Source organism: Panicum virgatum, chromosome 5N, assembly GCF_016808335.1.
Source record: "Panicum virgatum strain AP13 chromosome 5N, P.virgatum_v5, whole genome shotgun sequence".
Classification (NCBI taxonomy): domain Eukaryota; kingdom Viridiplantae; phylum Streptophyta; class Magnoliopsida; order Poales; family Poaceae; genus Panicum; species Panicum virgatum.
This window is the reverse complement of record NC_053149.1, coordinates 9827813-9899050: the sequence shown is the minus strand read 5'-3', so window position 1 is coordinate 9899050 and position 71238 is coordinate 9827813. Positions and strand designations below refer to the sequence as shown.

Genomic DNA, 71238 nt, shown 5'->3' with positions numbered 1-71238 from the left:
CCGAGGAAGAGGCGGCGCAGAGGCGGTACATCGTGATGTACGAGGACGAGGATGAGGCGACGGGCAGCCCGACGCACCTGTACATCAACGGCAAGCGGCAGGAGGACCCGGCGACGGAGACGCCGCGGGCCGGCACGACGGAGGTGTGGGAGGTGATCAACCTCACGCAGGACAACCACCCGCTGCACCTCCACCTGGCCGCGTTCCAGGCCGTGCGCGCGCGGGGGCTCGTCGGGCTGGAGGAGTTCAAGCGCTGCATGGAGAGGCTCAACGACGCGGCCAGGTGCGACGTGGGGCGGCACGCCATGGGGGAGGAGGCGGCCGTGCCGGAGCACGAGCGGACGTGGAAGAAACGTGGTGAAGATCGTGCCGGGGTTCATGACGACGGTGGTGGTGAAGTTCCTGATGGTCATTGTATTAAGAAGGAAAGATTTTTGAGAATTACAACCATGCACGGCAAGCCGTGCCCACCGGCGTGCCAGGACGTCAACCCGATTCTAAGGGTTATATTACACAAAACAAAACAACCTAGGAGAGAGAGACTCAAGGATACTCCTCGCAAACGAGACGATCGAGGTTATTGGCTCCAGCCGCAATCCAGTTCTCCCCCTCGAGCTGGATGAGCCAAAGAACCATGGAGGGCTAGTTGCAGGGCAACGCCACGGAAGGTCCGTGCATTGCGCTCCTTCTACAGCTACCAAGCGTTCAAGGCAAAGAGAAAGTCAAAACCTTTCTGCTTATCCTTTCGAAGGTGCAGGCAAAGGTGCATCCACCAGTCCGAGTGCGACATGCCCACTTGTGGTTGTGATGTCTTGGAAGCCGACCTTCTACAAGATCTCCCACCAGATTTGCCTCGAAAAGGAGCAGCAGAAAAGAAGGTGTCACAAGTTTCGTCTTCCTAGTCGCAGAGCTTGCAAGTCGCGTCGACCTACAGCCTGTGCCTAAATGCCGTTCCGCGGCCCAAAGCCGGCCCAGAAGTGCCAGCCAGAGGAAGAACTTCACCTTAGATGTGGCCCAGAACTTCCAGATGAGATTGGCTCCAGTGAAGGCTGTGATGGATCCCTCACCGAGGTGGAGGGCGTTGTACGCCGAGCGAGCATAGTACTGTCCATTGGCCGTCCATCTCCAAATGAAGGAAACTGCAAAGGGCCATGTGCTTATACCTTGCAGGTGTTCCCAGAGTACATGATACTCTTGCAGAGCCTGCGTGCTCAGTCCACGCTCCGATGATGTCCTGGACCCAGCGTTGGTCGGCAAGTGCCTGAGCCACCATGCGTGAGTTCCAGGCCCTGGTCTGTACAAGAGCAAGCAGGTTTGGTGCGATGTTGGAAATAGCTTCTCCCTCTAACCAGCTATCCTGCCAGAAGCGGATCAACGTGCCATCACCAACCTCTAACTATTCATACGGACCCTGATGTTGTACACAGAAAATGTTGCTACCATTTTCTAGCGCGTCGCTTCGAAATATTAGAGTTTCCCTCATGTGCTTAGTTCAAAGATATTTTCTTTCAAAATCAATCATATGGTTTAATTAATTATATACCTTCCAAATCATAATTGGTTGCCTTCCAATTCAATCGCATGGTTATGGCATGTAGTCAACTACTAACCAGCAAATAGTTTGTGGGATGGCTGAGATCAAAAGTATCTTGCTATAAAAAGAATCTTCGTGCCTTTCGGTAGAGATGATGACAATTAGCTTTTTCAGTTGGAAGTTTGTTCTCCAGAAGAAACCGACCCCGCATGCAGACTGGTTGGTAAACCGAAATATTTCTTGTGTGCTTGTTCACATGCTTTTAATTTGCCTATGCACTTGAGCCAAAAAAGGGAAAGACAGTGTGCAAAATGCCCAACTATGCAAAGTTTGTTTTTTCACATTCTCTTTAAAAAAATGAACTTTTGTAGACATTTGCAGAATAGGAACAGAAGAAGATAATTACCTTCATAAAGAAACAGAATTTTATGGTAGTGGTATCGATGGTCCTGAATAATACGGTAACCTTAAATTAAAGTTGCTATATGCCTGGGAGATTGGCATTTTATCGAACACCTTGCTGGCAGTGGAGGCATGTCATCAGTGGCTGGACCGCTGGAACTGCTGCTCGCACATTGTCCTGTCAATTTGCAGTATGAGCTGCTCGTCCAGCTCCCTTCTATCGCTGCACCGCAGGAGCTCCACGAGTCCGATGGCCGGGGTTGCATCGATCTGTAGACTGTAGCTCGCGTGGCTCCGTGGCCTAGGTGGTGGAGAGCATGGTTTTAAATAGTGGGCTATAGTTCTGTTATAGTCTTTTTTAAGGGTCTCCGCTATGCTATTAGTATTTGTGCCATTACGGCAGCTACGAACGCTAAATCCCGCTATAGCTGCGCTAAACGGTATAACTTTAGTGCTGCTATAGCCTTAGGCTTAGCTCTATGCTACTGATTTGCTCATTTGGATAATTAAACATTTGAATTGTATGAATCTTCTTGTATTGTTAACTTAAGCAATGTTCATTGGATTCTTGCAGTCTTAGAAATATATTTGTGATTATGATATTTGTTAATTATAATATTTTTGTGCATTTATTATTTGTATTTTCCATGATTTGATAGTAAAACCACTATTTGTCATAGCCCGTTATAGTTTCCGCTATAGCTTTATAGTCTCTGAAAAAATGACTCCGCTATTTGCCACATCCCGCTATTTAAAACCATGGTGGAGATGTGGATGCATAGCTCGAGCCTCTCAGCAGTCGGCAAGCCTTCAGTCTGCCAGACACCTCTGTCGCTCGAAGTGAAGCAGGCACCCGACCTTCATGGCTTCATCAACATGCGACGGCTAGCAGCCAGCCGATTGGAGCCACAACACAATTTTGGCCCTTGCCTGTGCTTGCGAGCCATAGTTTTGGCGTACTCGGGCGCCTCTTCGCCCTCAATGATGCACTTTATCTCGGGCACTGGCATCGGTGAAGCAGAGCAGGGGGTTCTCTTGCTCCTCAATGGCCGCGGAGGCGTTGGAGCAGGGGTGTCGGTGACGGGTTGGATGGAGGCGGCGACGATGAACAGTGGGGAGTCTAGCGCTTGGAATGAAAGATCTAGAAACCGCATTTGGATGGTCCGATCAAAATCCAATGCCGAGAGAAAAATATGCGACGTGGCCCAATAGGATGCTTGAGCTTGGCTCAGGTTTCGTTACGAGAAGATGCGAGGATTTTAGAGTCAAATTTTATGAATTTTGACCAACGGTTAATTAAATTATATAAATGCTTAGCCTACCTGATATTCTACATTTTAGGTGTAGCTACGCCCAACTAATTACTGAACAAATTTTTAGTAATAACTGCAGCGTGTGATTATTGAATACCATTTTACCGATGTGTTTCACTAATTTGGCACTCTGGCTCAGTAATTTTTGGTCAGTTTGGTCAATAATTTAACTACTGGATGAAGAATAAATGCTACATGTAAGGTGCGGAATAGTATTACCGAATGTTTAGTGTATAAATAATGTTACACGGCATTGATTTTATAGCAATTGGTGATATGTTATAACAAAAAGTGATGGTCAAAGTATATACACACACACACACACACATATATATATATACACATATATATATGTGTGTGTGTGAAGTGGCCAAGGTTTTTTTTTTTCTCAGGCACATGAGTGGCGATCTTGTCTTAGGATCGATAGTTAAGTGTGTCTGAATCTTTATCAGACTTTTGTAGGCTGTGTGCCGTTTAAACAGAGGTCGGAAAAATTTCAAGACGTTATATCACTTGAAGTCAATAAAGATTCCCTTTGCAAAAAAAAGTGTCTCAAAAGACTTTCTGAAACCTCAATCCTAATCCGCCAACTGGAGAGGAAATTAAACAGAGGTAGTAGCATTTTGACTACTCACCGTCTCATGCTGCCGTTAAGACTAGATAACCCATGCATGCATGTATGAGCAAGCTCAATTGAGTTTTTTTTGTGTGTTTGGTCAAGCTCAGTGGAGTTAAACCTAACAACAATTGGGGACTAGGTGGCGGCTTCAAGGCCTATCAGAGCATCAACGAGCACCCATCGATACAACAACATTTTGCAGACAGCAATGTAGGCGTACCAACAACCAACTTATCTCCAAAACGCCGCATATGCTGCTACCACTGACTTGCTACTGCGTTACAGCTGCGCCGACCATAGCGAAAAAGTCGCCGCTGTCGTCCGTTATTTGGAGCAGCAGGCATACTGAAATTTTACTATTCCGAAACAAGATGTACTCGCTGATGAGATCCATGTAGCTAGGACGACAACGGCGAGCCTCCAGCCACACCGTTGTTGCTCAGTTGCTGTGGTGGTGGATTGCTGCTGGCCTCTCCGGTCACGAGGAGCTAAGCAGCTGCAGCGCGCGGGGCAGGACGGACGGAGGAGGAGAAACACGGCGATGGCGACGGCCGCGGGCAGATCCATCGTCCCAGCCCGGGTGCGATCCAGCGCGGCATCTTAACACTATGCTGCATTGCTCGAGCTGCTTCGTTCAAAAAAAAAAAAACTGCTCGTTGCTAGCCAACTACTCCTAGTATAGGCTGCTAGATCTATGACGGCCGCACTACATTTTGGACCAGCGTGCTGGATTGCCGACAAGCTAGGACGTGATACTACAGATTGGATATGGATGCCACTTCCATTCCACAACCGTACCAAAGCAATGCCGCCGCATCCAGTCAAACACGGGTACCACGTGTCTTTGCAAAAAGAAAAAAAAAGGATCAATTGTCCGGTCAGGGACGGGTCTTCATGTGGCAATAAAATGCGCGTACGCCATGTTCCGAGATCTGCTCGTGTCTGGTTCGTTTCAAGGAAAGAAAAAAAAAAGAGTTCCGAGATCGATCTGGACGCCCGGCCGGGGCCAGCCTATATAAACAGAGCTGCTCTGGTGGTGAGCCTCATCGGCCGGCAGCGACGACGCAGAAGAGAGCCTACTAGCTTCTTACTCCAAGCTAAAGCTTCAGTGTCGGCAGCAAGCAGCAGCGGAAGAGGAGATGAAGAGCGGCACGCGCGCTCTGCTGGCGCTCCTGGTCCTCCAGGCCGTCCTGGTCTCTGCCGCCGTGGCGGAATCCAACGGTATGTAGGCGCTCTCGAACTCTAGCTACCTCGATGCTGCAAATCTCAAATAGACTGACCTGACGGCGAATGCAAACACGAGCTGTGCAGGCGTGGGCACGAGCGCCGCGAAGAAGAAGGCTTGCTGCTCCTCGTGCACCAGCTGGTCGGGCGTGTACACCTGCGACGACCTGCTGACTAAGTGCGCCGCCACCTGCAAGAACTGCGCCGCCGTGCCCACGGACAAGGGCACCCGCTACAGGTGCCGCGACTTCCTCCCCGAGGGCTGCCCCTGCAAGGCCTAACTCGATCATCATCAGATCGAGCGACGCATGCATGCTGCTCCGTCCACGTTGCAAGACATCAATAATCCGTTGCTGTTTGCCATGTCTGCGCATGTGTGTGTGTCTCGTACGTCCCAGTCGATATGGAGAATAAACTTAAGCCAGGCTGACTAGCCTGTTAAATAGTATATGTACTGTTCCTTCTCGGTCCTTGTTTGTGTGTGTGCTTTGAGACGAACAATAGCGAGTGACCTGTGACGTCTAGGAATGCAGATTTTAACGGTCCAACCCAATGATTCAGTGACTAACTATTGCTGGGCCACGGCAGCATGCTGGGCCAAGGCAGAGGAGTCAGGATGACAGCGCGCGGTGCTGGTTCATTGGGGGTGCTGTCATCATACTGGCCCCGTTTGGCTCTTGCTAGGAAGTTGACACTAGTCATTTTGACCGCTAATTAGGTATATTAAATAAAAACAATTTGCAAAACTAATTTCAGAATCGCTACACTAGGAACGCTGAAGAATTTAATGAGACCTTTGACCGCACGATTAGAGGATGGTTATTGTAGCATCACTATAGCCAATCATCAATTAATTATTATCATTAGATTCGTCGCGAAAAGTTACACCCATCTCTGAAAAGATTTTGCAAATAGATTTCATTTAATACTTCATGCATGCGAGATTTTATTTTTGGAAAACGTGCGTGCTAAAATCGCAGCGCGATCCAAACACGGCCACTCCTCGGCATACTCACTCCGTTTAGTTCCCAAAAAAAATTTACACAGTACCTGTCACATCGAATCTTCAGACACACACATGGAGCATTAAATGCAGTTGAAAAAAATAACTAATTACATAGTCTAACTGATTACCACGAGCTGAATTTTTTAAATCTAATTAATCCATAATTATATATTATTTGTCAAGTAACAACGAAATGTACTACAGTACTAAAATCCAATTTTTTTCACCAATTAAACACACCCTCAATCTATATACTAATCACACACTCAAGAAACTATCACGATTAGAGGTAAAACAAAGCTCGAATCATTCTTAAGCTGGTTAAGATAAATAACTAAAGAAAAAAATCTGGTAAAGGGCTGTAGTACCATTCTTAAGCACGGACCGTACGTCCTTGACACGTGTCCTTCTCAACTCAGCTGACATCTTTGACAGGTACTCCCTCTGTCCCGATTTAACAGTCGCTCGGGAATCGGGATTGCCTCACATGCGTGGTTCCCTAGCGACAGATAAAGGGGGACGGAGGGAGTACGTGCCAAACATTGGGGGCCACGACAACCCAGATGCCCGGATGGCCAAAACCTTATGATTCAACTGAATTTTTTGATCTCTTTATTTTTTTATCGGACCGAAAATTGCAAATTTGATAGCCATTCTCATCGTTCGTTCGTCATCGGCCCGGCGCTGGGGCCGAGGCCCACCAGCACCATTCTCATCGTCCTCGCCATGCTCAAAGGTCTCGATCGATCCATCTCTAGCTAGCCATGATGATCGTCTGCTCATCTATGCAAGCTGCTGCAGGGGAGCTGGGCAAGTACCCGAACACGACGATCGGGTTCGTGCACGTGGACGACGTGGTGCTGTGCCACGTCCTGGCCATGGAGGACGCCAGGGCGTCCGGGCGGCTCATCTGCTCCTGCGACGTGGCGCACTGGTCGGAGATCCTCGGCTCGCTCCGGGAGAGGTACCCGCAGTACCCCATCCCCACCGAGTGCAGCGCCCAGAAGAGGGACGACCGGCCGCACAGGATGGACACCGGCAAGATCCGGGCGCTGGGCTTCCCGCCCTTCCTCTCCGTGCAGCAGATGTTCGACGACTGCATCAAGAGCTTCCAGGACAAGGGCCTCCTCCCATAGTCGTCCAAGCTCAAGCTGCAATCGATCGACGTCGTCCCTCGACTAATGAACGAAACTAGCTGCATTGATGGCTGCCAATGAGTTACTCCCTCCATCGTCTCAAAGTCTAAGCAAGCATCCCTAGTTTTACTACATGGCATGAGCGATGTGCACATGCCTTGCTGATGAAGCACTGGACTGCTTGTTGCTGAGACCACCCATTTGATTTCGATGATCTTTGGACGTTAATTCTACCGCGAAATCGCGAATGCAGTTGGGGTGGGAGCCCAGAGCAACGAAAACAGGCCCATTACTTCCGTCAACGAAACACACCTTTGCGGCCCAACAGAAACGGCACGTCTCTCTCAAAAAAAGAGAGGAGCCAACAGCCAAGTCTCCCTCTCAAAAAAATATTTCAATTACTTTTTATATTTATCGTGAACTGATATATTGAATCAAACGTGGTTTCTTACTTTCAACCCAACTAAGCCCACGATGCCTTCTGTGACCGATCGACACGGGCACACGTTACCCCTAACGCCCCCGGACAGGAAGCTTCGTTGCTCCTGCGCGCGTTCGCCTGTTCTGCGCTAACCCCTAACAACCTGAGGCGACCAGGGCAGATTAGCAGAGGACTTGTCGAGGCGAAGGATGATCCCGACGGCACGGTCAGGTCGCGTCAACTCTGAAGAAAAAAGGTGGCCGCGGACACTGGCCGCGCCAGATTTTCCGTTCGCCGAACCAGGCGAGACGAGTGGAACCGGAACCACGGGCAGCTGCAGCGTGCAAGCCAAGCGACGCGAAAAAACGACGACCCGGCTCTGCTCTACCTCTACTCTACGATCCGGCTGGAAACCAACACCGCCTCCACACACACGGAATAGCACGGGCATGGGCTGCGCCGCTAGCGGCCAGCCGTGACATGGTGGTAGAGGTACGCTCGTGATGGCCTTGTTTGGATACGTTTGAGAATTTCAGAATGTGTTTTTCGAGAAAAAAATCTTGAATGTATGGAGTACTAAATGAAGTCTATTTGCAAAATCTCTTCAGAGATGAGTGTAACTTTTCGCGACAAATCTAATGACAGTAATTAATTGATGATTGGTTACAGTGCTGCTACAGTGACCATCCTCTAATCGTGCGGTCAAAGGCCTCATTAGATTCGTCAGGGTTCCTAGCGCAGGGGTTCTAGAGTTGGTTTTGTAAACTGACTTTGTTTGACACCTCTAATTAGTGGTCAAACTAGTCTATCGACCCGTGCTCCCGCACGGGCTAATTAAAATTAATATAAAAATAAGATCAATAACTATAATTACCTATCTCACGCCCTTTTCATCTATTAAATATTCTAACACATACTCTAAAATATATATTTATCACTATTTAGTTACAATAGATTTCATTTTGTGCACATCCATATGTATTCAATATATGTTTGGTTGAACTATTTGTTTGTGAATTGATATCCTTATCTCTTCCATCATACATGAATATATGGCAACATATATCGTGGGTAGCATTTTTATATAGATAATAATATAAATAATATAATAATAATGATAGAAATAGTAATTTTAGAATTTTATATTGGTGCACTTTAATATATTATTATAATTATATAATTTAAATTTAGATTTATGAGTAATTTAATTTGTTATAATAATGATATAATTGGATAATTTATATGCAAATTTAGAGGGGTATTTGTATTATTTTATAATTGCATATGTGGGTAATTTACACAAAGATTAGAGAGTTACTTTAGATTTTTTTATAATGGCACATGTGGGTAATTTAGATACTCCTTCCGTTCCAAAATATAGATCGTTTTGACTTTTCTAAATTCATATATTTTACTATATACCTAGACATATGTTATATCTAGGTGCATAGCAAATATTATGAATCTAAAAAAGTCAAAACGACCTATATTTTGAAACGGAGGGAGTACATGTTTAGGGGTTACTTTAGTCTATTTTCATAATGGCAGGGGTGAATAATTTATTAGAAAAGATAACATATCCGATGGTTATTATAATTAGAGTTGTTGGATTGATGGCTGGATGTTTCTGATTTTTTTTCAAAATTTATAGAATTTCTCTATTTTTCAGAGTGTCCACCTAGGCTCCTAGATGGCTTCGTGGGTAATATTTTTATATAGATAATAGTATAAATAATATAGTAATGATAGAAATAGTAATTTTAGAATTTTATATTGGTGCACTTTAATATATTATTATAATTACATAAGGAAAAAATCTAAATTACTCCCCTCAACTATTGTCAAAACCCGCATAACCCCCTAAACTATAACTTTGTTCAATTTACCCCCTAAATTATGCCAGTTAGTTCAAATTATCCCCTAATACAATTTGTTTTTTTCATTTCTCTATATGTAGATGGAGTTTTAAGTTGAAATTTTACATGATGGTAGTACACATCATAACAAATGTTAGAAAAATACATCATAATTTTTTATCATAATTTTGATAGGTTAGAACTCCGCCTATGCTGACTGGAAGACTCTCTCTCCTGAGTCGTCTCAGCATAGCCGGTCCTAAGCCCGGGTAAAGGAGGAGGGTTGCGTTAGTTTTTGACAAACCAGTATAAAAAATAGCAACTCTAATGGATTTGAAACCCACAAGAGGCACGAAAGAAGGGGAGAAGAACATTTATAGGATGACTAGGATCCGCGAGCGGAAGACAAGGGACATCAACCAAATCAAATGTATTAAGGATGGGACAGATCGACTGCTAGTGAAGGATGAGGAGATCATGGATAGATGGAGAGAGTACTTCGACAAGTTGTTTAATGGGGAGAGTGAGGGCCCTACCCTTGAGTTAGATGACTCTTTTGACGATACCAACAGATGTTTTGTGAGGAGAATTCAGGAGGTAGAGATCGGGGAGGCTTTGAAGAGGATGAAGGGAGGTAAAGCGATGGGCCCTGATGGTATCCCCATTGAGGTATGGAGATGTCTAGGAGATAGAGCAATAGTATGGTTAACTAAGCTTTTTAATCTCATTTTTCAGTCAAACAAGATGCCGGAAGAATGGTGGAGAAGTATATTAGTACCTATCGTCAAATACAAGGGCGATGTTCAAAGTTGTACTAACTACCGGAGGATTAAGCTGATGAGCCATACGATGAAGTTTTGGGAGAGGGTTATCGAGCATCGCCTAAGAAGAGTGACAAGTGTGACCCAAAAACAATTTGGGTTCATGCCTGGAAGGTCAACCATGGAGGCGATTTTCTTAATACGACAATTGATGGAGAGATATAGGGAGTAGAAGAAGGACTTGCACATGGTCTTCATTGACCTTGAGAAAGCATATGACAAAGTACCGAGAAATGTCATGTGGTGGGCCTTGGAGAAGCACAAAGTTCCAACTAAGTACATTACCCTCATTAAGGATATGTATAAGGATGTGACGACGTTTGTCCGGACATGTGATAGTAACACCACTGACTTTCCTATTAAATAGGCCTACACCAGGGGTCAGCATGGAGCCCTTATTTATTTGCTTTAGTGATGGATGAGGTCACAAGGGATATACAAGGTGAGATCTCTTGGTGTATGCTCTTTGCTGATGATGTGGTGCTAGTTGACGAGAGTAGGGCAGGGGTTAATAGAAAGTTAGAGCTGTGGAGACGCACGTTAGAGTCGAAAGAGTTCAGACTTAGTAGGACCAAGACTGAGTACATGATGTGCGATTTCAGCGTGACTAGGCATGAGTGGTGAGACGTTAGTCTAGATGGACAAGTGGTGGTCCAGAAGGATATTTTTCGGTATTTAGGATCGGTGCTACAAAAGGATGGCGACATTGATGAATATGTTAGGCATAGAATTTCAGCTGGCTGGTTGAAATGGCGGCAAACTTCTGGTATTCTTTGTGACAAGAGGGTGCCACAAAAGCTAAATGACAAATTCTATAGGACAGCAATTCGTCCGGCGATGTTATACGGTGCTGAATGTTGGCCTACAAAAAGACGACATGTCCAGCAACTGAGTGTAGCAGAGATGTGGATGTTGCGGTGGTTTTGCGGGCACACAAGGAGGGATAGAGTCCGGAACGAAGTTATTCGGGATAGGGTCAGTGTGGCACCAATTGAGGAGAAACTTACCCAGCATCGGCCGAGATGGTTTGGACATGTCCAACGAATGCCTCCTGCGGCGCCGGTGCGTAATGGGGTTCTTGAGCGGGTCGATAATGTAAAGAGGTGTAGATGTAGACCTAAACAGACGTGGGATGAGTCGGTTAAGAGAGACCTTATGGATTGGAATATCTCTAAAGAGATAGTTTTGGATAGGAACGCTTGGAGACTAGCTATCAATGTGTCTGAATCTTGAACTTATTTCTTTCGGGTTTCATCTCTAGCCTACCCTAACTTGCTTGGGAAAAAAAGACTATGTTGTTGTTGTTTGATAGGTTAGGATATTTAATAATAAATTATTGGAGTTCAATATTATATGAAAAACAATGATGAAAAATTATATAAAAATTATTCAATATGCACTGTGATGTACACTACTACCCTACAAAATTTGAAATTAAAATTCAACTTGTGTAGTGAGAAACAAAAAAGACAAATTGTATTAAGGGACGAAATGAACCAACTGGCATAGTTTAGGGGGTAAATTGAACCAAGTTATAGTTTAGGGGGTTATCCAGACTTTGGCTATAGTTGAGGGGAGTAATTTAGACTTTTTCCATTATATAATTTAGATTCAGATTTATGAGTAATTTAACTTGTAATAATAATGACATAATTAGATACTTTATATGCAAATTTAGAGGGGTATTTGTATTATTTTATAATGACATAGGTGGGTAATTTACACAAAGATTAGGGGGGTTACTTTAGATTTTTTTTATAATGGGTAATTTAGATACATATTTAGAGGGTTACTTTAGTCTATTTTCATAATGGCAGAGGTGGGTAATTTATTAGTAAAGATAACAGATCCGATGGTTATTATAATTAGAGTTGTTGGATTGATGGCCGAATGTTTCTAATTTTTGTGAGAATTTATAATTTTTTTATATTTTTTCAGAGTGTCCACCTAGAATTTTAGGTGGCTTCACGTGAAAACTGATTTAGAGCTTCCAATTAGTAATAGTAAAATAAGATTCCATTCTAAAATCTCTAGAACCCAAACCAAACAAGCAAGGCCGATGAACTGGACGACGCCTCGGTCACGAAGGTCCTTTTCCTGAACGGGTCTCTCCTAGCTCCTCCATTTGCAGCAAGCTGCTAGCTAGTCAGCGACGACCCGCTCGCGCCGAGTCCCGACGACCTATACCGCCCGCCTACGACACCCACACGCACGACCGCCGCCCATCACGGTCGCCGTTGGACATGGGCGTGGAATTCCAGCCCCGCCCCGGACTTGCTCCATCCGCGACTCACCATTCCACGCACACACAAACCAGTTAGCACCAGGAGCTCGCTGCGCCGCACGGCTGGGCAAGTGTGCGGCGCGCAGGGTGTTCCGCCGGCCGGCGCGGCGGGCTCTATTTCTTCGTCTGTTCGCCGTGTCTGCCGTGGCGGTTGAGCGAGGGTGATTGGCTGATCGCTCGGCTAGGCTGTCTGCTGCGTGCCGGTCGGTCATGGCGGCCGCGCCGCGGTCGTGGACGTGGACGTGGGCGTGCGCGTGCTGCGTGGGGAGGAAGGGCGGCGCGGGCCCCGGCGAGACGGGCGGCGCCGGCGCGGGCGGAGGAGGGCGACGAGTGGAGCCTCTTCATGGACCTGCCCGTGCTCGAGGCCGCCACGGACGGCTTCTCCGACGGCAACCTCCTCGGCCGCGGCGGATTCGGCCCCGTCTACAAGGCAACCCTCCTCGATCGCTTTTCTCTCTGCCCATGCGCTCCAGTATTCAGTTCAGTTACCACAGGATTTAGCACTGGCCTAGTTTTCCTTCGAAACATCAGTAGAATTTCCTTGTTGATTCACTGGGTTTGGTTACGCCGATCGAGTAGGCACGCGCCGATATTGGTCTGTGGTAGGCAGCCTGGTTTCTACATTCGTTGCTCCCATGTTTTATCGTTCAGCAAACATCAGGGCTCCTGCAGATTTTCAGAATTTCTTAGCAGTGGACATGTCCAAGGTGATTCCGCTTCTTGTTTGCAGTTTACTGGTACTCTGACGAACAATATGGGAACGAGCTTTCAATGTTCGACAGTTATCAGTGTCAGCAGGGCTGCCCGATTTTCAGTTGGATATACAGTAATTACTCCACTGACGTGCACGCACCAGCAGTTCAGCACTCCGTGTTGCTGGCTTGCTGCTGCAGCCTCACGAATTCACATTCAGTTCTAACGCGTTGTCTTGTTCAAACAACATCCCCGCTATCCTGTTCAGAATCGCTACTATGAGCTGAGCAGATTGCTGTCGTAAGAAACTACTAGCATCTACAGTGTCTGAAACTGCGTCTCCAACCAATCTCTCGACAGGGTGTTCTGCAGGACGGCCAGCAGATCGCCGTGAAGAAGCTGTCGCTGGGGTCACGGCAAGGCGTGCGCGAGTTCCTCAACGAGGTCCGGCTCCTGCTCAAGGTGCAGCACCGGAACCTGGTGTCCCTGCTTGGCTGCTGCGCTTCCTCCGGTCAGAAGATGCTCGTCTACCCCTACCTCCCCAATGGCAGCCTCGACCACATTCTCTTCAGTAAGAAGTCCTAAGCCTTCCCGGCTTCCCGATCAAAGAAAAAAAAATACTCATCTGCATTTTGTTATGTATTGCTTGCTCAAAATTCGCTGCCATCATGGTATATTTGCTGTTCTGATTCAAAAACAAAAAGGTATATTTGCTGTTGACAAAATATATTTTTCCGGTACTATATGCACATCATAGTCACTAGTTAGAGTACATCATCGGCGGATTGCAGTTAGGTATTTTATTGTTCAGAGTTCCGGACAATAGAACTATGCAAGACAACTAGTGTTGCCAATAGAGGTGCAGGAATGCCTTTGAATCCTTCTACTCTATTCTACAGCAGGTAGGTGAGACGTCGAGTATGTCATGACTCGTGACGAATCAAATGACATGAGGTGGTTATATGTCAACGTAATATTCAAATGGTTCATCCCAGTATCTAATTGACATCATAGCGTCGAATCTGTGACTGTAATAAAAAGTCATTCAGGTGATGTCAGGTCTGTTTCCAAGTACTTGTGCGCCCTTGACCTCAACTGCGTCAAAAAGTACTTGCTTGATTTCTTAATCGAGAAGGCTAAACATATCACATCAGATTAGTTAAGAGTTGTGGCGTATGGGGTCCTTGCATTGACGCTTTCTTCAAAGAAGATCTCTTGTCCTCTGAAAGTATGTGAACAGAGAATATGAGTTTTCTGAACACAAACAAAACAGAGAGGTAGAAATCCTTTGTTCAGCTAAAACATACATCAATCTTTAGGATAGAAACATCAAGAAAACACAGTGAAAATCTGTAATCAAATGCGAAACACAGTTGGAGTTGTTTTCAAGTGTTCAGCTTGGGCATAACCTACATAGTAGTACAAATTTGATGTAAGATACGGGAGGAGAGTTCTTTTGTCTAACACGCACTGTGTTCCTTGGATACTTTCAGACAGGGAAAAGAGTGTGCAGCTCGATTGGCCAAGACGATACCAGATAATCATTGGGTTAGCAAGAGGCCTCCTCTACCTTCACGAGGAGTCTCCGGTGAAGATCATCCACAGAGACATCAAGGCGAGCAACGTGCTCCTGGACGACCAGCTGAACCCGAAGATTTCAGATTTCGGCATGGCGAGGCTCTTCCTGGAGGACGACCTGACGCACGTGAACACATTCAAAATCTCGGGCACATAGTGAGTTCACACCGTTCTGTTTCCGTTGTCTCGTTTCCGTTCACAAACCCGTGGTTTGCGCAAATACCGAGTGTGATGGATCGCAGTGGTTACATGGCTCCAGAGTACGCGATGAACGGCTACTTGTCCACCAAGACTGACGTCTTCAGCTTCGGGATCCTGGTGCTGGAGATTGTGAGCGGACGCAAGAACATCGTCCGGCATTCGGACGACGAGAAGATCGACCTCTTGAACTATGTAAGTGCTCGGATCATCTTGTCAAAAAGAGAAGCATCTCTGCATAGTAGCCTGTGTAGTAAAAATTGACAGGAAATCTGATGCGCTGAATCTTGTGTTCAGACATGGAAGCTGTTCGAAGAAGGACGGTCCCTGGAGATCGTGGACCCGTCTCTGTCCGAGCCCGACACCGAGCAGACGCTGCTGTGCATCCAGCTCGGCCTGCTGTGCTGCCAGGCCGTGGTGTCGGACCGGCCGGACATGCACAGCGTGCACCTCATCCTGTCGACCGACTCGTTCACGCTGCCCCAGCCGGGGAAGCCGGCGATCCACGGCCGGACCGGGCGGTGGATGACGACGACGGCTTCAGGATCGGCGTCGGCGGCCTCGGTCACCAGTGCCTCCAACACGAACACCACCAGCACGTTCGGCACCGACACGAACACGAACACGACGAGGGCCTCTGTGCTGGCCAATATCGCCGAGGACGAGTCCAGGAACTCCATTTCCATATCCTTCACAACAGAAGGCCGGTAAAAATGATGAGAGGATGAGCGGCGGGATTACTATGGTGAGATGTGAAGAACAGCAGTAGTTTTGAGAGGAGTGGCTTAATTGGTAGCTAGGTTGATTTGTAGAAGAGAATGGTATTAGCTGCAACAGCATTCGCTCTTTTCTTTCCCTGGAGCCAGAGTTTTTCCACGAAGTTCTCGTAACCGTGGCCCATTGCTTATTGGGCTCTTAACTACGAAATGGTCCTAACCCATATGGCCTCAAGGAAATTTCTGGCCCAATACTTTTTTCTCTACCTGTGCTGAAAATTTTTTGAGGCCAGGCCCATGAGCTACAAATTTTTTGCAGACGACAGAAGACCGACGTGTCAGCCGGTTTATCAGCTACTCTTCGTAGGTTAGATTTAGTATTGTGCCTGCTAATTTTTCAACCACTGTCGTGCAAACATGCCCTTGACAGTAAGATGCTTGCGGTGATTATGGTTGCCAATCTCAAGATCTATCAGGAAAATATCTCGAGGTCGAGGACGTTTATGTAAGTAGGGGCATGTGTTACTCTACGTCCACTCTTGTTTTTTTTTGTCTTAGTAAATAAGATGTATCGTTTTGCATCATATTATGTGTACAAACCATCTGCTTGTGTTATACTATGTTTTGAAAAAAAAAAAGTCCTAGCAAACCTGAACGCTCCAGTCGTAAAAGATTTGCGTCCGGTCAGTGAAAGAATGCGCACGGTCAGTCGACTGATTGCTCCGTGTATGTACACACTGAATGAATTGAACCATCCTAGGCCACGGATCGGATACGGAGCGTGTTCCCAATTGACTTTGGATCCTTCTTGCTTTTGTTCAGTCACAATGACTTGGCTGAGCAGCCACCGTGCCTTTGCGTGCGAGCATTTCAGAGATCTCGCAGCGTTTCGTGCGACCTTGTTTGGATGGTTTGCGCTACCCGCGCTACAAAAAGAATTTTGTGCGCATAAAGTACTAAACGATGTTTATTTACAAAAAATTTTCACGGATGGATGCAATTTTTCGCGACGAATCTAACGACAGTAATTAATCGATGATTGGCTACAGTAATGCTACAGTAACCAATCTCTAATCGTGCTTTTGAATGCCTCGTTAGATTTGTCTCGCGAAGTAGTGCAGAGGTTGTGAAGTTAGTTTTATAAACTGTCTTTATGTAGTACCTCTAATTATTGGTCAAAGTTTGTGCTACTTGCGCTACTCCACAAACCAAATAGGGCCCACGGTCCGGACTGCCTTGTGATCCAAGCCTCCTCTGTGGTGCGCAGCTTGCAGTCGAGATCAGCACGATCGCTGTCAAGTGTCAACGTGTCAGCTAGCAGCAATTGGCTTTCCTGACCTTGGACGCGGATCAATGGCACTCTGGCTTCAGGCTTCGTTTTCTGAAAGCGGTTGATCGCGTCACTGTTCGTTAAGAACAGAGCACAGCATCTTGTATCTACACAGCAGGTGATATGACGAATCAAAGGGGGGGGGGGGGGGGGGGGTGTTACGACGATATGAACGAATCCCTGCGTCGTCGAATTCAGTTTTTTTTTGTTTTTGAGAGGATCGAATTCAGTTTTCTGAAAGTGAGAGGGTTTCTATCTCTTGGCGACGGAACGGAAATTCAAAGGGTCGAGAACGGAAGGTGACATGTGCGGTAAGACCGGGCCTCGCAGGGCATCCACTGCCAGAACAAATAAAAGCGTGGACATGAGCAGTGGACATCACTGTCCGTCGTAGATTACGGATCCGGCTACGGTGCAGGTGCGCGGGACAGCAGCATGCGTTCTGTTGTGCAGTACAGTACATCCATTCATTCCAAACTGTTGCTGTCAGTTCGTCTGAAATACGAGATGAGCCGATCAGTCAAATAGCGATTGCTGGTCTGATGAGAGAAAACAAACGAAGGGGAACAACAAATAGTTGCAAACTTGTACTTTTAGATTGGGTTCAGGCGCAAGGTAAATCGCCTGGTGATCCACTTTTTCTGCGATGATCGTGGTGAAAGGATATGGTGAAACATGACGAGGCAGACGGCATCCGCCTGAATTTGAACATCCTTTTCAGATCATTTCCAGTTGTATACGGGCTTGGATCTTAAGCAATTCTAAGAAGCAGAGATGGAAACTCATCATATCGCAACAACCGGATCCATTCGGAGCAAGTTGCGCGCGTTCGGCTGAACTGTCTGAACGTGTATTCCCACTGTTTCCGGATTGAACAATACTTTGGTGGTCTGTATTAGTAGTTTCATTAAGCAAACGTAATCCGTGTGCTAACATGACGCTTTGAATCGTCCGAGTCCAAAACAGGCAGAGTGCAATCGAGAAAGCTGCCAGGGGTCCCTGTCCCCTTTAACCAACTCTGAAGACACGCTCGACCTCCCGCGTTGCGTAGAGATTGTTATTTCAGCAGTCCAGAACGTCAACGGTTTCTACGCTCGCATCGCCAGCTGTTCAAAGTCCTTGATCTGGGATCACAGGAAAGGAGTTCGCAGTTGGCACTGAAAAGCCTGTGCGGGAATGCTTCAACATGGGAGAGCTTCAACTCAAAGGAGCTCAGCTAAAACAGTAAAACTATGAGAATAATGGTTTAGTTGCAAAATTCAAAATTCCAAATCTATCACATCGAAAATTTTTTTTACATGCACGAAGTATTAAATCTAGACGAAATAAAAAATAAATTGCATAGTTTGCTTGTAAATTGTGATACAAATCTAATTAGTCTAATTAGACTATGATTAGACACTAAATTGCTACAATGATTGCTACAGCACACATGCTCTAAGGCCCTGTTTGGTTCCAAATAAGTCACCAACTTATAAGTTAAAAAGTGCAAAAAGTGACTTATTTTGCCAAACATCCCTAGCTTATAAGTCACCCCAACTTATAAACAATAAGCAGCTCCACCCCAACTTAAAACTTATAAGTCACCACTTTTTGTGTGGGGCCCGACTTTTTTCCCGCGTGGGGCCCACGGCAACCCTATCCCGCGCTCCCCTCCCACCCCGCGACCCCCCGCCCCGCCTCGTGCCGAAGCGGACGCCGCCGCCGCCTGCCGATCCGCCCGTGCCCCGCTGCGCAGACTCCACCGTCGCCGCGGCGCGCGGCGCGCGGCCGCACCTCGCCCGCACCGCCAGATCTCGCCGCCGCCACCGCCCCGCACCGCCATGGCCGACACGTCGAGGAACTTGCTCAACCTATTCCACGATTCCCAGGCCGGAGGAGAGGAAGACGAGTTCTTCGGTGACGGATCACAAGTCACCACCTACTCCCCGCCGACTGGATTCATCCCTCCTCGCGCGGATGGAGTTCGTCCGGGCGCGGGCGGGTTCTTCGCGCGCGGCGGTCCCTGGAGTCATCCCTCCGGCGGCGGCGCGAGTCCTCCCTCCGCACTAGGCTAGATTCGTCACCACGCCCGCTCCTCCCTTCATGGATTCGGCCGCGCCGGTAGTGGACGGCCTCAACCTCAACGCCCAGGCGGCGGCCTTTCCCGGCCTTGAGGAGTACCAGTGCGTCCTGCAGCCCGACGATCCCCTTGCCCGTCATCGCAGCGGCCTTGAGGAGTTCATTCCAATGGTGGATGAGCCCACTCGGCTACGGTGTCGATAGCAACGTCGAAGACGTGCATCTCAAGCACAAGGCGCAAACACTAGTGATGATCATGACATGAATATTTTCCGTGATTGGATAGCCGATGGATTCCATAGAAGGAGGTAATTTGGCATTTGTTTCAATGCCGAACCATGTCATTTGTATTCCTGTGTAAGGACTTTATGGATTTTCGTATGGACATTTGTATGCATATTTGTAATGGATTTCTAATCAACAATATGAGTTGTATGGGCTGCTGTTTGTAATTGGCGGGAAATGAACCAGGAAGCAAAAGAGGGCGCAGGAAGCTAACCAGAAAGGAAAAGAGGGGAGGTGGGAAAGTGGAGTCATTAATGAGCTTATAAGTCATCTAGAACCAAACAACATTGATTTATAAGTCACTGGTTTTAAGTCACCTGACTTATGGAAACCAAATAGAACTTAATGATGAATTAATTAGGCTCATTAGATTCGTCTCGTAATTTACAGACGAGTCCTATAATTATTTAGTGATTAGTCTATATTAAATACTTTAAATGTGCAAAAATTCTATTTTTATAATTTTACACGAGTAACTAAACGAGTCCATAGAAGCACTGCGTGTACAGTCGCCCATGCCACCTGCCTTCCGGCCTGCTCGGTAGCGAGCACTGGAAGCCACCTGCCTTCCGGCCTGCTCGGTAGCGAGCACTGGAAGGGATTGATTTCTTGTGTCGGTGGGTCCTTGTTTAACGACTGCATCGTCGCCACATGACACCAGTTGCTCGCACAGGGCAAGCACTGTTCGTGGGCACCTCCCGATCGGAAAAGGCCGAGCCGCCGAGCGGCATGGGTACCCGGGGCGTGTCCGCGGCCGGCCCAGCTCGATCAGCCGCTTGCCTTGCCTCGCCCGGGAAAGCGAGACCGGGGCGCCCCGGCTCCGGCTGTGTCGGTGAGCGCTCGCCGCTCGGGAGGGAGGAAGCGACGGCGCGCGCCGGCGCCACGGCCGGGGGAACGCGAACCACGTGCCGGGTGCCGGGGCCGCGCGCTGTGCTCGATCTGGCGGCTAGCGCTGGCGGTTGGCGCGTATCTTCGGTTTGACTGGTTACCGCCGGTCAAACCGGTCCGCTCGGTTTCGGTTTGGACCAGTACCAAACCGATTCAAATTCAAAATTAAATTTAAAAAAATGAAAAATTTCTAAAAAATTTCTAAAAATACTTCAAGGTGTGATGAATCTAATGATGTCAAATTTTCTCAAAAATTCGTTCATTTGCATAATTTGCAGGGATTTGAAGTTAAACAAAAAAACGTGCATATAAAAGTACACAAATACAATGTAAAAGTAGTACAAAAGAGGGTTGGAGGGTTCATTTAGACTAAAATATGTTATACAAACATTTATTTAGTATACTTTGCGGGCATTTGAATTTAAACAAAAAAAAAATTTGAATTTGGCCGGTTACCAGTCAAACTGACCGATTACCAATCAAACCGACCGTTAAATCGGTCAAACCGACCGGTAAGCCGGTCCGAACCGATTGCACGGCGACTTTTGAATTCAAATTTGAATTTGATCGGTTCCGACCGGTTTCCGGCCAAACCGGACCGGTATACCGGAACCGGACTCCGCCGGTTTGGCCGGACTCGTCGGTAAGTTAAACCTGCTGGCGACATGGCGTCGGCAGAGCTGATACGAGGACGGACGTTTCGTCTCGGCAGGCCGGCCGGTTTCCGCTCCGCTCCTTCCCTGCCGTTGATGGCGTGATCCTCGGACGGTGGCGGCAGCGGTTTCCTCCAATCCATCTTGTAGTTATCGGCGGGTCTTCCCCTCCCGTGCCGATCTTCACGTAGCACCCCCTGGCCTATTTGGAAAAGAAACCCACAGTAAGTCATTTTTTTTGTTTTAGCACCGACGAAATTTAAAACTGCTGCGTGTTGCTCGTGCAGAGGTCAATCACTGCGTGTTCCTCCAAAATTCTTAGGATAACTTATAATTTGGAACGGACGGACGGAACGGAGTACAAGCGAACAACTGTAGTACTTGTATCCGTTCAGATGATTTTGATTCCCTAAAGATATACCCTACTTAATCCGAGCAAGTGGCCGCCTGGAGAGAAAATTAATAAGACCAAACAAATATATTTGTAGTCCAAGAATTTGATAATTTACTCTAATTTTTCATTATCCACACGGCAACACATAAAACCTTTTATGTGGCCATGACTATTGTAAGGATAATTCGAGCAAGTGATCATGACTATTGTAATAAATTATGCAATGGCAACACATAAAGTTGTTAATATGTCTTACTTTTTCATTTAAATTTTACCGCACGATATTCTTCGCCGTATTGAAATTGTTAATAACCGAATTTTTTGTCACCTTCATTGCAATCTCTCTCTTGATACAATTTCTTAACTAGTTCCCCCGTTTTGGAATTAAAGGGAATCGTTTCACATTTGAAGTATTAAACATAGACTAATCATAAAACTAATTATAGATCTCGTCTGTAAATTATGAGACGAATCTAATAAGCCTAATTAATTCGTCATTAGCATATGTTTACTGTATTGTTACTGTAGCAATTTAGTGTCTGAATGCGATTTACAGTCCATTTGTGTAATGTGATTTTTTTACTACATTTAAACACCATGCAGACGATTTATAATTTTTTTTTAAAATTTTGAACTTTGAATCTAAACAAGGCCCAGCTCAACCTCCATTTTAGGCCCCGTTTAGTTCCCAAAATTTTTCAGTAGCTACAGTAACTTCGAATGTTTGATCACTAATTAGAAATATTAAATGTAGATAACTGACAAAATCTATTTCATAACCTCGGATGAAATCGTGAAACTAATCTAATGAACATAATTATGCAACGATTAGACAATGCCGTGCTACAGTAAACAACCACTAATGATAGATTAATTAGTCTTAATAGATTCACCTCTCGATTTTCCGTCAAACCGTGTAATTAGTTTTATAATTAGTCTATATTTAATACTCGTAATTAGTGTCGTAAAAAACGCCGAGAAAATTTTGCCCAAAAATTTTGGCAGGTCTCTGCAACAGTCCCTACCACCGCCAACGCAGTACTCGCCCCGGGTTGGAGGAAAACCGACGCGGTCAATTCAGTTGCCACGCCGCATCGGGCGAGTCGTCTTCTCCCCTCGGCCGCCGCCCAGCAGCGGCCTCCTCTTCCCTCCCCTTTAAAATCCAAACGCCCCCGCCCCCTCCCTCCAACCGTCCCCAAGCCGCCCAGCTCCCGAATCTCCGCCCAATGGAGGACCCGCCTCCGCCTCCTCCGCCGGAGCCCGAGCCCGAGCCCGCGGCTGCGTCCGCCTCCCCGCGGCGCGACGCGGAGCCACCTCCCCCTCAGCCGCGGCGGAGGCTGCTGCGGCTGCGCTGCGCGGTGCAGCACTACGAGTGGGGCCGGCGCGGGGATGCCTCCCTCGTCGCCCGCCTCGCCGCCCAGGACCCCGACCCGGCGCGCCCCTACGCCGAGCTCTGGATCGGCACGCACCCCTCGGGCCCCTCCACGCTCCTCGACGACGGCGAGCTCCTCGGGGACTGGCTCGCGCGGAACCTCGACGCGCTCGGCCCCGCCGTCGCCGCGCGGTGGGGCGGCGACCTCCCATTCCTCTTCAAGGTAGTCCCGGTCAACCGACGCTTCCCGGGCTCCCGCCTATTTCACGTTCCGTGCTTCTGCCGTCTCGATCGCTGGTTGACTCCGTGAACGCGCAGGTGCTGTCGGTGGCCAAGGCGCTCTCGATCCAGGCGCACCCGGACAAGAAGCTCGCCGAGGTGCTGCACGCGCTGCGGCCTTCCACCTACAAGGACGACAACCACAAGCCGGAGATGGCCATCGCCATCACCGAGTTCCGGGCGCTTTGCGGCTTTGCGACCAGCGAGGTACGTGTCTAGATTCTAGAACTTGAATGTTTACTCTCAACCGCTGTTTAGTATTTTTTATGCTTTCTCTTTTTATTATTCGTCTTATCAGCCAACCGTTTTTGAAGTTTGAACTGTCGACTAGTAAGTTCAAATGCACATGCCAATACCGAATGGGAAGTACTATTCTTGAAATGTGGCACCAAATTACTATTCTAAAAGCATACAACTCACTTAGACTTGGTTTCAATCTGTTGCAATCAAAGATGCTTGCCTTCTCTCTGTTTGATGTTTTGGTGGCAGCTAAGGCCTAACCGCCTAAGATGAAGAAAGTCCTATCATCGGAAGGTCCAAGGGATAAATTAGTTGGACGTTGTGGTTATATATAATTAATGGTCCTAGCAAATAATGTGAAGAACTGTTCTTGATGTGCAGTTGTAACGAATACTTTGATAGCGTAAGCTGGGAGTAGTGGGCATAAGAAAATTTAGTGGGGTTCCTACTTAGAAAAGAAAACAGACATTGTCTGTAATAATAACACTGTGAGTTGACTTTTTTTGGAAAAAAAGAATGTCCACCAATAATTTCCATTGTATCTGGTTTCTCAAGTTGAGAAAGTTGATCAAAGTGGAGCTAACTTCCTAGGATTGTCCCACATAACCCTCATGACATATTTTGCAGGACAACTCTCTTACATGCTTTCAGAATCACATTTTATGTTATACTTGGGCATGTCATAGCTAAAAGGAAAAAATATTGGAAAGGAAAGAGCAACTTTGTATGAAGAAAAATTATTGATTTTTTTCAAGTGATAAATCATAAATGTACTTGTGCACATCACCTATGATAGTGTTTTCCTGATTGGTTAACTATACGACCTTTTAAATTCAACATAGGCCTTCATCAGGGGTCGGCATTGAGCCCTTATTTATTTGCTTTGGTGATGGATGAGGTCACAAGGGACATACAAGGTGATATCCCTTGGTGTATGCTCTTTGCTGATGATGTGGTGCTAGTGGACGAGAATAGAGAAGGGGTAAATAGGAATTTAGAGCTCTGGAGACTCACGTTAGAGTCAAAAGGGTTCAGACTTAGTAGGACCAAGACCGAGTACATGATGTGCGATTTCAGCGCATTTAGGTATGAGGGTGGTGACGTTAGTCTCGATGGGCAAGTTGTGGCCCATAAGGACACTTTTCGGTATTTAGGTTTGATGGTACAAAAGGACGGTGACATTGATGAAGATGTTAGGCATAGAATCTCAGCTGCTTGGTTGAAATGGCGTCAAGCTTCTGGTGTCCTCTGTGACAGGAGGGTGCCACAAAATTTTAAAGGTAAGTTCTATAGGACAGCGATTCGCCCGGCGATGTTATACAGTGCTGAATGTTGGCCTACAAAAAGGCGACATGTCCAACAACTGAGTGTAGCAGAGATGCGGATGTTACGGTGGTTTTGCGGGCAGACAAAGAGGGATAGAGTCTGGAACGAAGCTATTCGGAAAAGGGTAGGGGTGGCACTAATTGAGGAGAAACTTACCCAACATCGGTTGAGATGGTTTGGACATGTCCAACGGAGGCCTCTGGAGGCGCCGGTGCGTAGTGGGGTGGTAAAGCGTGTTGATAAGGTAAAGAGGGGTAGAGGTAGACCTAAACTGACTTGGGACGAGTCGGTTAAGAGAGACCTTAAAGATTGGGATATCTCTGAGGAGCTAGCTTTGGATAGGAGCACTTGGAGACTAGCTATCAACGTGCTTGAACTATGACCTTTGTGTCTTTTGGATTTCATCTCTAGCCTACCCCAACTCGCTTGGGACAAAAGTCTTTGTTGTTGTTGTTGTTGTTGTTGTTGTTGTTGTTGTTGTTGTTGTTGTTGTTGTTGTTGTTGTTGTTGTGACCATTGTCATCCCTTGATTTGGTCAATTGGTCCTTTGTGCATGTATTCATTCACTCCCTGCCATCACTTAGAGCAAACATGTATGCTTTGTTGAAAGCAACCAATCCTTGGGAAAACTATCTGTTATTTCAGTGCAGGGCTGTAGACTGTTTGCATAAATTGTATAGTAAGTTAGGGCTCTTTGAGAAATTAGAATCGTGTCGTCAGCATAATCTTTGGTTTTATAGGAATTCTGTGTTTTTTTTTTCTGGTTTGCAAAAGGAAATTTATCTTGTTGTCAGGTTATGGACATCTTTGGTTTCCTAGTCCAGTTTGAATGGATTTATTTGGATAAATACTGAATGGTATTCACTTGATGATAGCTGGAAAAGAGCCAGCTGCTGGAGCACAGCCAATTCGCCAGAGAATTCATTTTATCCTTCGTCCTTTCAATTTTATATGATGTATTTTAAAGAGGAAACTTTTTCTATTTTGTTTAATGTTTTAGTCTGGAAAGCACAAACCCTTACATATAAATGAACATACCCTTTATACAATGAAGGAGCTCAAGGATATCCTGAGGACTGTCCCTGAAGTTGAAGGGCTAGTTGGGCATGAAGATGCTGGCAAGCTGATGAGTATGAAGGAGTATGATGGGGGCAGTGAAGTAAAATCCACTTTGCAATCAGCTTTCGCTAAGCTAATGACAGCAAGTAAAGACATGGTTTCTGAAGCAATTTCGAAACTGATCAGTCGCCTGAATATTGAGAGCAAGGTGAAAATTTTTCTTGACCTAAATTGCTGTGAGCTTCTACAGTTTTTTGTGACATCAGTTATAGTAACTTCCATATATTTTGGTGCACTAATTATAGTTACAACTTACAACCCAAAAGTTTTAAGTAGGTGTTAAATCTCAACAAACATGCACTAAATTGAATGTATAGTGGCTAAGCTGCTGTTTTTCATAAGTAGTGGGGTGGTATTTGCAACAATTCAAATATACTATGCCCAACACAATTTGGTCTAGTTGAAAAGGATCTGAATAGTGATAACTGATAAGCATCTAGACAGACAGGTTCCTTTTTTTCTCCAAAGTACACATATGTTGCATCAGTATTCACTAATGCACCATGAGCAGCAATGGACAAGCCTTTGATTTGGTCTTGATTCATGGTTCCTTTCTCTGTTCAGATTAGGACCTTAACAGATAAAGAACAGCTGGTTTTGTCCCTGGAGAGACAATATCAAGAGGATGTTGGTGTTCTAGCAGCACTTTTCTTTAACTATGTCAAACTTAGTCCTGGTGAAGCACTTTATATTGGCGCAAATGAACCGCATGCATACCTCTCTGGGGAATGCATTGAATGTATGGCCACTTCGGACAATGTTGTCCGTGCTGGTTTGACTCCTAAATACAGAGATGTGCAAACTCTCTGCTCAATGCTAACTTACAAACAGGTGAGTGTCATTGTTATTTATTGTGTCATGTATATAATGCTTCCTTTATATTTTACTTGTTCCACTCTTAGGGTTTAGGAATTCTTTATCTGGCGAGCATATCTTGCCATGTTTACCATACTGCCAGCGACCTCCGAGCAAATGGGTCAAAGTAGTATCCACGGGTCACTTTTCTTATGATGTTGAACATTTAAGTTAGTACCTAAGTTCACCTGGTTCACATTCTCATTAGTGTTAAAAATATATACTTTTTTAGAGAATCCTAGTTTTGGACTAGACACATTCATAGAAACAGTGAAATATCAAGTATATTGTTATTTTGAATCAAGTAAATAATCTAGTGACTGTGCTAGCCTAGTGTGTCAAATGCACAGAAAAACTAGCTGATATTCTGCTCTTCCAAGCTACTTTCATAATTTTGTGATTTGCTTCTTTAATTTTATAATCTGTGGATGCCATCACTGAATCTCCTTCATGCAGGCCTTCCCAGAAATCTTGCGAGGTGTTCCTGTGCAGTCACACGTAAGGCGCTACACCCCTCCATTTGATGAGTTTGAGGTCGATTCCTGCTTGGTACCTCCAGGTGAACTGGTTCTCATATCCCCGGTGCCAAGCCCTTCTATCTTTCTCGTCATGGCCGGGGAAGGTGAGCTCCAGGCTGATTCTCTGTCTGATGGGGAAAAGGCAAAGGAAGGTGATGTTTTCTTCGTCCCTGCATACACTGAGGTTAAGCTCTCTTCCTGTGGCCCTGAGTCCATGAAGCTGTACAGGGCTGGGGTAAACAGCAGATCCTTCAACTAACTGGTGCGTCGATCTTTGGTCGCCTAGGGCAGAAGAGTGTAGGGGTGTCGTAAGTGGACCACACTGTAATTGTAGGGAAGAGTTCCCAGTTACGAAATATACGTGAAATGAAATGATTAGTTAGCACAAGGTTTCATATACTAATGTATAGGGCTACAGGCCGATGAAAGAATAAACTGGTTCCTTTCATATCTTGATTGACAACTTAGTGTAAAAATGTCTTACAGTGCACTCCACATTGATGCACTAGAAAGGAATAAAATGATGATTAGTATCAACCATTTGGCTGCCTTTTTTTTTATCAGAGTTCAATTGTGTGAGCTGTCCAATTTACAGTTCTGGAGCATTTGGATCATTGGAAACAAATGTTCACATGCAGAGGCATGGATGTGCCAATCAGGTCCATTCTACTACTGAACCTGAACTTAACTTGTAAACAGTTCCTCTTAGTTACTTGGCTCATAACCAGGCACTTAATAGGAGCTTAGTACAGGAGGATTCGGATGGTATCGCTTTTGGCATGATGCCCAGGTGGGCTTTGCTTCTAGAAGAACTGTAGCTTCGGTAACTTTATGGTGGAAGCTCATTTGCCAAACTTTGGTCATGGCAAGAATATTTATCGTGCACAGGGCCATGTGGCGCTGTGGCCTGTGGGCGAGAAAATGAGTTCACTCTGCAGTGGATTTCCTAGGAAATGTGGCCGTCATCGGTTGGCCAGATGTAATGCTTGGTGGGTTGGTTAAAGGGACTTCTATAGGGTGATTTAGTATGCCTTAACGTGTCTGATATGTTCCCGATTATGTTTTAGTTTAACATTGTAGAATGTTAACTATATGTGGGGTCCACGTGTCATGGACAAACCACACCTGCATAGATACATGTTGATTATGTTTTAGTTTAACACTGTAGAGTGTTAACTATATGTGGGGTCCACGTGTCATGGACAAACCTTGAATAAGTTTGCCCCGCCCCTTTTTTTTGTGAAATCAAATTTCCACATGAATATGATCGAAACATGCACTTTCTGCAAAAGTTTTGGTCCTGCATTTGCATCAATCGGTCGTCACCAACCTTTTTGGAGCATTTTGAGGTTCCAAGTTCCAACCAAACAGGCCCTAAAGAGTAAAGAGGATGGATAGCTCTCCTTGGAGATTCTCCTCGTAGGGTACTTATCGAGCTAACAATAGTTGCGAGGAGCCTGTACGATGCCATCTATGACTCTTCGATTAATTTAGGCGATCCCGTGCGACCTTGGGCAGCTGGGCGCACGAGATTCTACTTCCTAGTCCTGGTCAACGTGCCCTTGCTGGTTGCGCCAGAGGTCGTGCTGTCCCATGCACAGCACATGCACCTTCGCAGCGGCAATGAAAAAAAAAACTGACCTTAATTTGTCGGCACCATCTTCTACTCCCGAGATCTAGATATATAACTTTTCCACGCACTAGCAACCTGGCACCGTACAATATGTAGGATGTAGGAAGTTGACTCTACCGTATTCCATTCGCCTCGTTTTGACATTTCTAGATGTATAGTTTTGCTATGTATTTAGATATATGTTATATAATTAGGGGTGGTAAAGAGCTTTAATTTTTAGTCTAGATAATCTAAAAGCCGGATCTTAGGGTCTGTTTGTTTCCGCGTTCGCTTCGCTTATGAGCCAAAGAAGCGGAATAAGCCCGCCAAACTGCTCGCGTTGAACGCGCGTTGCGCAGCAGCCGGCCACTGAAAATCGCGAACATTGAACTGCGTGGCCCATAATCGCAGAAGCAGGTCGGGAGCTGCGTTGCGCTTATTCCACTCGCGCTTATCAGCCTCGCGGTCCCAAACAGCGCCTTAAAAGGATCGAACTCTAATCTTATACAATTTTGAGCTAAAAATATTAAGAACTAAGTTGGATTACGAAGAGAGCATTACGGACATGGCCCATTACCACCCATTGCCTAGATGTATAGCAAAATTTATATATCCAGAAAAGCCAAAACGTAGTGTGATCTACATAAATTATACATGTGACAACACGTCAACACGGCAGAGATGGTAAAAGGAAAATGTACTGTAGTACACTAGTACTGCTAGTTATACTACATCATCAAGTACACAGCATTCCTGAATTCTGATCGCGTGGACGATCTATATGCAGATAGTTTTTTTTTTGGGTAGAGATAGTTCTTTTTACTGTCCTTGAAAATGTGTCTAGAGACTAGAGGTACTAAATTACAATGTGATGATGAGAAATACTCCTAGCTAGCTAGTACATGCTTAGTTATTCTTGGGCTTGGCTCTAAGGCGCGAGAGCGCCTTCTTGAGCACAGGGCGGAACCGCTTCATGTCGAGGCGCACGTCCTGCTCGAAGAGGTAGACCCCCATGAAGGACACCCAGTCCTTAGCCTTGATGCTCCCCGGGTCGGCGATCACGGGGTGGTCGCGCGGGTACCTGTCCACCAGCGTGCTCTCCTCCGGCGCCACCCGGTACTCCAGGTACCGGAGCCCCATGTCCCTGGACGGGCCCCGGAAGTAGCTCGCCACGAACTCCAGCGGGCCCAGCGGGATCACCTGGATCACCACCGCGCCCCTCGGCAGGAACACCATGTTCGTCAGCCCCGCGCCGTGCACGCCCACGACGGCGTCGCAGCTGTTGGCCAGCTCCGCGAACGGCGCCACCTCGTGGCCGCCCTCCGACACCACCACCTCGAACCCCACCCTCCGCGCGCCGCGCGCGATCTGCTCCACGTTCAGGAACCGCCGGTTGCGCGCGCGCGAGATCACCAGGAGGCGCGGCCGCCGCCCCTGACCCTGCCCCCGCGGCGCGACGGGGAGGACGGCGTCGCGGGGGAGCCCGTAGGCGGCGCGCAGGAACGCGGTGAAGTCGAGCATGGAGTAGCCGTTGGGCGCGCGGCGCGGGTCGATGCTGAAGTCGTCGTGGCTGGTGAGCCCGACCTGGACGCGGCGGAAGCAGTGCACGCGCGGGTCGCGGTCCAGGTCGACCGGCTCGTACTTGGAGAGGCTCCTGAACACGGGCGCGTACTTGCCCACCCACCACGCCTGGTGGTTGGTCACCAGCAGCAGCACCTCGCCGGCGTACTGCCGCGCCGTCAGGAACAGCGGCAGGACCACGTCCGTGTACGCGTGGAAGTAGTTGCCCGTGTACCCGCGGTCCGAGAACACCAGCGCCGGCACGTCGTGCCGGTCCGTGCACGCCGGCGCGCCGCCGGACACCGACCGCACCGTCACCTCGCGGACGTTGCGCATGGCGTTCGGGTCGGCCTTGCGCGGGTACGGCTTGATGCGCCACGACTCCTCCCGGAAGGTGCGGCCGTCCGCGCCCGGCGGCGCCACCAGGGTGACGCTGGCGTTGGCGCCGAGCACGCGGACGTCGCCGTCGAGCTCGCACCAGTCGATGCGGTGGTTCGACGTGACGTCGCACAGCGGCTTCCATTCCGGCGCCGGCGCCTCCCAATCTTGCAAACAGTTAAATTAGGCACGTTGCTTGTTAATCAATTACTATGCAGTTACTGGATGTTGTCCCAAGCCCAAACCCTTCAAAATGGTTTGGTTAACTGGTTTGTCAGAAGAAGAAGGGAAAAAAGACATCTTTTGCCACGAACATATGAATCACTTACCTGCTTGCTTGACCTCTGGAGTAGGTGGAATCAGTTGGATTGGAGTGGGAGGAGGAGGGGCCTCCATTTCTGGAATCTGGTCAGCAGGAGCGTCGACTGCCGGAGAGGGGGCAGGAGCAGGGATTTCAGCAGGATCAGATGGAAATGGGATCACGGAGGGGGAGCTGCCATTGGTGCTGCTGCTGACGCCATCGCTGTTCTCGGGTGGATTAGCAGCTTCCGCTACAGCATTCTGCACCTGCAGTTCCTGATCTTCAAGAACACCTGACCAGGGAAGCAAGAACAAGCTCACGCTTATCCTATCGAATTTGCATCAGCTTCTTAGTTCAAGATGGCTGCTTCCTGACCTGATGCTTGCGCGGTGTCTGCGGAATCTGATGACAGGGGAGGGAGAACAGCAACGACGCTTGGGTCATCATCCTTCTCAGCAACCTCATCATCCTTGCCGCCCTCCGCCGCAGGATCCGGTGGCGCCGTAGTGGCAACAGCAATGCCAGAATTGGAAATGCCGCCGCCGACGTCATCTTTCTCAGCCTCAGCCTTGCTCCTCCCCTCCTTCGACAATGCGTCTTGATCTTGCTCGCCCAAATCTGACCGAAGCGAGGAAGAACAAACAGGTCGTTGACCGGTTACTGATGTCGATGTCACTGGCTACTTACTTAGCAACTCTCTACACTACAGGCTTGAAGGTGCCTCACCCAGTGGCTGCTTCGAATTATCTCCCGCGTTGACCGGCGAGCTAAACCCAACTGCATTCTTGGCGGCGGAGCTTACTGCATGAGCAAACACAGAAATGAGAAAGATTTGAAAAAAAAAGCCAAGTGAGCAAGAGGCAAATGCAGATAGCGACTGATAGCGCCCTGCTGAACAGATTCTTGCGTTCTTGTGGTTTACTCGGTTGCTTGCTCATGGCGATGTGGACGGCGTCGAATTTGGCGGTGGAGAAGTAGGCGCAGGTGACGATGAGGAGGCCGGCGAAGAGGCCGATCCCGAACTTGCGGGGCTCCACGCTGCTGAAGCTCTTGAGCAGCTTGGTGTCGTGGTGGAGGCCGCCGCCATAGCTGTAGGCCACCTTCCCACCGCCCTCCATTGCTCCTCGCGGCGAGCTCACAAGCAAAGGCACCTCGCTGTTTTAACATAGCACCGCGCAACAGGCTATGATAAAATAGAGAGTTCAAAATAAATTTTTGATGTGCTCGTTAAAAAAAATTATTCTTGATCGTCAATCGAAGGATCTGGTGTTGCGTGGAATGGAAGTACTACAACGGGGCCATAATATAAGTCTTGCAGCAGCATCGAATCCATTATTGGAGTATCACGTGACAGATCACTAATTTAAGTATAGGAGTCTTCTGAATTCTGATACTAGGAGCAATGAATCGAAACAAAATGGTAGATGCAGGACTGTCAAAAAAAAAAGGTAGATGCATGCCCCCAAGCAACTCTGACGTAAACTTCCACTCATATTGCCCGGCCGCCTGAAATCTCGGCAGCCTTCGGGGTTAGAGTTATGGGTTAGAGTTGTGCCGTCTGGTTCTCCGGCAACCTGCAGGATCAGAGGGATGGCGAAGGAGTCGGCCGGACCAGAAATGGGAAGTAGAAGGGTGATATCGCGAGACGTACGCATCCCCGTACTGATTTTTTTTTTGAGAGAACCGGGTTTATATTCCATTAAAGGTAGTTTGCACCATACATCTTACAAAGACAACCTTCAAAGAAAGAAAAATTACAGACCAGCCCTTGTAAGAAGCGCCCGGTTGTTCTGCTCACCGGCGGCTGGAGGAGATGCCCTGAAGCCGACCACCAACCCAACGAAGCAGCTTCAAAGTTTTGAAATGGCCCCCGGAGAAGCACGCCGGAGAAACTGACATGCCGTGAAGTCGTTGAAAGTGCAGGCCGAGCAAGATGGCCGACCACCATCACTTCGCCGGTGTAGAAGGAGTCCGACGCCTCACACAGCACCAACTCCAGCACGCCGATGAAGAGAACACCCAAAAGGGGATACAAATCACCAGAGAAGGTGGGATCTAAACACCACCTCGAGAAAGAGGGATCTACACACCGACCCGATCTCCCAAGATGGTAACCAAACCTCCAAAGGCCACCGCCAGAAAAGCAAGCGTCGACATCGACCGAGCCGAGGGAGGGACAGAGGAAGAAGCCACCGGGATCTGGAAAACTCACCAGAGGTCCAGATAAACCGAGCTCATCTTTTATTCTCCACAGAGCTTCGCCGGAAGAAGGAGCAGCAGATTCGCCCACAACGTGGCCAAACCCACCACCCCAGCCACCTCCGACGGCACTCAGGAGCACAAAAGCAGCGGCAGCCATAACAGGCTCCACCGAAACCCTAACCCTTCTGTATATGTAGCTATATACACGGGAACTCAAAGCCGCCGCCGATTCAGCCGAACGTCCTCCTCCTCCGACACCAGCGAGGGTGCCAGAGGCAAGGACGCCGGAGAATCGACGGAGGAAGCGTGAATCGCCTTCCGGTCGCCGCTCTTTACTGTGGAGCTCTGGAAAGGTCAAGAAAGGAAGAGTCTCGACGCTGCATCCCCATACTGATTTTGCGGTCGACGCGCGCTGGGCGTGCACATGGGCCGGGGCCACTGGGCCGCGCATGCTCTTCAGGCTCCAATTTCACATTCTCTTTTCTTTCTATTTTTTATGTGTTCTATATTTGTCTTCAACTTTTTTATGTTCTGTTTTTTGTCTTCAACTTTTTTTTGACTTTTCTTCCTGAATTTTTGTGTGGAAAATTTTTCTCCAAATTTTCTATCTTAGAATCTTTTGCTGAACTTTTTTGGCTCCTAAAGTTTTGCTTGTACAAAAATTTTGCACCATGACTTTTCTTTCCAAAATTTATTGATCACAAAATATTCCAGTCCAAATTTTACGAAATATTTCTGTTTAGAGTTTTTTCTTTCAATTATTTTCCTTTTATTTTTTTCCTCAAAACTTTTGGCGCTTAGTTTAAACGGTCCATACCTTAACGGGTCGTGTGGTACCATCCATTTAGCGCCATGTACACAGGAGGGCGCATGGGTGACAAACTCCCCATAGTGAGGGCACCTTGTTTTGATTGAGTGGGGACCTTAGTGGTAATTATTTGACCCATTTAATTGGGTTCTAAAAATTGAGCGGCGGTCAGCCTTGCGATCATATTAATTAGAGAAAAGTCCAGGTTGTGCCATTAAAATGTCACAAAAGTCTGATTTCCAACCTTGTTATCAGACAATTTTGACCATTTCAATTGTTTAAAAGGAGATTTTTTTCATTTTTTTATATAAAAATAATTCAAGTTTAAACTAAAAAATCATACATAATTTCGCATTTTTAAAAAAATGTATCCTATCTATTAGCACTCTAATTGTCAGTTTTTTATCCAATTTTTTCATATCCCTAGTATATGTTTGCTTATAGTTATGCATATTGTTTTTGAATAAATAAGATTCAAATAGAGCCGCTGGGGGACGCTAGTCGTTCGGCACGCATGGGCGACGCCGAGCCGGTGGAGCCGATCCATCAGCTGGGCTTGTGACCACAAATAGAATGAGCCAAGCCATTCAGCGCGTTTTGGCGACGCCGAGCCGTGGAGTCGATCTGGGTATAAGTTAAGTGACTCTACTCTCTCCATCCTCTCCAGCCCTTCTCTGCTTTGCTTTCAGGTATTCTGATCACTAGTAGAAATAGTAGCATCCATGACATTTTCTGAATGACGTTTGTAAATTCGTCATTGAACAGACCACATCTATGACAAGAATCCCAGGTTCGTCATAGGTCTTCGTCGGCAGCCCTCGCACACTACGCAACCGTGACAAAAGCAAAACACGCGCCACATGACAACATGTGTTTCGTCATTGTTCATCGGCGCAGCCCTCGGCCCATGCGGAACTATGACGAAAGTAAAACGCGTGTCACGGAACAATATTTCATATTGTCACAAAAGACGGTACGCCATCTAGTCCTCTTACCTGTGATCGGCGTGATTCGTCATAGAACCAGACTGGCTGCCACGTGTAGCGACCTAGAACGGCCGGTCCACGTCCCTGGCTTGTTGGTCAACTATATCAATGCGAGTCCGTTGCGAGAGGTTTGACCCAGGCGTCCACTTGTACAAGTGCGAGCCCAGCAGGCTGACATGGCTAACATGTGCAACTATAGGCCCCGGTTGACGGGTCCAGTATGTCTAGCTAACAGTCACGTGTGCTGATTGGAACTAGAAGGTCCACGTGTTAGGGTTGTGGGTCAAATATGTCAACGCAGGGTCCACAAGATAGGAGTGAGCCGACGTCCACATGTATGAGTGCGGGCCAACAGGCAATCATGGCTAACATGTTTGCCCTGTCCAGCATGTCCACACCATGGCCAGGTGGAGCCCGCAGATATAAGGCTTGGGCCTGTTTCAAAGTCAGGCCCGATACGAAATTGCTGTGGTGCTGGCAGAGGTTTGAGTGAGCCACCAGGATCCACTCGATCTGGCCCATGAAGAAGAAAAGGTCCAATGTGAAAATAGGTTCTGGCCCAGGAAGAAGAAAAGGCCCGCTGTGAAAACAGGTGTGCCAGCACAAAAGGGAGGAAAAACTATGTCTCCACACAGGTTCGAACACAAGCCAAAACAAGCTCAGCAATTCCTATACACCACTGTGCTACTCAAGAGTTTTGTCAAGATCATACTCGCATTCTATTTGGAATGGCTCCCCAACTACTTAAGGATAGGGGACATCCGTTTTCTTTGTAAGATTGACATGCGGGTCCCATCTGTCGGCGACCAGCGAAGAGGGGTCGGATCTTTTTCCCGGGCATCTTCCCGCCAAAGTTGTCGGCAGCGAAGACTATTCCTTCCCAAGATGCGGCGCCGCCTGAACTTCCAAGACGCGGCATCGCCTGAAGCCTGGGTTATTCTCCAAGCCTCGCCGAGCGATCTCTACATCGACGACGGCAATCACATGGCAGCGCGAATGCACACGCTGTCGATGCAGGACCTCCCGACAGAGGTGGTTGTTTAGATTGCGGGCGACCTTGCGGTGACGGCAGATTCTCCCATGGAGGACCTCCGCAATCTACGGGCGGTGTGTCGCTTCCTGTGCCGCGTGGCCAGCGACCGCAGTGTAGGCCAGCGCATCACCATGCATCGGTTCGCCCCCGGCTTGTTATGGAACGACATCGATGCCTACATTGCCCTCCTTGCTCACCTGACCAACATTGGCAACCCGGAGGCCTATTACATATCCGGGATCAACAATGACTTCTCCAAGGGCACGCCCAAGGCCCGGCCATGCATCGTCGAGCTTGCCCACGCCGCCGAATGCGATCACAATGTGGCGGCCTATGTGGCTGCCATCTCCTCTTCAGGGCCAATAATGGCACAGAGGATGACGAAGCTGCGAGGCGGTACATGCGCCAAGTCGAGGGTGAGGAAGAAGCGGCAGCGGGGGCGAGGGCCGGCGCCAGCGCCGGCGGCCAAATGCTGAGCAACGAGGGCTGTGTGCAGTGCCGCGAGCTGGCATTCGCCCGCATCTTCGGAATGTTGTGGCGCCGGTACAGTGAACCGCAACAGTCGTCAGCGCCAGTGCCGCGCGGTGATCTTCCCTGCTCAGGCTTCCCCTGCAGTAGTCCTGTCGATGAATGGTACCCTCAGGGATTGACCATGTTCTGCAGCGAGGACTGTAGGATTCAACATGAAGTCGATCTGCTCTTCGAGCGTTGTGGATTCTAGTTTCTTTTGTTGATCTTGCTCGATCGCTTTTGAGCTAATTTAGGTTGTTTGTGAATGAGTAAACTAAGTCTTCCTTCAGCGTGTTGCTTTTGCTTCATGAGGATCGTATCTCATGAGGATGCAATATGTGTGTGTGTGTGTGATTAATGAAGATCTAGTTGCATCTATCCTGGATTCTATTTCAATTTTGGATGGGATTAATCCCCAAAGCACCTTCATATAATCCCCATCAATCCCTCCCCTGAAAATTTGACACCGGAAAACAAACAATCGAACCCCAAATTGCGACAAGTACGTTAATTTGAACATATACACATCACAGTAGTTCCTAATTAAACACAAATTAATTTACAAGCTTTGTTGCTAGCAGTGCCATCCCACTGCGACGACGACGATGAGACACACTACTACTACGACTTGAAACTGAAAGTAGCTCCCGGGTGAGCTTAGCACACATGGAGCGGTAGTTGCACCGACGACAACGAGATTGTCGTTGCCGGCGAGGCACAGTTGGGCGCAGCATGGGTCGCTCACTGCATCCACCCCTCGTTCCAAGCTAGGACGCGGTGGCGGCTGTACTTCTTCTTGTTTGCGCCCCTAAGGGCGCTGGAGTTGGCCTGCCCCAGGACGTGGTCCCTGACCTCATTCGGCCTCGTCCACCGGGGCGCCAGACCAGGGCATACAGGGCACACGAAGGTGTCGTCTGCCCGGCGGGAGACGCGCAGAGCGCCCCCCCCTGGGGAATGGAACTTTGTAGTTGCAGCGGATAATCACTAAGTTTGAGATAACAAAGTTGATTAAGGTAAAAGGCAATATGATTATTCTGTTTTTCTCTTTCTTTTTCTTTGTACCGTGGACCAGATATCGTGCTTGTGTTATTTTTTTAGAATAGGCAATAGCCTCCACAAAGCCCATTTGTTATAAATTCAATCAACGCTATATGTACTTTTCTAAGCTACTATTTCCCATGGTTTCGAATCACATGGATCAAGTGGAATATCTAATCAAGCTAAAGTGTATTTCTTACTATATACAACTTACTGGAGGATGTGATTAAGAGGAAACTTAACTTTTCGCATTAATAGTTTAAATTTATGGTAAAAGAGTAACCCAAGTTATGTTAGGTTCTTTTTGGTGAAAGTTACCCAGAATTCAAGGACTCAGCTATTGCCATCCAATCTGCACTGTGTTTCGCAAATAAAAGGTTTGTGATGAGAAAGAAAATGTAGTGATTAGCTTAACCTACCGAGATATAATTAAGTCTGTAGCAGTTAACCCAACAGACATAATGCAGTAATATTTCTCATAAACCCAATAATGTTGCAACACATGCAAGCTTATGTGCATTGTATGTTCCCTTTTATCGATAGAAACACCCCATGCTTGAGTTGAGTCATGTTGTGTTAGGGTGTAATAACACTATGGCTTAATTAAGAGTAAAATGCACCACTGGCGCTCAAACTTGGTTTGGGGGTGTCAATACACATTCAGATCTATAAACATGCTAATCACATCACGTGAGGTCCAAATCACAGTTGGTTAAGGTAAATTAAAAATTATATAATTTGTTCAAATAAAAAATTATATACAAAATTTATAAACACAAAAAAATTCATACCAGTTTATTTATACAAATATATTCAAACACAAAAGACATGTATAAAAAATTTGTAAAACAAGAAACTATGTTCAAACACAAAAGACATGTATAAAAAATTTGTAAAACAAGAAACTCGTATGACCAAATTTGTACAAGAAGTCAGAAAATAAAAATTGTCAAGTTTTGGAGGATATATGGAAAAAATATTCAGCATAAAGTTTTAGAAAACAAAATTTTGAAGAAAAGATAGAAAATATAAGATTTGAGCAAAAAAAAATTAAAAATAAAATTTGGCCCCACATGTAATAACTTTACAACTTATAAAATGATAATTTGAACTTCACGTGATATGATTATCAAGTTTGAGGATTTTAAAAGTTTGGGAGACCTGGATGACACCCCAAACCGGACCAGCGGTGCAATTTACTCCTTAAATAATTCTGCTCTCTTGATCAACAAAAAGTTGGATGCCCCTACATCCGTTTTGTGTGATTTCGACCTGAATTTATGCAATTCATTTTCTTCCACTTGTATGAATTATAATATTAAAACGAACATGGCACCATTTATGCCATTTCGAGTGATTTTGGTGATCGAATGATAACGCAATCAATGAGACTAATATGATTATTAAGATGACATTCTCAGGCATTTAGGTCCAAGTGATGACAAAGACAAAAAGAAGATATGCAAAGTTAGGCCCGAAGGGCCGCTCCTACGGGGGTTCCGCTACCCGGTTAGCGGACGGGGGTCGAGGGGGAGCCGCCATGGCAGAAGGGAATCAAAGCCAAGTCAGCTTATGGGCACCGGATGAACCGACGGGTCAAAACGGGGCATCGGTGCATTGGGCATCCTATGTTCCAGAGACGATGTCAAGAGCCCAGGAGAAGATTCTTCAGCACCGGTTGAACCGGTGAAGCATCGGTGCATACCATCGGTGTAATGACGTCAGCTGTCAGGAGAAGATCCTGAAGCACCGGATGAACCGGTGATGCATCGGAACATAGCATCGGTTGAACCGATGGTCACTGTGTTAGCTGTCAGGAGTTCAACGGCTACTTCGGGTTATGAGTGACCGGATGAACCGACGCTACCCCTGCCAGAGGCATCGGTTCATCCGGTGATACACAGATTTTCAGCTGACCGTTGGAGCAACGGCTATAAAACTTGGTGGCCTATATACGCCTCACCCCGGCCATTTGAAGCTTGCTGGAGTTGCTAAACATCCCACACACACCCAAGAACATCTCCAAGCCATACAAGAGCATCAAGATTATATCATTAGCCCTTAGTACACTTTGAGAGTGTTGTGTAAAGGATTAGCTCTTAGTGAGTGTGATTGCAAGGCCTTGAGCCTTTGTGCTGTGGTTCTCTAGTGAACCAAAACAAGAGCTTGGTGCGCCGGCACCTTGTAGCTTTGAAGCTCGCCGGCAACGTCATCGACCCTCCGACTTGGTGTGGAGCGGCGACGACATCTTTGTGCGGGGGACGTGGAGACCCCCATCCTTTGTGGAGAAGCTCCTTAGTGGAACCCGGGGCCAAGGTGACCGTGATTGTGTTCACGGAAGAGACTTGGTGGCCGAGTAGCAATACTCTTAGTGAGTGCTACAACAACGTGGATGTAGGTGTGCCTTTGTGGCTAACCGAACCACGGGATAAACACCCGCGTCAAGAGTTTGCTATCTCCTATCCCGCTCATTAAGCTTCCGCATTTCATACTAGCAATTTGTGTGCCTTTACTTTCATATAATAGTTTCTTGATAGGAAAGACTATAGGTTGCTAGAACTATCTAGTTGCACATCTAGATAGCATGTTTTAGTTTAAGTTTTGTGCAAACTAGTTGGAGCCATAGGTCTAAGTTTTTATTAGTGCCTAATTCACCCCCTCCCCCTCTTAGGCTAGAGCACCCGACCACTTTCAAATATGCATTAAATCACCAGCAAATAATGTTCTATTGCGGTTAAGTACATTTAAACCCTTGAACTTTGGAAGAGTTAACCAGTTAATCAAATGTAAAAAATTAATACTTGCTGTTTTCGGTTACCATGCATGCGGCCATGCATGCAGATCGAATTGGGCGGCCATGTCGCAGGCATAACAAACGATAGGCAGCTCCACCAGGACGGATCTCAAATAATATAACGGCTATGATCTGCTCGCTGTGGTAATGTGGTTGGTGGCTGGTGCTGATTTGCTTTGAGAGAAAAGTGCTGCTGGCTGGCTGGTGGCTAGTGCTGATTTGGTGTGAGGAAAAAACACTGCTGCTGGCAACTAGTAGAACCGAGTGAATTGCTTAGCAACGAGACAAATACTTGGAGGAAAATGCGCCACATAACCTTGTCCCATCGGGAGAGATAATGCTTAGCAACGAGAACGAGACAGCGAGTGTCCAAATGATCGCCCCGACGAGTTGGACAAAGGGATGCAGAGACAGTTGTACCGGTTTAACCAACGACCTTGCACCGGTTAAACCGGTCGGCATCGGATAGACCGACGTAAAAGCATCGGTGCAATTGGACGTGCAATGCCGAGTCAGGTGAAGAAAACTCAATACCACCGGATAAACCGACGGTGCACAAAAGAGCGTTGGTGCATTTATTAGGGCATTGTCCAGAGAGCATGTCAATGGCACAGCAGCAGCAGCAGAGTCTTCAGCACCGGTTGAACTGACGAGGCGTTGGTGCAATACATCGGTTTAACCGATGAATGCTGAGTCAGCAGCAGGCAGCGCGTCAGAAGGTCAACAGCTAGTTTCGGTCTGTGAGATACTGGTTTAACCGACGATCTAGCACCGGATGAACCGACGGTGTTCGCTAAAATGCTCCAACAGCTACAAACGGCTACTTCAAGTTTGTGGCCAATATATATGGCATCCCCTAGTCGTTTGAAGCTTGCTGGAGTTCCTAGAAGCCTTATACACACCCAAGAACACCTTCAAGCCATCCAAGAGCTTAGTGATCAAATCTTTAGTCCTTAGCACATCTTGAGAGTGCTAGTGCTAGGTTACTCTTAAGTGAGTGAGAGAGCAAGGTGTTGCTGCATTGCGCATAGTTCTAGAGTGAACCAAACTTTGTATCTCGGCGTGCCGGCCCCTTCGAGCATTAGTGACTCGCCGGCAAGTCAACGACCCTTCGGCTTGGTGTGGAGCAGCGTCAACAACTTTGTGCGGGGGACGTGGAGACCCCCATTTTTCGTGGGCAAACTCCTTAGTGGAAAGCGAGATCAAGGTGATCGTGATTGTGTTCACGGAAGAGACTTGGTTGCCGTGAAGCAATACTCTTCGTGATTGCTTCAACAATGTGTATGAATGTGTACCTTTGCGGCTAACCGAACCACGGGATAAATCCTCGTGTCGAGAGTTTGCTTCCTCTCATCCCCTTTTTACGTTTCCGCATTTCATGTTACAACTTTTGTGCCTTTACTTTCATATAGTCCTATCTTGATAGGATTGGCTATACGTTGCTAAACTCTTTTTGGGACGAGAGTTTCACACTAGAAGAATTATAGTTGCGCATCAAGATAACTTGTTTTAGTTTAAGTTTTGTACAAACTAGTTGGAGCCTAAGGTTAAGATTTTTAAGTTGCCTAATTCACCCTCTCCCCCTCTTAGGCTAGAGCACCCGATCCCTTTCATTATTACCCATAAGATCAGGCTTCCTTTCAATCATATATAGCACATGGTAATTGATTAGGTCATTGATTCTTGTTACGTGTTATAAAATTTAAATAAAAGATTTCAATGCATCTGCCACCGTAAAAAACAACAATATGGCGATACCCATTTTTTTAAATAATGGAAAAAATTCCGTCTTCAAATCCTTCTAAAGAGAGGCATCAGTCCACAATTATTACTATCACACACTTAGAGTTTAAACCACACTGTATTTAAAATTAAAGACCACTAGGCAAAATGAAGGGCATCCATGGGACGCGAAGAATTGGAAAGCTAAAGATTCTAGAAACTGGCATGCTTTGACTAGCCGCTCCCTTCGGTCATCAATGTGCTACAACACAACAGAGCCTACGACCGGAGCGTCCCAAAAAGCACCTGCAAAAAAGTTTTTGGTATACAATTAATTGGTGGTACAGATCCAAGTAATCCAATGACCAAGAGCCTAGGTTTGTTCAATGAATCTTGCTGGCGTCAGACAAAATATAGTACCGGCTAATGAGCAGTGAACAACAGACGAGATGATCTTGTGACGGATCCGCTATAGTGATCGATTACGTTCAGTACCATGCTTGGTGGTCGTATTCAATAAATAATCACAAATGAGTGTCGCTTTTGGTTGGATGCAGCCAAGACGACGTTTCAAACTTGAATCATCTTCTTATTTAGTATTTGGGTATAATTTTAAAAATTATGTAGCAAGATTTGTCTTGAAAACGTAGAGTAATTCATAAATTTAATCATTTCTTAATATGCACCTAGACAAGTACTTTCCATACGCACAGACATAAAATGCTTACATTCAAGATCTGCACAAGTGGACATCTAAGCTATTAGCTACAAATACGGGCAACGTGCCTACTATAAGACCTACTGAGATCATCGTAATCATGCGTTGGAGCCAATGGCGGATCCAAAAAAAAATTTAGGAGGGGCTGAACGAAAGAAATTAACTTAGTTATATCCCATATAAAGCTAGCATACTGTACTTTTTTATGTTTTACATTATAACTTAGATAAAAATCGAAAATGCATCATAAAACTCATAATAAGATGTGAAAGATACAATTTTTATGAGTTATGACTAACCAACAAAAGATCGATCGAAGACGAGTTGAGGACGCATTCCGCTGCCGTATTTTTCATGAAGCATTAGAAGAAATCTATATATAAGGGAAAAAAATTAGTATACAAATTTCAAGTATCTAACTTTAAAGTTTTAAAAGTAGAAGAGAACGAATATCATACCACTAAATTGTTCCGAGGCACTAACATACGCCGGTCCTTCATGTCTTCGAACCGTTTTATGATTTTGTCATTCTTGATGCTTCTAAATATCTCCTTCTCAGTGTAGCATATCATTAAGTCATTGAGCCATTCATCACCCATTTTGTTATGCAAATCTGTCTTTACAATAGACATAGCAGAAAATATTCTCTCAACTGTAGCTGTTGCCACCGGAAGAATTAATGTTAACTCAATGAGCCGATACACCAATGGATAAGATGTGTTCATTTTAGTCTTGACCATAATTTCAGCAACCTTTCCAAGCTCCACACATCCAAGAAAATCTTGAGTTCTTCTAGCACGACTGACAAAACTTCTCAGTTGAGTTGGCAAAAGAATAAGGTCACCAACATCAAAATCCATAGCATAAATTTGAGCAAGTCTCACAAGCTTATCCACATCAAAATTAGAGGAGTTTCTTGGGTTAAGACAAGCCATGCATACTAATAATTCTGAACTAACTTCACCAAATCGATGATTCATCTCAGACAAAATGGCATCTATGGCAGCAAGGAAAACCTCAACATAGTAGAAGTGCATGTTTGTTACCTTTTGCTTTCTACGTGCAGATATCCCTCTAGCATTTATTTCCTTGTCCATATCTGGCACTTCAATCTCATTCTTATCACAAAATTCTTTCACTCTTTTGAATAATGGATCCCATCCATTATCCCTCATATCCTGCAACTGCTCTTTCACATCTATGATCAAATGCATTGCCTCAACAATGTCTTAGTCCTTCCTTTGCAAAGCACGTGACAGACAATCTGTGATGCTCAACAATTGTATCATTAAATGCATTATGAACACAAAATCAAAGCTCTCCATTTTACCAATTAAACCAAATGCTCCCCCATTACTTGTTGGTTTAACAGAATCTTTCCTTACTATCTCAAGAATGTCTATGACAGCTTCCCACATCACCAAAATACGAAGTAAAGTTTTAAGATGTGAACCCCATCTAGTATCTCCGGGCCTTGCTAGACTACATTCTTGGTTCAAACCTTTTCCAGTGTTGATCTCCCCACTCTCCAACTTCTCCAACAACATATCATGATGCTTTGCAAGCAAAGCATCCTTTCTCATACAAGATGCACCGACAGTGTTAACTATTAGAGAAATATAGTTAAAGAAATCTGCAATGGCTGGAGTAGAAGTTGCAACTGTAACAACCACTAATTGTAATTGATGGGCAAAATAATGCACATAGAAAGCATAAGGATTTTCATCTCTCAACATGCTGAAGTCCAAGAAGCCTCTCCATCACCTTCCCTTCATCATTCACATACCTGCAAACCATATTTTATTTGTTCCATGTTAGTACAAGTGTACAAGTACAAGTAGAAGTACAAGTCGAGATACAAAAATAGAGCTATTATTTACTAACCTCAGAATTACAGCCATCTGTTCTTTTATTGATACATCTCGGGACTCATCAATCAACACAAAGAATTTTTTATCTCCAATCTCATCCATAATTATTGACATGACTTCCTCTGCACATGCTTTTGTTATGTCCTTCTGTATATGATGAGATATCATTTTGCAATTTTTTGCACCTTTATCATATGCATCCTTGACAATCTCAACTTTGCCTTTGTACCAATCAACCATTTCTCTATATGTACCCTTGTTGTTGGAAGTAGAGGACTCATCGTGTCCACGAAAAGCCTCACCTTGCATTATGAGAAATCTTGCTCAATCTATAGAAGAGTTCAAGCGAATCTCATATCTTTTCTCTTCCTCCTTGCTAATTCTCTAGATTTTTCTACCGACATTTGTTCTCTGGTTCATAAAGTCATCACACTTTAGCCTAGCATTGTTGTGAGTCTTGCAAGTAGAGTGTTGATTAAATGTGTCCTTAGCATTTTTCCAGTTAACATACCCATCCTTTGCGGAGACAGAGGTACCAAATTTTTCAGGCTTGCCCGGATCAAAGAAAAGATAACAATATAAGCAATAAGCTGCATCCTTCTTCTCACTATACTCTAGCCAATCAAATTCATCAAACCAAGTTTTTTGAAATGATCTCCATTGACCAGTTTGCCATTCGCGAGGAAAGATAAAATTACGAGGTTGGGTTGGACCACTCAAAGCATATGCTCTTCTTACTTGGTCTCTAATTTCATGTGCATATTCTTCAATTGGTTTGCGATTTCCTGGATCACCAACAACATCGGATTGACTAAATTCCACTCTAAGTATCTTTGGTTGATTTTTGCTATCATTAGTGCCTGGAGTTGCTGATGTACCAGTACCGCTTGTACTGGGAAATATGTGCGCAATGTTCTTTTAGACATTTTGAACAATCTCAATCTTCAATTTAAATCATAATCAAATTTTAAAATTAATTCTGTGTTCATAAATCATGCTTGAAAGTTCAGAAAAAGAAAAAGAAAATACCTTTGTCTGACTGTCTCTTTCTCTGGCTCGATGGGGATTGGGGAAATGGGGAACTGCGAGGCTGCCGGATGCCTAGATCAGCAGGCCGGCCACCGCCGCCCGCTGGTTCGCCAGACGCTGGCTCGCCGTTCGCCGGTCACCGCCTGCTCTTGGTTTGCCGGACGTCGACGCGCCTCCTTGCCGCACGCTCGCGGCTCGCCCCTGCGGCCCTGCCGCCGGTTGCCTCACCAGTCGAGGCCCTCGGCCGCCGCACGCCCAACGCCCGCACCCACGCGGCTGCCGCCAGCCACTGGCGCTGCTCAAGCGCAACCCTAGGCCGGCCGCTGGCCGCTGCCGCCTCTTCCTGCGAGAGCATCGCGAATCGCACGGCGCCCAATCAGTGTGTCGGCCGATGGAGGTGAGATTGTGAGAAACTACTGAGCCTCTGGTCTCTGGACTCAGTATGTTATTTGTTTGCTATTGGGCTACTTGCCAACTGATGGGCCTCTAAAATTAATGAAAAAAGGCCCAGAAAAAAATAAACGCCCAGGTCGTCTTCAACCTCCGCCCAGAAGGCTTCTCGACGCTACCAGCCCTTCCTTCCCTTCGTTATTGGCCGAATTTTTTTGGGGGGGGGGGGGGGGGGGTAAGGGAGGGCTCCAAAGGCGCTGCTTGGGTAGGGGGGGCTCAAGCCCTGCCAGCCCGGCTGGCAAATCCGCCCCTGGTTGGAGCTGCACATGGAGAAATTATCTATCGCACGAAACCTCGCGACGTGGCAGTGTCGCCCTCTCTCTTGCTTTGACATGAATCGACTAACCAAGAGGAAAGGGACTGAACATGTGACAGATGCTACATTACGCCACGCGCTGTTGCACAACAGCCAGCATGCCCCGGGCGTATTAGTGGCATTTCGATCTTTTTTTGTGTAAAGTATGCATGAGCGAAAGAATTTAAGCGTTGTGGCATGCCTTGGACCATAATTTCCCGCAGCTATGTTTTCCACAGACGCATCACATCGGAAAGGGTCTGTTTGGTTGAGCTCGGATCCACGAATTCTATCTTGAGCTCCAACATCAGGCCTCTCTATTATTTGTTTTGACATATTGTATCCTTTGTCGAATCAAAATCAGCTTCTGCGATCGTTTGGCAAGCTTGTAGGTCTTATTCCTAAATGTAAAAGAATTGCACTTTAACATAAAAGGCATCAAGCATGATATGGAGGATCCTCCTCTCATGTTGAAATATTGTTCCTTCACCACAGAATAGCCAGCGCGAGCGGTCACGAGTTACGTGTCTACCACGTCGGCCATACATGAATCGCGTCGCTAGCACACCGACCGGTGGCAACACTATAGCTAGATACCTGCTGCATTCCTAGTCCTAGAACAAGGCCATCGGTGCTGCCTCTGATGTGGTGGTGTCTACTGGTGCTCTAGGTGGTGTAGCTCAGCGTAGGGTCTACTGAAAGATACGAGAGACCCTGTGCCTTCAAAAGCATCGCATGTGGCTTGCTACAGGCCATCTGTTGTGCGATACGCTCTGCGCAGTACCAGTAGCTGTGGACTAGATGACTTGACCACTACATAATTGAAGCAACTATGTATGAACCCGAAAGCCGAAATGAAAAGTGAAATAATAAACAAAAGGTCTGAAAAATGAGAAGTTAAGGAGAAAAGGTCCGAAATTCAGGTGGTGCGGTATTGCGCAGCAAACAGTCAGGTTGCATAAAGCAAAATTGCGTAATTTGCAAAACAGATGCAAGTGTCATCCTTTGCCCCAACCAAACCCAACACGACCGTCAAAGGTTACAGGTATATCGAATCGATGGCTTTTGCCAGTAACCAGTAGGCCAGTAGCAATGAGTCAATGACTCATGAGAAACTAAAGACTGGTCGTAGGAGCATATCCACCAGTCTTTCAATCTTTAATCCAACTATTATATTGGGAGAGTAGATAAGAAAATAGTGCTCCAGCAGTCTCCCAAAACTATTCCCTTTTTTCAATAGTTATTGGGGCAACTCAATAATTCACCCCAATTCTTCCTAAATAAAGGGAGAATTGTGACTGGATTTTCGGATCCATGTCCGACACTACAGGATTCAGTTCAAAACTCCAAGCGGGCCGACATGTCATGGAAGACCAATCAGTAGCTGCGGCCCCAGAACGACCGCTTCTTTGCTGGCTTTCCGGAGGCGAAGCACAGGGTTCCTGAATTTGGGCGCACAACACAGGTCAGCAGTTGCATGATTGGAAAACAAACACTGCAAGAATTGGTTCAAGAGAATCGCAGAAGTAATATTTGCTTCTACTACTTAGCATACCTTCTGGAAGTTCTGGCTGATCGAATGGAGTACACAATGTTTTTGCAGCTCCGAGGTCCCCCTTGGTCCGAGCTTTCACATCTTTCTCAACTTCCTGTACAGGAAAAAAATTAAATTCTTTGGACATTGCAAGTTTTGAAATAGTACAATTGATGGGTCAAAGGAGCACCAAGAAAGACCATTAGGGCTGTGTTTAGTTCCCCCCAACTCCTCCAAACTTTCCAAACTTTCCATCACATCGAAATCACATCGAAACATTAAATATAGCAAATGACCTATGCATGGAGTACTAAATGTAGGTAAATAAAAAAACTAATTGCATAGTTTTGATGTACGTTGCGAGACGAATCTTCTGAGCCTAGTTAGCCTATGGTATGACAATATTTATCGCATACAAACGAAAAATGCTATAGTGCTTTTCGCAAACACTTTTCGCAACTAAACACAGCCAAGGTCCAGTTTGGTGCAGCTGTGCCCAGCTCCGGTTTCTCCACTGTAGCACTACTGTAGTAGCACACAAGAGGCGGAGCTGGAGGAGCCACAATTTCTGGCCCCACCGGCTTCTCTTTTCTAGTTCATTTTGGACTGGAGAGAGAAAATGAACTTCTTGCTACAGCACCACAGCAGTGTATACATCAAGTGGAGCTAAAGCCGGTGACAAGCCACACCAAATGGTCCCTAAAGTTAGGACTTTCAATTTTCCAAATTTGCATTCCCTTTTGAAATACTTATATTTCTGTAGTATAAGCCAAAGACTGAAACATGATGACAATGATGCAATATTATGGGAACAGAGTTTCCCGAAAAACAAAACCATACTCCCAATTCTATAGTTAGACGTATACAGTGGCAAAAGTGTGCAAGTGACTGCTATTAGTTAATTGTCACTAAAGTTTCAAAGAATTGATTCATGACAGAAGGCAAATCTGATAAACAGTAAATATAGAATAGATCAAGTACCTCCTCATCACACCATGGAGCCAAGATCAACCTTTTGTTGTTCAGAGCAGTTGTGAATTCATCCCAGGTGTGGATGACTTCAATGCAGGCATCTCTCTTTGGCTGTTTTGAGTAGGTTTGCTTGGATCTCATCCAGCAATGCTTTAACCTCCTCAACTAAATTGGCCACAGGAATATCAATCTTTGCGCCATTGTCTCAGCGGACAATGCGCACCTGAATAGAATAGGATTGCAGAAAACATAAGAAAATCAGAACATTATTGCCACTCTGCATATCTATCTGAGACAAGGAAAAGATTGGTAGCTGGAAAATATGCATCGATTGGTGATCAATAGGGGAAAAAAGCCACCAAGGAACAACCTAAGCACCTTATCCTAGTCTCCAGAAACAAGTTGCATAGGAAAGGAAGTGCTAGAATTATAGAACCACTACTAATTCGAGCAAAAATCAAAAGGCAGTGACATATTAAACAAGAACAACCTATCAACTAACAAAGCTGTTTCTTTCAAATGGATATGAAAAGCAGTACTGTTAATTACTGCAGATAGTGCTAGAGAAAAGAAGCAGTACAGTAATTTATATGGCACATGAATCTGTGTGAACAAGAGCCTAACAATACTAGTGAGTTAGTGACCACCTATAGACATAATATTTAGAACTGGTGAGAATTTGTAATCAGTACCTGTTGGTTGGCCAGATCGTTTTGCCAAATCTCAATTCTCAAAGGAACACCTTTCATTTCCCAGTGAGAATACTTCCAACCTGGAGAGTAATTTTCACGGGTGTCCAAATCCGCTCGGAATCCAGACTCATTGAGAGTGTAAACAGCTGATTCACATGTTCCCTTTATGGCAGTTGTGTCAGCATCCTTGTAAGGCACTGGAATCACAATTACCTGGATTGGTGCCACCCTTGGTGGTAATACTAAGCCTTTTTCATCACCGTGTGTCATCACCATCACTCCAATCTGCAAGAAGAGTCTATACATTACAAATGCAAACGTATATCGTGCAGAACACTATGCATCCAGCAATTTTAGGCACAAAAAAAGAACAATTAATCCAATGCACCATGTTTCTAAAAAGGTTGCATGCCATTGCTATAAATTCTACAATGCTTGGACTAGGCCTCACCTGCACATCAGATCCTCAATAAACTAAGCGTGTAAACAACTAAAAGTTCAATTTCATTTTTGCTTAATTTGGATGAGAATTGTGCTAGGCTAAATCTAGGTAGGTAGGTAGGTAGGTTGGGAGGGAGGGAGGGAGGGAGAATTAGGGAAAGAGAGGAGCAGAAGAAGAGGTTCTGTGAGGGAGACCACCGATCTCTCCAGTCTTCAATCTTATGCACCCTCTCTCCCCAATCACCAGCACTCTTTGTTGGATTTAATCTTGTTTTTTATTAAATTTTAGCATATAAGGAAAGTATACTAGTATTTGCATGTATGCACGTAAGAAGCAAGGTAGGAAACTGCTGGTTTTCAGTTGGGCAGGTGCCATATACGAGCACGTATAGGAGGTCTACAGCTTGCGGAAAGTGTCAGCCAATCGTGTTTGAGTTGAGTCTTTACTGTATGCTTATTTGGTAAGTGCACGTGCAAGAACACGGAGTCCGAATACAAGTCGGTAGCTCGTAGGTCTGGCTGATCATGTACTCAGGACTATATAAGCAAGAGCTTGTAATAGGTTTTTTAAAATATGAGAAATAGAGAACAAGAAAAGACCTGTCGTGGTCTCGGAAATCTGTGTGTTCTTTGTGTTTCTCGTGTTCGGTGTGTTAGATCCTGGTGAAAAGCCAACACTCTTTTGAGCATGCACGCTCCACCACTACTCAGGTGATTGTAGGTGAAACAGGGGTGTTGCAACTTTACACTTGCCAACGACCTGTCATCTAACTACAGTGAGCTAAAAACATACGCAAAACAAGGGTTCCACAAAAATGTAGGCAGGTATCGCTGGGAGAAATTGTCTCGGTGAGAGTATAACAAAATTGTAGGCAGGTTAGGTATCATTTGTTTGGTTCAGGCTCAACTTGATGATTACATGACTCTGATTCCATGTTTAACGTTGGGAAATGAGATTTCAGAAGAAAAATGTGGAAAAAAAATGCAGTGTAACAAGGTTTGGACTTTGGAGTGCCAACCAGCTGGCAAAGGTCCATGAACATTTCAATAACCTCCAAACAAACAAAAGTTTAGGAAGATGTGAAAGTAACTGCAAGGTGGAGCCAGTGATGCAATCACTCGTGTTCTGGGAGCTCCAATGCAAATTGATCTTAAGATGGCAAGGCATACCTTGAAAGTTAATTTTCAGGATATTATAGCTCTTAAACATATTTACAGAACAAAAATTGCATACAGCATCTGCTTTCTATGGTTTCACTTGACAAGTGTATGGTGAAACAGTGGATTGGATTGAGCTATGGTGATATATCAATTTTATTTGACAATTTCATAATATTTGAAACTTTATTGACCCATTTATAGTGGTTTAAGAACCTAACCGATATCAGATGCAAGTGTATGAGGCTGTGTACTCTATTCACGATATTTCAACAAGCAATGCATACAAAAAGAAAGCATCATGCATATTCGAGAGAGGAAAAAACAGAAAGCATCATTTTCATTCAGACAATGATTATGCATTTTCAATCAAATAGAGTGTAAGAATTACCGAGCGAGTTGTATATGCCCAAGAGTTTTGCCAAACCATTTCCCTTGCACCTTTCTCATTCTCAAAAGTGATATCAAACATCTTGGCAAAGTTTTGGCCAAGACAATGTGAGGTTGCACCTTGTATACCACGACCAGTGTTTGGAATGAAAGCCTGATAAAATGATATTTAGCAACAAGCATACAATAAAATACAGAAATTTATTTTCCTTCCATCAAGGTAGTTAAGGAAAGGCTACATTGTGCAGGAATGCGGCAAGAATTTTCGTATCAATACCTCAACACTGGTGGTATAGAGCCCACCAGCAAATTTTTCCATCTCACTTTTCCTCCCTTTGGACACTGGAACTGCTAAAAATTCTTCATAAATCCTTCTGTACAGTTCCAGTATTTGGAGAACCTGAGAGTGCCACCATGGATTAAAATGACTGATCACCGTAAATGTTTATGCAATCATTGCTACACAAATGGATTGTCCATTTGATTCAACAAAGTCTGATTCAAATAGTTTTTACACAGACCAACTACCTAGGTAAATATACAAAAAAGTAAAAACTTTAAATTTCCGAAATGCAACATGAGGATACTAATAGAATGTAATGTACAAATTAAATTAACAATATCACAACAAGACCAAATATAGATTAATATAATCTAATCTCACATGTAACATTAGGCCAGTTGCTACTTCAGATTGCATATATCTTCTAACATTCAGAGTTTAATACTGGTCAAAATCAACTCAATCGCTGCAGTGTTACACTTTATGATACTCAATGTTCAAGAAAACGCTAGGCGCTAGGCCGGCGCTTATTGACTAGCGCCTAGGAAGGTTAAACGTAGATTAAACGTAGGTTAAACGTAGACGTTAAGCCTCTGTTTAGCATTTAATCTCGATTAAACAAAGTTTAATAACATTTTTTTGAACCTTGGATAGACTCACCTAGTAGTTGACAACGGAACCAAATTAAAACAGTGCAGAAATATGTACTTATCAAATACCTCTTCATCTGCCTCTTCTTTAGTTGCAAAAGCTGTATGCCCTTCTTGCCACAGAAACTCACGGCTCCTGAAGAGAATAGTTGCAGAATGTTTAGCCCAGAACAATTAGGCTATCTACAAATGAGTTTAGCGAAAAGGAGTACCACAAGATTTGTACTTCAGTGTACATTTTTCTGGTTATTATGATTTTGTAAATAGTAACTATAAATATAACTACAAGATATCAAAGTTCAATTTCAAAGACCGTGCCAAGTCAAATCATGACTTACAAAAATAGAAAGAGTACACTATCCGATTTATTGTGTTCAAAAGGTGAAATTTTGTTTCAAGTTCACAAATATCAGAAAATTGGAAAGGAGGTAGTCATGAGAAGATGAATAACTCAAATTACGGGTGTTATCTTACCGTACCAAAAATACCACACTGAACATTTTAACTGAAATTCTGCATTACTAAGTCTTCCACTGAACCATTTGATCCAAATTTTCTAGAATAAATAATATCATTCGTAAGAAAGTGTAGATCAGTATTAAGTTTTTTGGTAAGAAAGTAAATATGGTATCTCCTTGATTTTTTTTTTTAAAATGAGATCTAACCAGTGAGGCGGCAGCAATCTTGACATGTTCTAATCACCAACTATGCTAATTAGACAATTATGAGTGTCTAGCAGGCATATGAGGTAATAAGGCAGAGAGTAATAAAAAAAAATGCACGACCACATTCATAGGCCAACAAATGATGACTACCTTATGAAAGGGGTAGGGTTGCTAAACTCCCATCTAACAACATTACACCACTGGTTACACCTCAAAGGTAAGTCACGGCGGCCTCTTATCCATTTAGAGAAGTATGGATACATGACAGTCTCACTTGTGGGGCGGATTGCAATAGGAGCTTCCAGTTCAGATTTCCCTGACTTAGTAACCCAAGCTACCTGCATGACAAAGAAAAGGGAATAGGTAACTTCTCTTACATAACAGAAAGCAGTATCAAGGTGAATAAAGCACTGATTACAAGGACCAGCAGCACTGGTGAAATTAGATTAACACACAGATTCCATGAAACTACTACTTTGCTGCATGGCCACATCATAATGAACTAAAAACTTCTCCCAAAAAGAATGAAAATCTGTGCCAGCTGCCAAAAGTCTGTGCTAGTGCCAACACAGCCCGTAACCAACAAGAATAATGGTTTATGATGATACAGACAAATTGACATTACTCTTTCTACTAATGGGCCTTGTATATTCATGAGGGTACTTTATTTATTTGACATTGGCACTGACAACTGAACTCTTCCAAAATAGAACAGTATCATAAGGGTCACAATGAGTTCATGAGATTGTGACCTTGTCTTTTCATGAGAGAGAGAGAGAGAGAGAGAGAGAGAGAGAGAGAGAGAGAGAGAGAGAGAGAGAGAGAGAGAGAGAGAGAGAGAGAGAGAGAGTAAATAATGGGGTACTTCAAAATTCTGATAAATCTTCATTTCTGGTGTTTCACAAAAACTCATTCATAACAGAACAGAAAACACATCTTCCTGGGATGTCAGATGAAAATAATGATAAAACAGCTAGCTCAAGACAGTTTTGTGCCTGATTGCATGTACCCTTTTCATAATCATTGAGCTTTGATCTTTCAAAAGAGGTAACTCTTACACATAGGCAGGCTGAATTGAAAAATTAAATAAATACCCTAACTGGGAAAATGTGGAAACAAAGATGTAAAGGACAAGAGTAAAATGCACACCTCAGGTGCAAAGCCCTCAATGTGGTCCTTCTCCTTGTGTAGAACATTCTCAGTAACAAACAAAGGGAAATAATATGGTTTGAGCTTCAGCTTTTTAATTTCTGCATCAAAGAATTCCTGCACCAAACCATATAGCAGTTATCAAAGAGAACAGGATTGCAGTAGTGTCATTATGCCTTCACAAACAGTCTCTAGACACGGGTGGATCTTTTTAGCAGTGAGATACTTGCAATTACAGAATTGGTAACAAATGACACTGATATTTTGTTTAGGGGAAGGGAAATTGGTTACAAGGAAAATGAAAACACCGATGAGCAGTCAATTAGTTCAGTTGGTATTGAAAAACTTACTTTCAGCAGCTCCCAGATTTCCATCGCCCATGGCCTCAATATATAACAACCCGAGATGTCATAGTACTCAATCATTTCACTGTTACCAACAACCTGGAGAACAAAATAACAAAATCCGAAGGAATAAGGTATAATTTCACCTCAAAGACAGCGAGATATTTAAATTTTGATGAAAAAATTTGGCCATATAGCAACTAGTAATCACCCAACATTTCAACAGCAGGTCCTCGAAGATTTCTGTGTTCTCTTTGCCAGAAATGACCAAATGGAGCAACAGAATATCAGTTTCAACATGTTATTTAATGGTGTTGCTGTATCTCTAACAACAACACAAGCCAGCCAATCCAGTTCCTTGCAATTAGGGTGAGTTAGAGATAGTCCTGGCAAGTTTTGCAAATTCGTTGTGGAATCTAGCCAGTTACTGAAATAATTCTAGTAGGATTTCCCTATTACGGATTCTATAACACTTAACAGATAACTAGAAGCTATATCTGCAAAACAAACACTAAAATCATCACCAGCAACTAAGTTTAGAACTGTAACAGCGTATCCGCACCACAAACACTAAAACCATCATTCACAGCAAATCTAGATATGTAACAGTGTATCCGCACAGCAAACACTAACGTAACGGCGGCGTTCGGTCAGAGGCCAAAACTGTTAGCCGCCGGAACAGCAAGTCAGCAACCGAGACCGCCACATCGAATCCAGCCTGCTCTAGCAGACCATCCCCCGTCACAACCCCACCCCCAGCCGCAACAACAGCAACGCAATCGGGAGCACGCCCAGCACCAAATCTGACGGCAGCAACCCTCGGCCAGAACGAAGCGAATTAACAGCCAACGCACCTCGGAGTACCACTCCCCGAAGTTGTCGTCCTTCTTGTACGCCATTCCGAGCTTCGTCTCCTTCTTAACCTCCTTTTTCTTCCCCCCTGCGAGCCGGCAACCAAAAGCAAAAATCTCAAATCCAGCGAAAACCCAGCACCGCCGCACGGAGACGACGACGACAGCGAGCTCGCACCTCCGCCGCCCTTGGCGCCGTTGCCTCCGCCGGACGACATGGCGGCGGCGCGCTGGGGTTTAGTTGGTTCTCCTCTGCTGGGCTCATGCCGATCTACGTACCTAGCCCGGTAGGATTAGAAGGTAGGAGGATTACATGACAGAGTCCGAGGAGGATTACACATAAATTCTAATTGGAGTCCGACTACTTTCTTTTTTTGCGGGTAGTTTTTTTTTACCTAAAGTTCTAACAGAAACTTAATATAATTTTTTAAGTGCACTAGCATAAAAACACATGCGCCACACATGTGGTTATCGACAAATTCAATAACAAGTAATTTAAGATGTGTAGCATGGCAGTTCACCAGCAAGTTTGCAAAGGCAATTTTTGGTTCAATCATACAGAACTCTAGCAAGTTTGCCCGGGATGATGGTCCAAAAATTATCCACTAAGCACAAGGATAAGTTTCAACCTGAAGCTGGCCTGACACACACACAAAAAAAAAACCTTGACCCTTGAAGAAGTAATTCTCAAAACCAATTGTTCCATCACCCTGGCTAAATAGAGTTTGTGACCTAAAACATCTCGCCAGCACTCTAACAATTACTTGTGGTAATTATGGTTATATGGACATAAAAAATCATTATTGTCAAAAAACTTATGTGTCAAGCAGGCAAGTTGATGTCTTACCAAGCAACTGCTCTTATCTATGAGAGATTAATGACAATTAGCTATCATGCATGCAATTATTCTCATTTGCAATGACATATTGCCAGGTATGGACCTAAGCCAGCCACAGCAAACCAACAACCCCCGGAAAACTCGGAGCGGCGATGGAGGCGACTCCCGGCGACCTAGATTTCATCCGTCTCTGAGATGATCTCCAGGAGAGGAAGGGATCGTTTTGCGATGCAATCTTCTCTCGGTGGACATGAGTGATCCGTGTGGAGTCCTGGTAGAATCTGGTTTGCTTTCTCTACTCCACGAATCCTGGCTCGCTACGCTAGGGTCTGTGGGAGGCGTCTGTTTTTCTTCCTTGGGAAGTCTCTGGGTGTCCGGCTTGATTACGGTGAAAGTATCTTCCGTTGGCCAAGTTCTGTCTACTTCTCTGCCTTGTCGTTTCTCATCTGCTAGGGTTTTTCACATTTCTCCGCTGGTGTTTGGACTCGTCTTGCTAGTGGGGGTGATCAAGGGGAACCCGGTGAGGGATCTGCCCACCCGAAGCTACAAACGACGACAAACCCAGCAGAGGGCGCGATCTACCGGCGTGAGATGGTGAAGGAGGCGGCGCCGCCTATGGGAACGGAAAAGAGGGCAGAGCTGGAGAAAGAGGTGGTGGTGGAAAAGGAGGTGGCACTGTCGCCGGATGCTTCCCAGTCGGTGAAGGCTATGGCGGGGGTCGGCCAGGATGGCATGGCGGGGGGTGATCTGGTGGACATGGCGGGGAAGGGGAAGGCGACTGTGGAAGAAGAGGAGTTTGAGTTCGATCCGTTCGATCCGTTCGAGGGCATGAAGGAGCAGGCTCCGAAGTGGTACGCCATGGCGCTGTACTACTCTGGACAACGTTCAAAGTTCCTTGCTCAGACCATTGTCCCCTTTTGTTACGTGTTCTGCAGGAACAGGGAGGTAATACCGGGGAACGCCAGGCCTACTACGAAATAATGTGGGAGCGGGATGCGTCCCTAGAGGAGCGCGTGCAGCAGGCGTGGGAAGATACGGGAACAAAAGGTGACCTGGGAACAATTTATTCAGCGCTGATAGAAGTCCTCCAGGCGCTGAAGAAATGGAGCTCAAACCAGTTCGGATCAGTGCGCAAGGAACTGGAAAATCTCAAGAGCCAGTTGGCCCAACAGCAGGGTGCACGTATGGATATCTCAGAAACTAGAGAAACTATTTGTAAGATGAATGAATTATTGTACAAGGAAGAAATGATGTGGCTGCAAAGATCGAGAATATCATGGCTAAAAGAGAGAGACCGTAACACAAAGTTCTTTCATCAACGTGCGGCATGGAGGACCAGGAAGAATAAGATTCGACAGCTTAAACAAGCAGATGGCTCATGGACATCAGACACAAGCTGCATGACAGGTATGGTTAATTATTTTGCTGATTTGTATATGAAAGACCCTGCTGTTGATCCACAGCAGGTTACGCAACTAATGACCCCTTGCATCACGGAGGAGATGAATGTCGACTTATGCAAGCCCTTCACCGAGGAGGAAATTAGTAACGCCCTGTTCCAGATCGGTCCCCTGAAAGCACCGGGCCTGGATGGACTCCCGGCAAGATTTTTTCAGCGGAATTGGGGCCTTCTCAAGGAGGACATTGTGCATGCTGTCCAAGTATTCTTCAATGAGGGAAAAATGCCTGATGGGGTGAATGATACAGCAATTGTGCTAATCCCAAAGTGATGCACCCAGAAACATTGAAGGATTATCGGCCCATCAATCTGTGCAATGTTTTATATAAAGTGGTGTACAAGTGTCTGGTGAACCGCCTCAGACCGCTACTGGAGGGTGTGATCTCAGAGAATCATAGTGCTTTTATTCCAAGAAGGTTGATTACAGATAACGCACTGATAGCATTTGAGTGCATTCATGCCATTCAGCAGAATAATTCAGCAAATAGTAAGTTTTGTGCAGTTAAATTGGATCTGGCCAAGGCGTACGATCATGTGGATTGGAATTACCTACAACATGCCATGGAGAAGCTGGGCTTTCATCGTAATTGGGTACAATGGGTCATGAAGTGTGTGACCACTGTCCGTTACAGAGTACGCTTCAATGGTGTTCTGCAGAACACCATCCAACCCACACACGGTCTACGTCAAGGTGATCCACTGTCACCATACTTATTTCTTTTTGTGGCTGATGGTTTGTCCAAATTGTTGCAGCAAGGAAACAGGACAGGAGAGATACAAGGACTCCGGGTGTGTCGCAATGCACCAGCAGTCTCCCATTTTCTTTTTGCTGATGATAGCCTCCTTTTTTTCAAAGCTGATGAGAGGCAGACCCGTTCTGTGAAAGAGGCACTAGCAAAAGTACTGCATTGTGACGGAACCGCAAAATTAAAACTCTAATTAAGCGTAATGACCGTCATTTGAACACATCGGGCTCATTAGCTTAACGGCTTAATTTGGCGATCCATTCTCAACCCACGTCCCGATCGAAACATCACCGATAGTCCCACGCGAAGGTGGGCGCAGATGGTACAAGCACGACACATATTTGAAAATACAACATTATACATATAATTCCACCTTAAGTTTTACAAACTCCGTTTGAATACATCCATAGTTTATAAACTTTACAATACCGAAATTAAATTTCGAATAGAGGAAAGGGCATACAACTACCAAAAGTGTAGCCTCGGAAGGTCCCTAACTAAACGTTTGGCTCCACAACCTCCCATCCCTCTGCGTCCCGACAGATGAACTTGACGCAGCAGGGACAGAAGTCTACGTCTGCGTGTCCTGAAATAATTGTGGCAACAAACCCTGAGTATACTAGTACTCAGCAAGACTTACCCGACCAGTGGGTATAACTTAGCTCACATATCTAGACATGCAAGGCTTTTGGCTGGTGGTTATCTTGCAGAAAACAGCGACTAAAGTAATTCCTCACTTTCCTTATTTTAGCTCAAATTCTATATAAATTAACATAGTCTAATATTTGCATAACCAAATCTAGAGCAAGCATAGTGGAACAATAAATAATAATTCATATGTTCATCAACATAGGTATAACCATTTTTCCATTACAACACTACGCTGCGACGCAGAGACCAAGGTGCTCATATCCGAGAGCGACTGAGGCGAATCGATTTGTTTTAACCTTGCAAGGTGGACCTAACCAACACGACATATAAAAGCCCCGTCGGACAACACGCACCAACCCTTCCCCTCCCCGCCTCGAACCACAGAACCGCCCCACCTTCATATAGTCAGCCGAGCTCAACGAGAGACCACCAAAAGTAAACATATACATCCCGTTTCTCCGCGACTACTCGACTCGCCCTACGGGGTGGTGATGAAGTTCTGTACTTTCGAAGCGAGGCAGTACTAGGCTTACCGGTTTCGACTACCTCCTACTCCCGGCATGCGGTTAGTACAGTTCAAACATGATCAGCAGGGCCAACAACGACTCGGTCCTTAACCGACACAGGCGGAACTACACTTCTCCCGCCCGGTCTCAGATTCTATTCTTTCTTTCATTCCAAGACTTTCATCCATAAATTAGTAACTCGTATCTGGAAACATAAAACTATCCTATATCTCGCGAGTAACCAAGAATTACTCGACTTCTACCGAACCCTATCTAGCATAGCATTTCTAACGTCCTATACATACTAGTACAACTCAAGGACACCTAGGGTTCATGCAACTAGGGTTTCAAACAACTCCTAAATGTAATGCATAAGTAATAAATACATATATAGGTGCCATAATTTAAATTAATAGGATGTGCACCGGGGCTTGCCTTCGGGCTGCTGCTCAGAGCTAGTGTCAGACGTGCCTTGGGCCGGGTTCTCACACCTCTCCTCCTGGGATTGCGCCGGCTGCTCCTGCGGTGCCGCAATCACCTCAAATACGGCACCCTCAGCCGCGGATGCTACATGTATGCATATGAAATAAATGAGTGCAGCTCAATGATGTAACTACTTTACTTCAACTGGAACGCCCTGCGGACTTTCCGCGCCCAAGTGGCGGACCGTCCGCCGTACCATTCTACCGACCCACCAGAACCAAGTACCTCTCTGGACAAACTTCAATCTATACGGCGGACTGTCCGCTCACCCTTAGCGGACTGTCCGCAATACACCTATTCCAACCCACCAGAGACAACGACGTCTCTGGACCAATTTCTAATCCTACCGACGTACTGTCCGGCCCCCCTCGGCGGACCGTCCGCAGTTCACTTATCCAATCCACCAGAGACGGCAACGTCTCTGGCCAAAAGCCTAGACTCTACGGCGGATTGTCCACTCCCTAATAGCGGACCGTCCGCAGCTCAATCCTGCGAACCCCACCAGAGACAACATCGTCTCTGGACAAATTTCAAGTTTCAACGGCGGACCGTCCGCTCTCCAATAGCGGACCGTCCGCAGTTCAGTTCTGCTAAACCACCAGAGACAACATCGTCTCTAGACGAAATCTAATCTGACCGGCAGACTGTCCGCACTTCCTAGGCGGACCGTCCGCGATACATAACTTTTGACACCGCGCCACAGGCGGCAGCAAGTGCGGCGGCGACGGCGGCGGCCATTCACCGGTGCCGGCAACACACCGCGGAAGGGGAAAAAGACCGGGTAGCACAAGGAACTCACCACGAATCCATTCCCGCATTCGGTTCGAGCAGAGGACGACCGGAGAGGCGGATCGACGGTGGAGCAAAGCTTCAAGCACCTCCAATGGTGACCGGCGGTGGTTGAGCGATTCTGGCCGGGGAGAAGCCGGACTGGAGGTTTGGGATGGTGGTGGAGGTGCCGGGGAGGGTTCTTGCGCGAGGAATCGAAGTATGGTGGCCGGAGGAGGGAGATCGATGGAAGGGGGTGATGATGGCGCGAGCGCTCGAGCTCCACTCGGCTCTGGACGAACTGAGGAGGAAGAGGAGGAATGACAGGCGGGTCCCACGTACATCCAGATAAATATCTGGGCGTTGCCTGGGCGGACCGTCCGCCGACCCCGAGCGGACCGTCCGCGAGGCAGGTGTTACAATCGTACCCCCTAAAAGAAATCTCGCCCCGAGATTTAATGAATGGCTAAAAGGGAGAGTTAGAAATTGGTGTGTACCTCGATAGGCTTGTAGCAATTCCGGACATTTAGCCCGAACAAATTGCTCCGTCTCCCAAGTAGCTTCCCGCTCGGAGTGATTACTCCATTGCACCTTATAGTAGTCACTGGTTTGATTCCGAGTGACCCTGGTCTTGTGATCAACAATTTTGATTGGGTACTCCGGATAGACAAGATCAGGCTCTAGTTGTAATTTTTCTATATCAATCACCTTTTCTGGAACACGGAGGCATTTCCGGAGCTGAGAGACATGGAAAATATTATGAACCGTGGATATTTGGGCAAGAAGTTTTAGGCGATATGCTACCGGCCCACACCGCTCAATGATAGGAAAAGGCCCAACATAGTGAGGGGCGAGCTTTCCCTTCACTCCGAATCGCTGGATTTCTTTCATTGGAGATACCCGCAAATAGACATGGTCTCCCACTTGGAATGTGACGGATTGATGTTTCTTGTCCGCATAACTTTTCTGTCGAGACTGGGCTATTTTCAAATTTTCCTGTATGAATCGGACTTGTTCTTCTGCCTCACTGACCATCTCAGGGCCGAACACACTTCTTTCTCCGGCTTCTGACCAATTCACTGGAGTTCTACACCTCCGCCCATACAACGCCTCAAAACGAGTCATTCTGATGCTTTCCTGATAACTGTTGTTATAAGAGAATTCCGTTAGAGGTAGGCATTCATCCCATTTCTTGTTGTAAGAGAGCACACAGGCTCTAAGCATATCCTCCAGAATTTGATTGATTCGCTCAGTTTGACCATCAGTCTGAGGATGATAGGCTGAGCTGCGAATAAGCTGAGTACCCAGAGATGCATGCAACTGTTCCCAGAAACAGGCAACAAACTGTGATCCTCTGTCGGAAATAATTGTCTTGGGTACACCATGAAGACTCATAATCCGAGCCATATATATCTCAGCATATTGATGAGATGAATAACGTGTCTTGACTGGAAGAAAATGAGCGGACTTAGTGAGGCAGTCAACGATAACCCAAATAGAATCATATCCCTTTGACGTGGGAGGCAAACCAACAATGAAGTCCATACTAATATCCTCCCACTTCCACGAGGGAATATCCAACGGCTGTAGCATACCAGCAGGTTTGAGATGACTTGCTTTGACTCTTCGACAGATATCGCACTCGGACACATATTTGGCGACCTCACGTTTCATCCTGGTCCACCAGAACCGCTGCCTGAGATCTTGATACATTTTGTTACTACCCGGGTGAATGGAATACCTTGAGAGGTGAGCCTCATCAAGAATTTGTTTCCGGAGCTCAAAGTTCTTAGGCACTACTAACCGATCTTTAAACCAAAGAACCCCTTACTATCTCGATGGAAGCATTGCACCTGAGGATCATCCTCACTGAGCCGTTGCCTGATCTTATCCATGCCAACATCATTCTTCTGAGCAGCAATAATCTGATCTCGAAGTGTAGGTGTGAGGTTAATATTAGCAAGTGTGCCCTCAGACACAATAGCCAAGTTCATCTTCTCCATCTCTTGGCACAAAGTTTCATGCAGAACTGTAGCGGACACACAACTACAACTTGCCTTGCGACTTAAGGCATCGGCTACAATATTAGCCTTGCCCGGGTGATAATGAATCTCCAAATCATAGTCTTTGATCAATTCTAACCTCCGTCTCTGGCGCAAATTTAACTCGCTCTGGGTAAAAATATACTTGAGACTCTTGTGGTCTGAGTATATGTGCACTGGATTGCCCAGAAGGTAATGGCGCCAGATCTTTAATGCATGCACCACTGCTGCTAATTCCAGATCATGAGTAGTATAATTCTCTTCATGCCGTTTGAGGGCTCTGGAGGCATAGGCAATCACTCACTGATCCTGCATAAGGACGCAGCCTAGGCCCGTACCTGATGCATTACAACAAGTATTAATGGCCGAATAATATCCGGCGAAGACAAACAGGGATGAGAACTCAGCCGAGATCCGTACCTGATGCATCACAATACACATCAAAAGGCCGGGTGATATCTGGCTGAGCGAGGATAGGGGCAAACGTCAGAAGCCTTCTCAAAGTCTGAAAGGCCTGCTCACATTTGTCGTCCCAACTAAATCTCACCCCTTTCTTGAGTAACTCAGTCATGGGCCTAGCAATTTTAGAGAACTCCGGTACAAACCGGCGATAATAGCCTGCTAGCCCAAGGAAACTCCGGATCTCTGAAACAGACTCTGGAGTCTTCCAATTTACGACATCCTGAATCTTGCTAGGATCAATAGAAATCCCCTTGTCCGAGATGATGTGGCCCAAGAACTGGACTTTCTTGAGCCAGAAATCACATTTACTGAATTTGGCATACAGCTTGTGTTTCCGCAGGCGCTGAAGCACAATGCGAAGATGTTCTGCATGCTCTTCTTCATTCTTGGAAAATATCAGAATGTCGTCAATGAAAATCATGACGAATTTATCTAGCTCAGGCATGAACACCGAGTTCATGAGATACATGAAATGAGCAGGGGCATTGGTTAGCCCGAAAGACATGACCAGATATTCATAAAGCCCGTATCTGGTGGAGAAGGCCGCCTTGTGAATATCTTCAGCTCTAATCTTTATCTGATAATAACTCGAGCGGAGATCAATTTTTGAAAATACTCGGGCCCCGAATAGCTGATCAAACAGGATATCAATCCGGGGAAGTGGATACTTATTCTTGATCGTGACGGCAGTCAAAAGTCTATAATCCACACACAACCTGAGGCTTTCGTCTTTCTTTTTCACAAAGAGTGCAGGACAGCCCCAAGGCGATGTGCTAGGACGGATATAACCTTTATCAAGCAGTTCTTGTAATTGTTTCTTTAACTCTGCTAATTCATTAGGTGGCATCCGATATGGCCTCCTGGAGATTGGCGCCGTGCCCGGTTGCAGTTCAATAGCAAACTCCACAGCACGGTCAGGTGGCATGCCCGGCAATTCATCCGGAAAAACATCCGGGTATTCACATACCACTGGTATATCCTCTACCTTCTTGTCCTCTGCCTGATTCACCGTATGAGTCAACGGCGCGGGACTCATAAGACACAGGGTCATAGGACCATGAATAGGAAAATTTACGTGCACCGCACGTGATGAGGTGTCGAGAATAATCCCATGAAATCTCATCCAATTCATACCGAGGATGATATCCACTTTCTGGGTTGGCAACATGATCAGATGGGTCGTAAAATTTTTCCCTTAAAATCGTAGAAGCACTTGCTTGGTAGTCTGATTGCTTATCAATTGACCCCCGGGTGAATGAATATGATACGACTTCGACATGGTTTCTATACCCAGCCCAAGTCTAGTTGCACACTCTTTACTAATAAAGGTGTGAGATGCACCCGAGTCAAACAACACAGTAACGGGTTGATCATTTATGGAGAACATACCCGTCATCACTGGAGCTCCCTCAGGAATACCCTCAATGGTAACAGCCTCACTGCTAGATCGGAACATCCTACACGTGATTGGGCCTAGCGAACGTAACTGACAACTAAACCACAACCTAAAACAGAGGCCTAAGAACTAGCAAGAGCCGATTCCCGGAACAATCCCTATCAAGGCTAAGGTAAAGCATCTACTACGCCACCGGATCATCCAATCCGTTTGCAAGGCCTAACCTAGCAGATATTATGCCAACTCTTAAGATAAGAGCAAACCATAATAGATCGGATCTACTAAACAAGAAAGAAGCAGGGTGTTGTCCCTGTGCGACTAGTTCTATGCGATAAGAACTAGTAAGAGATTGAAACATGATTGCACAGAGACAACATGATATTCGTAGATGATAAACAACAAAGCACAAAAGATCTACTAAAAGCCATGCTACGAACATCATGATAACTAGTACTACTCGCCATCAAAAATGCTTCAGTACGAGTAATACCCAGGTAAAAGCAAGAACAACACTGCCCTGATCGCAAGAAGCGATCGGGGCAGCATGGCACTTACTTGGATGAAACCCTAAGATTAGGGGTGGCGATGCGCCGAGAGTTGTTGTTTGCGAGTCGTGATGACGCCCTCTTTCATGAATAACAAAGGGTACATATTTATAGTCCGGAGACTTGGGAAACAATCTAAACTAATCTTGTCCCGATTGGACTCTATCTCTAATCTTAAACTAAATCTAAGGATACACGGCCAATGTGGCCCAGACGCTCACGCAGGAGCCGATTTACAAGCCTTCCTCATCTTTTGCTTTAAGCCCATCTTGATTTCGGCCCATAAATTAACCCTGTTAATTTATGGCGATAACACATGCCCCCTGGTTTTGGCAATGATCGTTCCAAAACCAATCCGTCGCTTCATCTTCCCGTTAATGTTCATTAACCGCATTGCAACCACCAAGGAAGACGCAACGTCTCTGCAACTGGCTCCTCGCAGAACGTGAAAACTGCCGATCCATCTTCCACCTTTTCACTATTTAATCTCACCCGAATCGGCTCTTCTCCACAGCAAAAGTCCATCTTCTTCCCAAAGCCAGTAGCACAGAAACCACCCCAATCCTCCAACGGCCATGGCCATCTCTTCCTCCTCCGGCTCCAACTCGTTCGGAGACTCTTCTTCTTCTTCCTCTTCCCCTTCTTCTTCTTCTTCTCTCTCGGCCTCCTCCATCGACTCTATCCCAGAGAGCCGAGAGCCGACCCCCGAGTGGGACCCGACAGCAGCCTATGAGGCGCTGGCTCCTCTGTACTGGGATGCAGAGGAGTTCGACTTCGGGATCGCCTCCGAGGAGGACGAACCTACAACTGAGGGGGAGGAAGACCTCCAGTTCCTGCTCCATGAGGAACTGGAAAGCAGCGAGGACGATACCTTCTCCTGGGAAGGAGCCGACTCCTCCGAAGAGATCGGCTCTTTCACCAGTGACGACACGGTGGCAGGGGGAAACCCCCACCAATTCCTCAAGGCCCCCTTGGAGGGGAACGAAGAAGGAAGCAGCAGCAGCAGCAGTAGCGGACGAAGCAGCAGCAGCGTCGAGGACGATGGCAGCAGCAGCGGCGACGACGGCGATGATGATGACGACGATGGTGGAGACGCACCGTCGCGAAGCCCGAAGCGCCGCAGGTGCTCAGACACCTACGACTGGTAGATATAGGTAGTATCATAAGAATAGGACCTCAAAGCCGAAGGATTGATTCCTTTGTAGAATCGGCTTTCCTTGTAATGATCTTTCCTTTTTAATGAAATCGAGTTTCCCCAATTTCGCATGTCTTCATTTATTTCCCAAAAAGCCGATGGCAACGCATCAGGCTTCCATAAATATCCAAGAGCCGACGAAATTCAAACTAGGAACAACCCGCACAAGAGTAGAATATCGCTTCCAGCTTGAACCAAACTCGACGAACTCTCAAATTCGAGTGTAATTCGAAAACCAAACTTCACAAATCCGAGCAAAAACTCTCCAAGTAGCCGGAATCCAAATCAGAATCTCCAACAACAAAACCCTAAGTCCACAGATCTGTGACCATGGCAGATTCTGCAGTTCAGACAACAAGTTATAATGATGCGGCAATCCACGGCTTGAAGGTAATATTCGGCCTAATCTTTTAGTTTTCTTCAGCTCACTACGCTTCTGAAACTGAAACTCTGAAACATGACACCAAATGCATATTTCTGAACTTCTGAACTTCAGGTGTCAGACATCCTTCTGCCGCATCCCTCCAATCCAAAATCTTTCTGTCTTGGCCCACAAACCCATGAAACCCCCACAGATTTGATCTCTTGTGAAGCGAATAGGATCCCTTTTGTGAGTCAAAACATTGACTTGAACCTCTGGGCCGACTGCTTAAGAGCCTGGCCTAATCCACCTGAAAGCTGGATAACATGGTATAACAGAGTAGCAAAAGCCCACATGCCCTTGTGGCAAGATTTGAACATAGCCGATACACTTAGCTTATCACTGTCACCCCTTGACAAAGATGAAAATCTTCTGAAAACCATCGGCTATTTCTGGTCTGATGCTCTGAATTGTTTCCTTTTTGGTCATGGACCCATGACCCCTACTCTGCTAGATGTTGTCATGATCACCGGACTAGACATTAGCTCTCCTAATCCTGCTGCTCACAAAATGGCAGAAGTCCCCTTTAAACTTTCTTCCAAAGTCAACTGCACAAACTGGGGTACTTACATGAATCAGCACATGAAAACAAAAGGTCCAGTGACTGAGAAGGAACACACAGTATTTTTAAATCTTTGGTTAGAGCACTTCATCTTCTGTGGCCCTTCTTTAGCTCCAACTAAGAACTATCTCCCCTTGGCCTATCACCTAGCCCATGGTAATCACACTGGCCTAGGCAAACTTTTTCTTGGAGAAACATATAGATATCTCCACTTAATGACATCCAATCTGCTTAACCACAAGAAACTGAGAACTGGAGGCCCTTGGTGGTTCATTCAGTTATGGGCACAGCTGTACTTCTAGCATCATATTCCCAACTTCCAAGGCCTGACCAAGAACTCTTTCCCAGATGAGAGTGGCAAACCAATTAGATGCACAAGCTACGGCCAAGCTTTATTCAGTCTTCCTGGCAGTAAACTAAATTCAGCAGATGCAGCAAACTGGTTCAGAGTCTAATACAAAGGACTAGATAATCCCCTCTACTTCCCATTTAATGAATCTGAATCCTTCGAAAACCCAACTGCCTTTAGATTAGATAACTTTGCCGATGACGACAGCACTCGGCATCTGTATTGTTTGATGATTCGACCTAGCTTCCTTCCTGTTGGCATCAGCACTTCTAATAGAATTATCAAGCCAGGCTATGAATCTTACCAGCCAGTCGTAGTAGCTCGGCAACTTGGTCTAGGACAGGTCCCTCCCCACTTCCATATTCACCACTTGGTGGAGAGCAGAGCCGATCTGCTCGATGGTCTCACCAGTTAAAGATGCTACAGCATGTTTGATGACCTCTACATTCCAATACCAGCCGATCTGTTCTTTATCTCTTCATCAATCGGCTTTGATACTTGGTGGAACATGTGGAGAACTCATGTTTTCATAAAAGCTTTAGGTCCTCGACTGCAACAAATCGATCCTGAATACGCAATCCTCGAGGAAGAGGTACTGAATTTGTGCATTTAATTCCTCCTAAGTCCTCTACTCCTTTCTCTTGGCTTAACCTGCTCATCCTGTCAGCAGCAACAAGATGGCCCAGAACCCATGACCAGCACTGGGGAGCCATTTCACTTTCTTCCAACTGCTCCCGATGTACTTTTCTGCAAAGGATCACCACCAATGAAGAAAGTGATAATGTCTGTTCAGCCAGACTTACTTCAGTCAGCTTTCAAACGAAGACAAACTTCTGCAGTAGTTGCCCCCCGAGTCTTGACCAAGAAAAGGAAGATGATCACCAGGCGAGTGATCAAGAAACCAGTACCAACTTCTCCGAGCCCATCAGAGTCCAACACCAACCAGGTAACTCATCATTCAAGAACTCCCTCTTTATTTCAGACATATATACTCTGGTTGACTGTAATTCTATTTTCAGGATGCAGCTGAAGAAACCTTCAATGCAGAAGGCCTGAATCAACATGAGACGGCTGCAACTCCTGATGCACTGATGGATACAAACGAAGAACAAGCTGATGCAGTCGATGCTCTTGACGCTAATACTAGCTCTGATGGGACGATTGCTCCTGAACCGACCAACACTTGTTCTCCAGAACAGGTGACATCACAAAACCAATTCTGAACCAGCCGATAACTTCATAAATGCACCTTGTTCTAACTCCAAAGATGTCCATAGAGCTTTGACATTTCAGGTTTGCTTTCCTTTGACCCGGCATCAATGGGTCTGATTGCCCCTGGAGCAGAAACATTATCTCTGCAGCAATCGGCTAACTTGACACATCAGCTTCAACTCATCAAGGATCTTCTATCCGCTCCAATCACCGCTCTGGTTGACGATTCCAGCAAAATAAAGAACATCTTCGAGCAAATAGAATCCCAACTTCCAGAGCCATTGCAAATCAAGCTCTGGTCGGCCAGCAACCTCCCATTCTTTCGAATAGAAGTCAGTAAAGCACAACAAAGGATGGAAGCACGTCGCTCTCAAGCTTCTCTGAAAATTGACATTACCCAAAAGTGCAAGGCCCTCAACCAGAAGAAGGCAACTCTAGATATCAAAGCTGACATGTCTGCCAACGTGAACCGACTCAATCTCCTGAAGAAAGAACTGGCGGAACTCGAAGAAAAGGTCCGCACTACCAAAGAACTCATCCAGGCCGAAGAAACCTCCATCGCAAACTCCAAGCAAGAAACCCAGGAAATAACCAAGCAGATACAAGCAGAGTTTGCAGACATCAGCACCTTGAGTCGGCAGATAGTCATAGGCGATGACAAGGATGACGAAGCGATTGTAGCACGAGCAGACGCCGTCCGTGCTGAAGCCATCCATGCCATAGTGGAGTTCCTGAACCAGTAGATAGGCTCAAGAGAGAATTAGTACCACCTGTTAATTTGAGACTTGTAACTATTCTTTTAAAACATCTTAAGTCGATGGTCACACATCGGCTGTTCGCTTTTCATATATATATTTTTTTACTAGCCAACTCAAAGTGTTGGTCTATCACGATTTTTCTTTTTTTTTCTTTTTTTTTACTGGCCAACTCAACGTGTTGGCCTTTCATGACTCTTTTTCTTTTTTTTTCTTTTTTTTACTGGCCAACTCAACGTGTTGGCCTGTCATGATATAGCCAGATGGACGTCATCGGCTTTCAGTACTCGCCTTCCCACATGCTCGGGAAATACCTCTTGAGATGCTGACCATTGACAGCAACAGGAAACTTGACACCGTCCAATTCCTTGAGTATGTATGCGTTCCCAGGCAAAACCTGATCAACCTTGTACGGCCCATGCCAAGTTGGAGACCATTTACCAAACTTTTTGTCTTTAGTTCCCAATGGCAATACCGCCTCCCAAACCAGATCTCCAACTCGGAAATCCTTAGGCTTGACCTTCTTGTTGTATGCACGGGCAACTTTAGCTTTGTTCTCTTTGATTTTTTCCAGCGACCAAAGCCTTAGCTCTGTCAGGTCCTCCACGTTATCGTTCATCAAGGCTGCATACTGTTCAGCAGATAGATCATTCTGAAACTCGACATGCCTTGATCCAGCCGTGATTTCCCATGGTAGCACAGCGTCCTGGCCGTAGACTAGATGGTACGGCGACGTCTTGGTAGACCCATGACATGAAATACGATATGCCCACAAAGCTTCTGATAACACTTCATGCCAGCGCCTAGGATATTCATCGATCTTTCTCTTTATGAGCTTGATAAGGCTCTGGTTGGATGCTTCAGCTTGTCCATTAGCTTGGGCATAATACGGAGATGATCTGATCAGCTTGATCCCCATGTCATCGGCAAACTTTCTGAACTCCTCTGATATAAAGACCGATCCTCCATCAGTCGTAATGGTCTGAGGAATCCCAAATCTGTGAATGATGTGTTCTTTGACAAAGCTGATCACATCTCTCGATGCTACTGACCTCATGGGCACTGCCTCTACCCACTTTGTTAAATAATCTGTGGCAGCTAAGACCCATTGGTGACCCTTGCTAGACGACGGGTTGATCTGTCCAATCATGTCCATGCCCCATCCTCTGAATGGCCAGTGTTTGATGATAGGATTCATCACTGATGCTGGCACTATCTGAATTTTGCCAAACTTCTGACATGCTTGACATCACTTGTAATATTTGAAACAATCCTCAAGCATAGTGGGCCA

The 71238-nt window shown here is 45.8% G+C and overlaps 4 protein-coding genes and 4 pseudogenes across 4 annotated transcripts; 5 read left to right on the top strand and 3 right to left on the bottom strand.

Moving 5' to 3' along the window:
• LOC120672379 overlaps positions 1 to 535 on the top strand; it is a 2230-nt pseudogene extending 1695 nt beyond the window's left edge.
• A 4260-nt stretch (positions 536 to 4795) lies between these two features.
• Positions 4796 to 5562, top strand: LOC120676631 (Bowman-Birk type wound-induced proteinase inhibitor WIP1-like). Its single transcript, XM_039957944.1, has 2 exons — positions 4796 to 5089; positions 5180 to 5562. The coding sequence occupies exons 1-2, from the start codon at positions 5008 to 5010 to the stop codon at positions 5371 to 5373; spliced, it is 276 nt and encodes a 91-aa protein (XP_039813878.1). The 5' UTR covers positions 4796 to 5007; the 3' UTR covers positions 5374 to 5562.
• Positions 5563 to 6680: 1118 nt separating this feature from the next.
• LOC120672069 (tetraketide alpha-pyrone reductase 2-like) lies at positions 6681 to 7434 on the top strand. The gene is made up of 2 exons (XM_039952360.1): positions 6681 to 6834; positions 6900 to 7434. The coding sequence occupies exons 1-2, from the start codon at positions 6684 to 6686 to the stop codon at positions 7232 to 7234; spliced, it is 486 nt and encodes a 161-aa protein (XP_039808294.1). The 5' UTR covers positions 6681 to 6683; the 3' UTR covers positions 7235 to 7434.
• Positions 7435 to 12473: 5039 nt separating this feature from the next.
• LOC120673262 lies at positions 12474 to 16007 on the top strand (annotated as a pseudogene).
• Positions 16008 to 22596: 6589 nt separating this feature from the next.
• On the top strand, positions 22597 to 27661 carry LOC120673261 (mannose-6-phosphate isomerase 1-like). Its single transcript, XM_039954024.1, has 5 exons — positions 22597 to 23007; positions 23103 to 23270; positions 25684 to 25896; positions 26313 to 26579; positions 27060 to 27661. Exons 1-5 carry the CDS (start codon positions 22639 to 22641, stop codon positions 27378 to 27380), a joined length of 1338 nt encoding a protein of 445 aa, XP_039809958.1. The 5' UTR covers positions 22597 to 22638; the 3' UTR covers positions 27381 to 27661.
• Positions 27662 to 29509: 1848 nt separating this feature from the next.
• LOC120674526 (beta-1,2-xylosyltransferase XYXT1-like) lies at positions 29510 to 32090 on the bottom strand. Its single transcript, XM_039955693.1, has 5 exons — positions 31895 to 32090; positions 31699 to 31773; positions 31348 to 31590; positions 31001 to 31264; positions 29510 to 30838 (listed from the first exon to the last, which is right to left on the bottom strand). Exons 1-5 carry the CDS (start codon positions 32088 to 32090, stop codon positions 29640 to 29642), a joined length of 1977 nt encoding a protein of 658 aa, XP_039811627.1. The 3' UTR covers positions 29510 to 29639.
• Positions 32091 to 37252: 5162 nt separating this feature from the next.
• Positions 37253 to 44971, bottom strand: LOC120674525 (annotated as a pseudogene).
• A 2797-nt stretch (positions 44972 to 47768) lies between these two features.
• LOC120677019 lies at positions 47769 to 55790 on the bottom strand (annotated as a pseudogene).
• Between the last annotated feature and the right edge of the window lie 15448 nt (positions 55791 to 71238).

Bases quoted from the DNA above. Each gene is read 5' to 3' on its own strand.
- LOC120676631 (XM_039957944.1), top strand. From the start codon at position 5,008: ATGAAGAGCGGCACGCGCGCTCTGCTGGCGCTCCTGGTCCTCCAGGCC. The intron at 5,090-5,179 runs GTATGTAGGCGC...CGAGCTGTGCAG, and splicing joins CGCCGTGGCGGAATCCAACG to GCGTGGGCACGAGCGCCGCG.
- LOC120672069 (XM_039952360.1), top strand. From the start codon at position 6,684: ATGATTCAACTGAATTTTTTGATCTCTTTATTTTTTTATCGGACCGAA. The intron at 6,835-6,899 runs GTCTCGATCGAT...AAGCTGCTGCAG, and splicing joins CGTCCTCGCCATGCTCAAAG to GGGAGCTGGGCAAGTACCCG.
- LOC120673261 (XM_039954024.1), top strand. From the start codon at position 22,639: ATGGAGGACCCGCCTCCGCCTCCTCCGCCGGAGCCCGAGCCCGAGCCC. The intron at 23,008-23,102 runs GTAGTCCCGGTC...GTGAACGCGCAG, and splicing joins ACCTCCCATTCCTCTTCAAG to GTGCTGTCGGTGGCCAAGGC. The intron at 25,897-26,312 runs GTGAAAATTTTT...TTCTCTGTTCAG, and splicing joins GCCTGAATATTGAGAGCAAG to ATTAGGACCTTAACAGATAA.
- LOC120674526 (XM_039955693.1), bottom strand. From the start codon at position 32,090: ATGGAGGGCGGTGGGAAGGTGGCCTACAGCTATGGCGGCGGCCTCCAC. The intron at 31,265-31,347 runs GTCAGGAAGCAG...TTCCCTGGTCAG, and splicing joins AGACACCGCGCAAGCATCAG to GTGTTCTTGAAGATCAGGAA. The intron at 30,839-31,000 runs GTAAGTGATTCA...ACTGTTTGCAAG, and splicing joins TCCAGAGGTCAAGCAAGCAG to ATTGGGAGGCGCCGGCGCCG.